Here is a 72,089-nt window from a genome sequence, read left to right on the forward strand (position 1 = left end):
TCCATGTCAGTGTGCTAACATGAAAAACAGTATATTTTGCATATTTGTATTGTGATCACACATTTACTGGGGAACATAATCATTCATTCATTCATTCATTTTCTACCGCTTATCCAAACTTCTCGGGTCACCGGGAGCCTGTGCCTATCTCAGGCGTCATCGGGCATCGAGGCAGGATACACCCTGGCCAAACCATCACAGGGCACACACACACTCTCATTCACTCACACACACACACACACACACTACGGACAATTTTCCAGAGATGCCAATCAACCTACCATGCATGTCTTTGGACCAGGGGAGGAAACCGGAGTACCCGGAGGAGACCCCCGAGGCACGGGGAGAACATGCAAACTCCACACACACACAAGGCGGAGGCGGGAATCGAACCCCCAACACTGGAGGTGTGAGGCGAATGTGCTAACCACAAAGCCACTGTGACCCCCCGGGAACATAATAATATTTATTATTTTTTCTTCAAGCCACTGTAATTGCGACAGCATGGGAATGATTTAGAAGATGCTATGCTAGAAGAAACCTCATGTGAAGCAGAGAAAAATCTTCAAATCACTCCAGAGCATGAAGAAGATTCCTGAAGACCACAATCCTTTCCAGGGCAAAATGGCATGTGGTTCTTCTTCAACACGTTACCAAGATGTCTAAAGCACACACTTATCTAGAACATCACTGACCTTCTCAAAGAGTCTCAAAACCTGTTATTGCATGCACCTGTGAACAAGGCACAGAGCTCCGTGTGAAAACATGGTGTGGAGATTATGCATGGAGTAAAAAAGCTCTGACTCTGATCTCACTCAACCCCACTGAACACCTTTGGGACGAACTGGAGGCTCCTCGACATCCCAACATCGGTCTCTGATCTCGTCGATGCTCTGTGGTGATCTGAATGATCACAAATCTCCACAGTCACGTCCACAAATCTCCACAGTCACGTCCACAAATCTCCACAGTCACGTCCACAAATCTCCACAGTCACGTCCACAAATCTCCACAGTCACGCTCCAACATCAGACAGAAGAAAGCAGGTTATTAGAATTGAAAATGGAGAATAAATCTGTAAAGAGATCAACAAGAACATTAGAGAGTGTGATGCTCAGGGGTGCAAAAAAACTCAGAAGTCATCAAATAAACATCGAAAACAAAATTTGTTATAAATTCATATTTTTTGTCCTCTTTTAATATTCAATTCTACTTCGGACAGTCGGAAAAGAATAACACTTCGGCACGTGTTACAGCTACGGCTGTGTGTGTGTTTGTGTGTGTGTGTGTGTGTGTTCTTCTTTAGTCCTAAATTAAGGAGAAATTACTGTCTATTAACTTTGTGTGAGGAGCCGTTTATTCATAACATTTACGGAAGGAGTCTCCGGTGTCAGAGGTGAACCTGTGAGAGCTGTGGTTATTAAAGGAGTTTACGCTTCCTTGTGGTTTCTTTCTAACGTGATGACCTATATATGTACAGGGCTCTCAAGTTTTGAAGACAGGCAAGCATGACATCTCCAACACCCCAGCAACCCCCCCCCCCCAAAAAAAAAAAAGAAAATAAAAAAACAATAATAGGGGTGGTGTTGTGTTTGGTAAGGATCACTGACCGCAATTTAACTAAATACAAAGTATTTGTTTAATATCCGTTTATTAATTTGTGTGTGTGTGTGTGTGTGTGTGTGTGTGTGTGTGTGTGTGTGTGTGTGTGTGTGTGTGTGTGTGAAAGAGAAAGAGAGAGAGAGAGAGAGAGAGAGAGAGAGAGAGAGAGAGAGAGAGAGAGAGAGAGAGAGATTATGACTGGTGGTGTTTTATTGTAAGTGTTTGTTACCTTTTTGGACCCCTTTATCATGTGTAATGTTGCTCCCATATAAAACAGTTCAGCTCAAGCCCAGACATTTTTAGGGACATGATTGAGGACAATGTCCCGTCTAGAGACAAGCTGTTTCATGTTGAGGTTTTGTTCAAACCGACCATCGAAAATACCCTCTCTAATGAATATGTTTTTTATTTCATTGGTTGTTGCGTTAAATCTTACCCAGATACAATAGTGCTATTTTCTGATTGGCTGTTGTGTAGCCTCTTTTTTGATTGGCTGATAAGTGTCAGGCTCGACTAAGAGCTCCAGGGGAGACGCGCTTGATTCCTGCCCGGTTCCATAGAGACAGCGGTGCGGATTGATACATTTCGGGCGCTGCGGCTTATTAAATATATGATAAATAGTCAAAAAGTTTTTCTGCGTGACAAATACGATGTGTGGCGGGAGAGCGTGAGAAAATACCCAAATGCGTGACTGTCACTCTCAATGTGTGACACTCGACAGCCCTGTATGTACATGTGAATTGATTGTATGTGCTCATTATCTATTTATCATATGATTGGACTCAGTAGTGGATTTTAATGCTAAAGTTAAATAGATGTGAAATTCCACTCCTCCGATTTTACAGCGTATCTGGTCACGACGGCGTGTGGCGAACATCACAAGATCATGTGTCCTGTTCCTACACAAGGAGGTTTAAGGGGAAAGAGGGCACTAAGAATAAAATATGGAACAGCTCCCTGATGCAGTGACCGCTAGAAAAGTGGAGTATAAAAAAACAAAACCGTGTTATTCTGCAGAAACGTCACACCACACATACTGATGTTTATTACTGTTTCAATCGAATTGCATTTATAAGAGGTAAAGATGAGTTAAGAGTTAAAACGATTGATATGGCAACACTTTGATCATCATCATGCACTAATCCCTGAATTAAGATTTAAATATGGGCTAATGATGAGTTACAGTAAGGCATGGTACTAATCAGGAAGCTACTTCATGCGAATTAGATTCATGTGTTAATTAACAACTAGGTTACGACTTACTAACTCGATCAAAGCTGCTAGACTAAAAGAAATAATCTGATAGAAATAGAATTTTTTAAATCTTAACACATAACAAGTCTGCTGAATAAATTAAACCTTGTTACAATATAGGAGCACTTCCCCAGGTCCTAGTGACCCTAACATACAGTACTAGATAAAGAACTATGCAAAATGTGTTAAGATGAAATAATTGGTGTTTATTAGTTTATTAGTGAGTTTATCAGTAAACGTAAATAGTGAAAGAAATCCCATACATAAATGACTGAATATAAACAATCTGAAATGACGCACCTTTCATTTGTATTCTTTCTTACAGAGCATCTTTGATTGAGTGTGCCACTAAGCATTAATTAACATTTTAACTAACGCACCTGTAGTAACTTTTATTTAAGATGGTCGTTTAAAGGCAGGGTCTCCGAGAAATGTTTCAGAAAACTGAACTAATAAACTAATAAACAAAAATCACAACAAAAATCAAAACAAACGTGTAGCCAATGAGCAGTGATCACCCCCCTCCCCAGTATTCAATCAGGAAAAGTTTAAAAAAAAAATCTTTCACAGACCAGCTTTAATAATGATGACGATGATGACGATGATGATGATGATGTTGCTCATAAAGAATAACCACAGCTTTGGCTACTGACTCATCCCTAATGGAAATACAACAAAAACAAACATGTGAGTAATTCTTAAGAATTTATATTTAAACACAAAATAAACCCTGTGAGAATTCAACAAAGATCAAGGCCCTGACACGTGGAAATCAGGTCACGTGAAAAAAAAAAAACAAATTTTATGATTAAATAAAAGAACGAGAAGCTTTACTTGTAGACCTTGACTTTTACAAACTCTAGTGAATTTACTTCCACACTCTCTCTCTCTCTCTCTCTCTCTCTCTCTCTCTCTCTCTCTCTCTCTCTCTCTCTCTCTCCTCGGGCACATTAGGTTTTATTCCCCACAAACACACTGCACTTTCAGATTATATATATATATATATATATATATATATATATATATATATATATATATATATATATATATATATATATATATATATATATATATATTATATAATCCACTTTCTTGTACAAGCCACATAGAAGCTTATTTGTCCTTAAATTTGACCCACAGTACAAACCGGAGAGGATCCATCCTATGCTCCTATGTAGATGAGTACAGACTGAGAAATGAGTCCAAATGAAAGGAGGTCCAATTCTGGGTCAGTCCAGATGCAAGCAGTGGCTTGATATGTTTTATTCCACTGTGTAGAAATAAAATAGTCTTAAACCAGTATTTTGACTACAAGCTCACTAGAAACCGAGCATCAATTTCCCCATCAACCAATCAAAGATCATGATTTCTCACAAAAACCAATCACTGAGCTCCATTTTCCACAGCAACCAATCACATCATCATTGTTTCTAACTTATTCATAGAAAAAAAAAAACCTTAAAAAGTGTTAGCTGGGACAAAGATGGAATATTTCTGAGCAAACTGATGATTGTTGATGAACTGTTTTACATGAATTGTGCTGATGTCATATGACTGTAAAAGTCATCTCGGGTCATGTGACCACTTCGAGTGGCTCGTACAGAGCGTCAGATTCGTGTCTTTGACCATCTAGCGATCACAGTGGGGACGTGTGTGATCGAAACTCCGAACACACACTTAGCCTGCCAGACGGGGCTGTGTTCATCACATACACACCATGTGGTACAGGTGGTCTCATCAACCCCCCACCGGTGCATGTGTGAGTGAGCAAGAAAAAGAGAGATGGCAGCCTTCTAGAGATGTGCTGTTGGTTTAATCTTTACATACTGTATAAAGCCATGATTATAAAATGTATATTCGTTTTTCTTCCACATTTGGTTTCTACCAGTTTCCACCAACCAGACATCTCTGCTCTATCATACAGTATGACAGCTACAACTAGTGAGAGTGAAGGCTAACATGTGCTTCTTCCAACCAACTGTGTCTGTTCATACTGCTGAACATTCTGCATCAGATAGCAGTCCAACACCCATACAGAAAAATGCTATCTGCCTTGTATGTATGCTAGTACTGCTGTGACTCTCCCATGCAGTCAGTGAGTGTTACTGTTCCCAACAACCAATCAGTGATCAGCATTTTCCATAACAACTAATCATTCATTCATTCATTCATTCATTCATTCATTCATTCATTCATTCATTCATTTTCTACCGCTTATCTGAACTTCTCGGGTCACGGGGAGCCTGTGCCTATCTCAGGCGTCATCGGGCATCGAGGCAGGATACACCCTGGACGGAGTGCCAACCCATCACAGGGCACACACACACTCTCATTCACTCACACACTCACACACTACGGACAATTTTCCAGAGATGCCAATCAACCTACCATGCATGTCTTTGGACCGGGGGAGGAAACCGGAGTACCCGGAGGAAACCCCCGAGGCACGGGGAGAACATGCAAACTCTGCACACACAAAGCGGAGGAGGGAATCGAACCCCCAACCCTGGAGGTGTGAGGCAAACATGCTAACCACTAAGCCACCGTGCCCCACCCCAACAACTAATCACTGTTCACTACTTCTCCCAAAAACCAATAACTGAGCTATATATTCCACAACAACAAATCACTCATCATCATTATTCCTTATTCATTATTAATCATCATTATTATTGGGGTTAAAAATCGGTTGCTGTGATATAAATGTCATATGACTGTAAAAGTCACCTCAGGTCATGTGACTTTTCCAACACCAATAACTAATCTCGACTGTTCCCATAAATCACTCAGTGATCATCGTTGTTTCCAGCAACCAATCACTGATCAGCACAGTTTCCAACAACCAATTCCATCTCCTGTTCCCAAACAGTAAGTTTTGCTCACTTGGCTCCATGTTGCCTGGCCCATTAAAGCATTCCAACTTGACGAATCTCCTGACAACGGAGAGAAGGTGTTTTGTTGTGTCAAACAGAACATTCTTGGAAATCAATGTTCCTTATGGGTTCTTTGGTGGTTTAATTGTTCTAGGTAGAACTGGTTCTACTTGACGGACACTCTGAGTCGCTCATTCCTGAGTAAACTCTTTATCTGGCTCGAGGTCAAGGGGATTTGGAGACTATCCTGGGAACAAAGAGAGCTGAGAAGGGATACACCATCCAGAGGAATGCAGTCCATCACAAGGTATCTCACACAAATGCTTCAGAGGGGACTTTTACTACTGTGCATGTTTTATTGGAAGTTAATCAGTCTATCTTCAGGGATGTTGAGCTTCTGGCACAGATCAGTTTGTTTAAGGGTGCTTTCACACCTGCCTTGTTTAGTTCGGTTGAATCGTACCAGAGTTCGATCGCTCGTTTGGTGCGGTTCGTTTGGGCAGGTGAGAATGCAGCAATCGAACTCTGGTGCGCACCAAAAGCGGACCAAACAAGCGTACCGAGACCTCCTTGAAGAGGTGGTCTCGGTACGCTTTCAAACGAACTCTGGTACGGTTCGTTTGTGGTGAGAACACGGTCCGAGATCGAATAGACCGAACTGCAAAAAGTATTGCGCATTCTGGACTAAACCAGCTGCCGTAGTGGGTCGTCGGTGATATTTTCGGAAGATGAGCATCTCACCTTCGCAAAAGTAATGCTCGCCGCCTCCTGAGGTGTCTTGCGATGCGTCTTCGCCGTTTGTGGTGCATTAAAATTATATTTTCAAGCCGCATCCGCACTTCATTCTGAAAATGAAGACTTTGCATAGAAGGCTGTATACGAGCGATGTAGTAGATTACAACCACGAACATAATCGCAGCGCGCGGTCGTCTCTCCATGGTGTACCGTATGCTGTATTTTCCTGTATTTTCCTCTTTTTGTTTACTTCCGGAGTTTCGTTGAAATTTCCCGCACATTTATTCTGACCAATCGAGAAGCAGTTTAGGAAATACGCTCAAAGACATGTGGCCAATGAGTGATGTGGATGTTATCACATGACTGCATTTTGGTTCGTTTCAACTGGTGCGGAACAGAACGATCAGTGTGGTGTGAAAAGGAACCAGAACTGCTAAAAAGCTACAATGGGTCATTTTTTGCTTTTGGTCCGGACCAAATGAACCAAACTATAGGTGTGAAAGCACCCTAAATTATACAGTCTGAAATCCCGGCTTTTGTAACCAGAGGACAAATGTCTACACAACACATATAACTGCACTAAAAATTTGACTTATTGTGACACCGACTACTGTATGTTTACAAAAGCACTTTTTTTCCAAGCAGGTCATGGTGAGAGACATGATCAGAGTAATAACTGCTCCTGGATTCAGGACGTCTCCCGAAGCTGCTGGTTCCCTCGGACATTCCTCTTTGTACAGGACTGTGACTGCAGTCGCATCTGATGTACTCCTGAGTCATGATACATGACTGGATTCTAAATAAAGGTTCTCTAATTTTCGGATAGAATTGAGTAAAAAATGACGTCACTATCTTTCACAGATGATAAAATCAGGTCTTAAGGTCTTCTCCATATTCCGGGACACTCTTTCCGTTAATGTTCACCATATCCATGATTACACATGTTATACAAGCATCCACCATACAAATCCATATCAATGAGCTGTTGCTATAGAAACAATAACTTATCTAAAAAAGGGTATTAGGATATAAAAGTGGGATATATAGCTAGTGGAAAAAAAAAAAAAGAACAGCCACGATCAACAGCGACAACAACAGGGTTGTGGAAGGATCCTTCATCCTTCAACGAAACACTAGCGCAGCATGAAAAAAAATGTTCTGTAACTCAACACTGAAAGCTGCCACCTTCATCCAAGCTGCACTTCTCATCAAGTGTCACATGTGAGATGTTCTGCTGTCTGGAACAATGAGAGGTGTTGAGTTTCAACATGGGATTTAGCGACAGCCAAACATATCTCCCATGCATGCAGCAGCTGGGGGAAGGAGAAGGAGAAGGAGAAGGAGAAGGGGAAGGGGAAGGGGAAAGGGGTTTTCTGCCATGGAACAGCAGGACACAGGGAAGTTCCTCTGTGTTGCCCCTGCAGCCTGACAGGATAAAAATAAAAAATCCGCCATATGCTCTTTGACACGTCCCTCTGGCTGAGTGTTTCAGTGGGGGAAGAAGGTCTGAAGCGGAGAGGCAATATAGCAGATGGCTGTCGGACATAAGCACTATGACTTCCAAGTAATGATTGATAATCTATAAGTTTCTAGACATATGTGTGTCTTATTATAATGTTATAATGTAGGGATTTTAGTAATGATTATTACAGGGGATAAATCACAGCAACTACCCAAGGGACACGTTGGTGGTTCCATACGGTGGTGGAACATGTTGTTATTATGTCCATTGTTGCCTAACTTCTTTATGTCTTTGCATAAATAAGTAGCCTTGTAATCTTCCTAGGAAACACATGGAGACACCAGGACATGAGCATTCCTCAACCTCGGCTGCATCACTCCAGTCCAGAATGGGACAAAGGACAAGAAACTTCCTCAACACACTCAAGTCAATAATGGCATATTTAATCTACATGAAGTGGAGAAATGCAAGCACAGGATTCTTGTTTTAAACTTCTAGCAGAGCTTCATATATGTAATGACTTTCTGTAAGGGCTGTACTAATGTTCCACACATGTGAATGCGAGAGGGATTTGACTGAATGCTTTATTTTAAATGAAAAAAAAAAATATTTTAAATGAACGGTCATGGACAGCTTGGTCAGGTCCCTGCCAGAACACCAGAAGGCCGTCCGACACGGTTTGTTTATGTTCTTTCTTTTCTTTCTTTCTTTTTATTATTTATACAGCACACATTATACAACTGGGGTCATGGTGGCTTAGTGGTTAGCACGTTCGCCTCACACCTCCAGGGTTGGGGGTCGATTCCCGTCTCCGCCTTGTGTGTGTGGAGTTTGCATGTTCTCCCCGTGCCTCGGGGGTTTCCTCCGGGTACTCCGGTTTCCTCCCCTGGTCCAAAGACATGCATGGTAGGTTGATTGGCATCTCTGGAAAATTGTCTGTAGTGTGTGAGTGTGTGAGTGAATGAGAGTGTGTGTGCCCTGCGATGGGTTGGCACTCCGTCCAGGGTGTATCCTGCCTCGATGCCCGTGACCTGAGAATTGTTCGGATAAGCGGTAGAAAATGAATGAATAAATGAATGAACATTATACAACTGACGTTGCCCAAGGTGCTTCACAAACAGTCATATAAAACACTTGTATGTTCATCATGTTGTAATTATATACTGTGCATGTGCTATGTGTTCTCACGTGCGTTTGCCCTGCCCATTTTTTATCCCCTATAATTACCTCCCCTACATATACCTGCTGTTTTGTGTTGATTCTTGTTTGAGTCTTTTCTTTTCTGGATCCTGTTTTGATAAAGATAAAAGTTATTCCTAAAGCATCTTAACCCTTAAAAGAGCTCATAAGGTGACGGGTAGTGAGGAGGACTTTGAAGAGGCTTAAATAAGTCATTATCAGAGGAGAAAATGACTGAAAGGTGAAGAGGGAGAAGAAATGTGTTGTATACAATATTTAATAATGATAATAAGATAATAAAATGATACAGATTAGATCGTGTAGGGATTATTTTTGTGACCAACCATATTAGAGATAACATCCCAGATATTATATATCTCACCAAATTATCATTAGCAATCTTTTTTATAGATATTTACATTAACATTTACAACATACAGATGATAGAGCATCTGTAATATGATCGGTCATGAACGTAATCCCTACATGATATAGTCTCAAATATCATAACATAGAGACAAAGTGAAGGTTTATAATGGAGCAGATTTTAAAAGTGCTCCTATTTTTATTATGGGGAAGTCATGGCCTTAATGGTTAGAGAGTCTGACTCGTAACCCTAAGGTTGTGAGTTCGAGTCTCGGGCTGGCAATACCACAAATGAGGTGCCCTTGAGCAAGGCACCGAACCCTTCAACTGTTCCCCGGGCGCCGCAGCATAAATGGCTGCCCACTGCTCCGGGTGTGTGTTCACGGTGTGTGTTCTCTACTGTGTGTGTGTGTGTGCACTTTGGATGGGTTAAATGCCAGAGAACAAATTCTGGGTATGGGTCACCGTACTTAGCCGTACGTCACGTCACGTCATTATCGGACAACCAATCAGATTCTTTAAAAGAATGTGTCATACCTAGTAACAGGTTTAGCTCCGCCTCCTCTCTAAGATAAAAGTAGTTCAGAGTTGATCTGAGACCTGAATCATTCTCCTAGAATCAGATCATTCTTAGAATCTTTATGAATATGGGGCTAGTACAGTACTTTTAATTTAATCGCTCTCTCATTCTTTCATACATATTAATTCAGAATTTCAGCTTTTCACTACCTCACTAATTACAGAACAATGAAAGTAGGAAAAAGTGTTTTTTTTTTTGTTTTGTTTTGAAGTTCATGAGAATTACACAGGAAAAATAATAATTATGAATCAACTAATGAGGGGAGGGCAGGAAATGTACAACAAAAACAACAGGAAGCACTAAATGACAGCGAAATGATAGCAATTTATGAATGTTGATTGTAGACTATGCAAAGTGAACACACCCACCCACACACACACACACACACACACACACACACACACACACACACACACACACACACACACACACACACACACACACAGTACAGTATTTGCGTCCAGCTAAAGATCTGATGGCTGAAACATGACAACAACAACAAACTACTCCAACTTTAGTAGTTGGAGTAGTTTTCTTCAAGTAGAACTTGAAGAAATCCAGGAACACACACTTTCTCACGTACACACACACGCACACACACACACACACACACACACACACACACACACACACACACACACACACACACACACACTACACCACACCACAACAAACCACATAAACTGGAATAATCTGAAATATCAGATATCGATCATAATGTTGGATGTGTAATCGTAGTTCGTCCACAGACACAAACAAACATACACACATTATCTATACGTCTAGTATAATATACACAATATTAAACACTATTATTATATATTATCAACATCTTCTTCTACTTTTGTTTTTTCCCCATTAGGGGCCACTACAGCGAATCATCTGTTTCCACCTAACTCTATCCTCAGCATCTTCTATTCTTGCACCAATTACCTTCATGTCCTCATTTAACACATCCATATATCTCCTCTTTGGCCTTCCTCTTGACCTCTTACCCGGCAGCTCCATCTCCAACATCCTTCTACCAACATAACCATCTCTCTTCACTGTACATGTAATTCACACTGATGATTTGCATGTTTAGGCACGTTTTATGCCGGATGCCCTTTGGACCGGGGGAGGAAACCGGAGTACCTGGAGGAAACCCCCGAGGCACGGGGAGAACATGCAAACTCCACACACACAAGGTGGAGGCGGGAATCGAACCCCCAATCCTGTAGGTGTGAGGAAAACATGCTAACCACTAAGCCACCGTGCCCCCCTTCCTAACACGATCCTCTCTATTTATCTCTATTTATTGGGACCGGGACACAGAAGTCACCGGCTTGCAGCTTCTGTGGCTAGATTATAAAACACATTCATTATATGCAGCATATTTAATACAGTCTATAGCATCAAGTGACAAAAACATCTTTTTTATTTTTATAAATGAACACAAAGATTGAGGGTCGGCAGGAGGTTTAGTAAAGCAACATGCAGCAGTCGACACATTACACACAAATAATACAATAATTTAGACCCTACATGTTTTTGGGGTAAAAAAAAGGGTAATACTAGTGCGATTTTACACCTATATATTAAACTCGGATATTAAACGAACAATAATATGTAAATGAGATGTTTACTGGATGTGAAAGAGGTTGTGGTTATTATTATTATTATTATTATTATTTTTATTATTGTTGTTGTTGTTATTATTATTATTATTATTATTTTAGCAATAATGGCTTGACTATTTTGTCACATTATATGAAACTTTGTTTCTGTTAGACTTTGTCCTAAAGAGGTGTAAACTTTTACACACCACCGCTGAATTAACAAATTAATGTTTTCATGATTGTTAATAAATATCCCGGGCGTCTCGTAATGATTCACAGGTCATTATTAGTTATCAGGAATGATACACGTGAATGACAGTGACACGTGTACTGGCAGGAATTATATAAAGCTCGTCATCTCTTTATAAGGATTATAAGCATTATAAGCACGGTTATAATGATTTATAAGTTTGGGCTTGCGACAGAACTGTGTGTGTGTGTGTGTGTGTGTGTGTGTGTGTGTGTGTGTGTGTGTGTGTGTGTGTGTGTGCAGAGAGATATGAAAGAAAGAATGGCTGTGTGTCAGTGTATGAATGAGTAGAAGTGGTGTGTGTGTGTGTGTGTGTGTGTGTGTGTGTGTGTGTGTGTGTGTGTGTGTGTGTGTGTGGTTGTGAATATTTCATGTGTTACAGCTACACCGGCTCAGACCAGGCCAAAAGCACACACACACACACACACACACACACACACACACACACACACACACACACACACACACACACACACACACACACACACACACACACACACACACACACACACACACACAGAAACATGCCAGGGCAGATGGTGTGACGTTCAAACAGCACAATCCAGTGGCCTATCAATAGGATACAGGAAACATTTGTGGCTGGTAAGAAGGGGCAGGTGATGGCAATTACACACACTATCTGCCCTGACAGTGGGCCTGGCCTACAGAGCCACCTAGTGTCACTCATTCACTGTGTGTGTGTGTGTGTGTGTGTGTGTGTGTGTGTGTGTGTGTGTGTGTGTGTGTGTGTGTGTCCCATTTGTTTCTTGTCATGTCTTACTCACATGTCCATGTGGGAGATTTCACTGAGCAGCACAATAGAGACACAGTTCATTACATTCAGCTACATTACATCTGCTGCTCATAAGAAAATAACATGTTTCAGTGAAAGACAAAGCTTCAGATCTTTATGTATTTATTTATTTACTCTTTATCCTTTCTACTGTGGGTAGCCTACCTGCATATGTATGAGATCTGCTTTTCACATTGTTATTATTATTATTATTATTATTATTATTATTATTATTATTATTATTATTAATAATAATAATAATAATAGTAATAATAATAATTAAATAATTAATTCATTCATTCATTTTCTACCGCTTATCCGAACTACCTCGGGTCACGGGGAGCCTGTGCCTATCTCAGGCGTCATCGCGCATCGAGGCAGGATACACCCTGGACAGAGTGCCAACCCATCACAGGGCACACACACACACTACGGACAATTTTCCAGAGATGCCAATCAACCTACCATGCATGTCATTGGCCCGGGGGAGGAAACCGGAGTACCCGGAGGAAACCCCCGAGGCACGGGGAGAACATGCAAACTCCACACACACAAGGTGGAGGCGGGAATCGAACCCCCAACCCTGGAGGTGTGAGGCGAACGTGCTAACCGCAAAGCCACTGTGCCCCACCCCAACAACTAATCACTGTTCACTACTTCTCCCAAAAACCAATAACTGAGCTATATATTCCACAACAACAAATCACTCATCATTATTATTATTATTATTATTATTATTATTATTATTATTATTATTATTATTATTATTATTATTTCAGGCAAAATCCTGCCTGTGTGTCATACTGCAGTCCATAAATAAATGACTAAATGACTACTTGCTTGACAGTAAATAAATTCACAATGCTTGTCCATTTAATTAAACTATTACTACTCAAAGAAGAAGAAGAAGAAGAAGAAGAAGAAGAAGAATAAGATGAAGAATTTCTCATCTTCTTCCATCCATATTTGTTGTCTTCCATATGCAAAAACATGTAGCGCTAGCTGAATGGTCTATGCTAAATTGCCCCTAAGGCTGAACATGTGTACGCATGGTGCACAACAATGTTCTGGTGTTGAAAAAGAAAACTTTCCTGCCTTCTGTCCGATATGTTCAGAACAGGATCCAGGTCCATCGTGATGAGGAGCATTGCTAAACCCATGTAAATGGGGCACGAGGCTAAAAAATTGGCATCCGTTTTATACGTACTATGATAAACCTTCCGTCCAATCAGAATCGAGAAGACAGCATGGTGATGGTCTTTCGTATATTATTATAATAACAATAGCTCCTGATGTTCTTCTCTCTCTCTCTCTCTCTCTCTCTCTCTCTCTCTCTCTCTCTCTCTCTCTCTCTCTCTCTCTCTCTCTCTCTCTGTGATATTTGAATAGATCCGTATAGGAGAAACACCATAAAAAAAACAACTCAGCGTTCGAGATTTCACCTTCATTTCCTTGTCTTAAGAAACAACAGGGTTGGCGATGAAAAGAGAAGAAGAGAAGAGAGATTTACTGCGTTCAGTTCCTTCCCTGTTCTGTTCTGGACTTTTCATTAACTTACAGTGTGGCACTAATAAATAAATAAATAAATCAGAATGCATCTGAAATGCCAGATAGCGTTCAACGCTAATCGTAGCTAAACGCCAATCGTAGCATCATCGATTAGACTTGAATCTATTTTTGTTCTAGTTTTATCACACGAGCGGCTTCATATAGCTCAACTCTCAATCTTCCTTCCTTCCTTCCTTCCTTCCTTCCTTCCTTCCTTCCTTCCTTCCTTTTTCCACCTCCAGCTCTATCGAGCACCTAACAGATTCCTGGCGCCGTCGCTCCATTTCATCTCTGGAAGCCACCGCTGTTTGTCTTTGCTCTACTCCACTGAGAGCGTCGCATATTGATTTCCCACTGAGCCGACAAAATGACTTTCACCGTGCCGGTTAAACACAGTAAGAGGGGGGGGGGGGGTTGTGTGATTCTATTAAACTTGCTCACGTGAGCATATGTGCTACTAAAGCTAATAACGTGATCGGAAGAGCCAAAGACGGGTGCGTGCGAAGCATAATACATAATACATAATACATAATAAGTATTATGTAGGGAACAACAGCAAAAAGGAAAGGAAGAGGATGGAAGAGGAAGAAACCTTGAGAGGAACCAGATTCAAAAGTGAACCTCATCCTCATTTGGGTGACACTGGAGGGTGTGATTATAAACTGTTATAAACACCAAAGTGTGTTATTATGAATAATGTCCTTTCTACAGTCAGATACAATCTGATAGCTGTGTATTGATGAGGAGGTTGTTGTCCTCAAAGACCACATGGAGTCGGTAACTTCTCATTGAAACGTCTGAAGTAGAGGTCTTCACGGGTCCACTTAGATCCGAAAACCCGAGATCCGACCCGAGACGCGAGCGGGTTCGGGTCTAAAAGTTTCACGTGTGCCTCGGATACGGGTCGGGTATAATAATAGCGGCATCGGGTCTCGGGTAATTTAAAATGAATGTGTTTTTACAGAACGTCCCTGAGAAGACCCGAACTACTGTATCTCGTGTGTGTGCATCGACTCGAGTCCTTTTCCAACCTCTCCTCTGTTTGCCAAGACCGCTTGCGACACGTGGCTGGCGACGTGAGGCTGGCGGTAAGCTAATTTTCGATGAAACAGACCTGTCAATCAATTTTGAATCCACACTGTAGCGGTTACTTTAGTGTAGAGTTATGCAACATTCGGGTCCAGTCGGGTTAAAAAAAATTTTCAGGTTTGTCTCGGGTCTGGTCTTTCTTAAAAAAAAAAAAGATTATGCACGTCGGGTTCGGGTAAGAAGTGATCGCGGTCACTTGGGGTCGAGTACATTTCTTTAGACCCGAGAAGACCTCTAGTCTGAAGTCTTAATGAAGCGGAACACGACTGGAGCTGGAACATCAAAATGTGAAGCAATCTCAAAAACAAGGGAAAGCAAACATCAAGCAATCAGAGGAAAAACAAGAAAGCTCTGAGGGTGTGACTGAGAACAGAGATGCCATGTTTGTGTCCTACGGTGCATTCTGGCCTTCACTGGATTCTCACATTAGCATGAAGATATAAAAAAAAGTGCAGATTTTTTTTTATGTTACTGTGTAAACACTCTCTTGAGGTCATTGAACAAACACATCCTTATTTAAAACCTCGCCGTCTCTCCTTGTTTATATGTTTTTCTTTTTTTCATTTAGCCTTAGATTATATTACCTTAGTCTTAGTCTTGAGCTGTTACTATAGAAACAATAACGTATCAGAGAATGGGCGCTTTAATAAAAACGTACATGACACATGGTTTGTCGAACTGAAACCCGTCTACTCATAACCTAGATGGTGAATCTGTGCATATTTTTAGCTTGACTCTATTATTTATCTCTGATTGTTCTGCCGATGGAAAAATAACAGCCTTAATGAATTTGCTATCCTGCTCGATGGCGTCTGAATAATTTGACATCATTTGTAGCCTCATAGAGGAGACCTTAAGCGCTTGACCTTTTCTGCTATATACTGCACAAACCCCCTTTAATCACCAGGGGCACTTATTTTATATGTCACACCGAGTGCAGACGTGATATAATCCGAAAAGTCTAGCGTATGATGCCCCCCCCACCCCACCCCACCCCCGTTTCGCACCCGGCTCGATTTCGTCTCTGACCACAGGTTTATAGTAAACACCGAGATTTGTGAAATCACCAGCAAACAGCATTGAATATTCAATTCATTTTACCGAGTAACCTTTTCATCCATCCTCTCATGAGGACCGTAACATGGCGGAAAAGAAGTCTTAAAAAGCTCTGAAATCGTAGAATTCTTCTGTTACCGTTTATCACATTAAACGCAATTTTTTATTTAGCTGGCGAAATGAATTTTTCTTATATTTTAGTTACATTTAATCTTAACGTTCCCTCAAAGGTCTCACCTAAGAGAAGAAGCTACAAATACAGCTTATCAATGCAAAAAGGTTAAACCCTACCACCCAAATTTGGCGTCTTGCCGCCGCCGTTTTAAACACATCTGGAACCCTTACAAGCTTGTGTGTAGTTATTGAATAGATTCAGATCTGTTGATGTCATAGTTGTCGTTCGGTGGTCTGTCGATGATAACGTAGTCATTATGCAGGCTAGTTACTGACCGTGCGCAGGCATTACCTTACCTCCTGCGGTGACAGAGACTGTAATCTGCAGGTCAGCGACAATGTTGACATGCTGGTGGAGACCGAGCTCCAGCAGTAGCGTGTGTGATCAGTTATTCAGGCCTCATCAGGGGGCTGAGTTTCTCCTCATTAGGGCAAACGATGCAGGTACAGCATCGACTGAACCAAAGCTGTAATGTCACCTCATCTAACCGTCCATCCATCCTTCCTTCCTTCTTCCCATCCATCACTGTAGCAGCTCAATCTATTAACGACTAATCGGTTTTCCCAGGGTCTCAGGGACTTGAGAAGGTAAACGACCTTTCGATCTGGGTGACCTTTATGTAAGACACCTGGGAATGGAAGGTTGATCTGTTATAAGGATAATAATAATTAATGGCTTAATGAGTTAACGTTAAAATTAAATGAATGGATCATTTTCCTACAAAGGGACATCCTGGAGTGTTTAATCCAACTTATACAACACGATTACGAATTAGCGTTATTTAAAGAATGATGTATCATAATGTTTATCCATCTCTGGTCACATTTCCATGTTGCAGAACATCAGCAAAACAAGGGTTAGGGTTAGGGGTTAGGGTTAGGGGTTAGGGGTTAGTGGTTAGGGGTTAGGGTTAGGGTTAGCCTAATCCTAACCCTAGAGCAGCTACCTCCATTCTAAAGACTTTCCTCCACCACTTAAACATCATACACATTTGAATGAAATTGGGACATAGAAGCCTTTATCACCACCACACACACTTTATAGCACAGTGGGATTCTTTCCTTCAAATATCCCAACTTAATTGGGGTCGAAACAGAGGGTCAGCTATCATAAGCACCCCTGGAGCGAGGAGGGTTAAGGGCCTCGCTCAATTGGCCAGCTTGGCAGTGCTGTAGCTTGAACCCTGACCTTCTGATTAACAGCCAGGAGCCTCAACCACTTGAACCACCACTGTTCCATGTCCGCATAAGCGGTTACTATCGGAAACAATAACATATCAATCTAAGCGGCGCTGCTGTCAGAGGTTTTTGAAAATAATTCATCAGCACATTTCCAGCCAATCAGAAATGAGAAATGAGATTCCAACCACATAGCTGTGCAAGGTTTCGGTGCAGTTTTATAAAAAGGTTTGGGAAACGTGACAGATCTGGTATCCACATGAGTGCCGCGTCTGGGATGCAGAGAAAGTGAAATAATCTCATCACCCCAGAGGAGAACACAGGGTAGATGGCAGGGTAGAATTTGATGAGCTGAAAATAGCGCCGTGCTCCAGTGTGAGAACAAGTGTGTGAAGGTTAAAAGATGGAAGCGTGTGATGTAGCACCAGAATACAAGCAAGAAAGGTGACGTACTGTAGGAAAAAGGAGGGAGGATCTCAGGAGGTTCTGCAGCCGTAGCCGCGGGTGCGGTGTGGCGTGCAATGGGGCCTGTGCTGTGAGGCAGTGGGGTGGAAATGTGAGACGTGAGCGCCCCTTCTGCCATTTACCTGCTGCAATAGGGGGTGTTATATTTTTAGGCCGAGAAAAATGAGCGACGGAGCACCTGGAGACTGCATCAAATCATCAGGAGGGGTGAGAAAGAGACAAGGACGACGAAGGAAAGTGAAACAGCATGCGGTGCGTGACAACAGGACAATACAGGTAATAAATAAATAAATCCTTAAAAAACACAGCATTAAAAAAATAAAGCATTAAAATGTTTGTCTGCACACAACTTGGGCATTATCTGAAATTTAGCAGAATTAAACACATCCAATAATCTTCCTTTATTATATATATATATACCTGTCGGAGGCATATTATAAACTCCACAAGACCTCTCTTCTGTGGTCTATAGCACTAAGATTCTGTAAGTAGAGCCTCCATGGATCTAACAGGTTTCACCAGCACCATCATCTTGGGATGATCTTCAGACCATTTCTGAACATGGAAACAGGACCACGAAGAGGTGGATTTGGTCTGCAGCAATATCTAGGTAGGAGATACATGTCACAGTAACATCTACATGAATGCAGGACTCAAGGTTTCCCGTTAGAACATTGCCCAGAGCATCTCACTGCCTCCTCCGGCTCACCTTCTTCACTTAGTGCCTCCTGGTGCCATCTTTTTTTTTCCCAGGTAAGTGACACACACACACACACACACACACACACACACACACACACACACGATGTAAAATAGTGCTTTCCACATGAACCTCACAAACCTCTTTCTTCCATTGGTTCTGGTCCAGTTCTGATGCTCACGTGTCTATTGTAGGGTCTTTCAGCAGTGTACAGGAATCGGCATGGTCACTCTGACGCTCTGCAGCTACACAGCTCCGTAAAGAGCAACGAAGGGGTTGTCTTTCCTCTGAGCACTTTTGGTTGGTACTAACCACTACACCACAGAAACACCACACAAGACCTACTGGAGTAATGGTTAGGTCTTTGGGCTCTGACCCCAAAAACCCAAGTTCTGGGAAGTCGTTGACTCCTAGTCATTGACTTCTGGGAAGAGAGTTTGACTCCTAAGCCTAAGGTTGTGGGTTCGAGTCTCGGGCCGGCCACGACTGAGGTGCCCTTGAGCAAGGCACTGAACCCCCCAACTGCTCCCCGGGCGCCGCAGCATAAATGGCTGCCCACTGCTCCGGGTGTGTGTTCACGGTGTGTGTGTGTGTGCACTTTGGATGGGTTAAACACAGAGAACAAATTCTGAGTCTGGGTCACCGTACATAGCCGTATGTCACGTCACTTTATTCACTTTAGACACTGCTGCTGTAGAGAGGCTCCGATCCAGTCATCTAGATATCCTTGCTGTATAATATATCCAGCACCTTTACAGGCACCAGTGTAATGATTCACTTCACCTATCAGTGGTTTTCATGCTATAAGGGCTTTTTACACCTGGTCACTTCCTGCGATTCTGTGATCAGATATCTATCCGATGGTAAAAAGACCAGGTCTAAATCCCTCCGAAATGTTTTTGAGACGGATATAAATACGATGGTACAAACCCCTTCAGGAGGTGGTCTGGGACGCGTTTCAGATGAAACTGGACAGGTGTAAATGAATGTGGTTGTTTAAGTCACATACGTCAGCGCTATACTCCTCCCAAACGGAAGTACATCACTCGCAGGTGACTCGCGAGTCGTGCATCGCGCCTGAAAGAAACATGTTTTCCCACCAGCGCTGCTCCGATCTTTCACCCAGGCGTCCCGTTGGGTCTTAAAATGCGCTGCTGCCGCCAGCAAAAATGCAGCAAACAGTAAATGCTGTTTTTTGTAGCAACCGCATATACCAAAGTCTATTCCATTTCAATTACCCCGGAAATGAGGTAAAATATATTAGCATTTTGGGCGGGAGTAGAAAGATCGGATCGATATCCGATTCGCCGAGACGCGTTTTTGTGGTCTAATGTAAATGGAACAGTTTTAACAAATCAGATAGCTATCGGATCAGAGACAACACATGAAGTGACCGGGTGTAAAAAGGCCCATAGATAAGTGGTGTGTCAGGAGAAAGGAAAGCGCCGTGTGCCTTCTTTCGAATATTTTAGTCTATTTTCAGATAGTTGAGCAAACATCTCAGATAGTTTGTATTTGATCTGCATTCATGGACTTTTACTTTCTTCTGTAATTCAGACCTATTCTTACTCTAAGAAAGAGAAATTTAGTGTACAACCATCATGATGGAAGCCTGTTTCAACACAGTCACGCCCTCGGTCACACTGCAGCAGCACAGGGCCCTCACTGAGCGCTCCTTCTGTCCTCATTCTGGCCATGCAGAGAACCATGTATGTGGGCACAACAAATGCATGACACGAGGCAGTATCCCTCACAGCAACGTGCGCTCGATTTCTTTCTCTCAAATCCTTTTTCGATTGTCCGTCAACAATAACCCACATCCTCATGCCAGACCTGCTCGATGGCTATTATTAGACGTGACCTTTTTTTCTGGAAAGAAAACAGCAAGTCGGTCCCTGAAGTCTGCTCAGGAAGTAACCTGTGAAGGCATGCGGAAAACATGACCGCCGGGAATATGCACGGCTTTTGTTTCTGCAACATCTGCTGCAGCATTTGCATAATTCTCCTTCGCTTAATTCACTGGAATTGTATCCGAGGATGCAGGCGAGCCGGCCGGTTTGGCTCATCCTGAGACTCGCTCAAGTGAATCAGGCACGGAGAAGCTGCCCCTGTGAGATGCAGGTGGGGTTAGAACACTGGGCCAAGTCTGAGGGGCTTTTTACACCTGGTCACTTCATGTGTTTTCTGTGATCAGATATCTACCCCACGGTAAAAAGACCAGGTCTTAATGCCCTCCGAAACATTTTGGAGACGGATATAAATCCGATGGTACAAACCCCTTCAGGAGGTGGTCTGGGACGCGTTTCAGATGAAACTGGACAGGTGTAAATGAATGTGGTTGTTTAAGCCACATACGTCAGCGCTATACTCCTCCCAAACGGAAGTACGTCACTCGCAGGTGACTCACGAGTCGTGCATCGCTGTTAAGTAAACGCTGTTTTTGTAGCATAACCGGCGTAACAAGTTTGTTCGTCTTCTTTTTGATTGCGTTCTGAAAAACCAAGAGACACCCAGGATCTAGCACTGGACCTCTCTCTCTCTCTCTCTCTCTCTCTCTCTCTCCATCCCCACTGTTCTATGCACCCCCCTTTTTTGCACTGACACTTTAACTCTGGACTTGTATAGCACAATGCCACTTTATACACTTTATAATGCACCTGACACTTTAAGGACAATATTTATAAACCATACACATTTATGTATATGTATATTTATGCATATGTATATACATTATTTCTCCTTTTATATTTTCATATTTTATACAGTTTTTTTTATATAGTTTTCTTATATAGTTTATACTTTTTAAAAAAATTATTATTATTATTATTATTTTTTTGCTTTTTTCATACTTTTTATTCTAATACTGGACAGTTGCATAAAGCATTTCACTGCATGTCGTACCCTGTATGTATGTGTATGTGACAAATTAAATCTGATTTGATTTGATTTGATAAACATATACACCAAAGCGTGTTCCGTTTCAATTACCCCAGAAATGAGGTCAAATATATTAGCATTTTGGGCGGGAGTAGAAAGATCGGATCGATATCTGATTCGCCGAGACGCGTTTATGTGGTCTAATGTAAATGGAACAGTTTTAACAAATCAGATAGCTATCGGATCAGAGACAACACATGAAGTGACCGGGTGTAAAAAGGCCCTGACATAAAGTACTCTGTATCGGTTCATCCACTCCGCTGTGTTAAGAGCTCCAAATGAGCTGCTTTCGAGTCATGAAGTCATGCTCTACATGTGAATTCTTGCCTTTGCTGAATTCTCAATTCCATTTTTTTTTAAATACAAAAGTTAACATACCTCAGAGTCTGGAGACTCGAGTCTTCCATAAATAAGTCTGCCCTTCTACAGAAAAGATCTCGGCGCCTAGGCATACGCTCACCGTCCACTTTGTTAGGAACACCTGCACATTTCTGCTATAACTTAAACACTCTGATATCGACAAATCGTTTCCATCCCAAAAAAATAATAAATAAATCCTAGCAAAATTAATTACATGTTTTGTATTTGAGCATCAGTCGCCGTGTCCTCTGGAAAGATCCAGGTACAATCAATATAAAAAAATTTGTATTGACTTCAGTCCATTTTCTTGTGAATAATTCTTTGTGTGTGTGTGTGTGTGTGTGTGTGTGTGTGTGTGTGTGTGTGTGTGTGTGTGTGAGAGAGAGAGAGAGAGAGAGAGAGAGAGAGAGAGAGAGAGAGAGAGAGAGAAACAAAGAGAGAGAGAGAAAGAGAGAGAGAGAAACAGAAAGACAGAGAGAGAGATGGAGGGAGGGAGGAAAAGAGACAGATATACTGAGGAAGAGAGAGAGAGGGAAAAGGAGACAGAGACTAAGGAAATGAGAGAGAAAGACAAAGTCTGAGGGAGAGAGAGAGAGAGAAAAAGAGAGAGTCATAAAATTGATGAAATGCAAAACTTCAGTATTAAAAGAGAGATTCTGCATTTGTACATCTCCGTACCGACCACAACAAGGGGGAGGAGACGACCAATCAGTGATCAGCTCATGACCTTGCACGCAAGTCTAGTTTGTTTGTTGGTATAATTATTTTTCTTCCATTAAATGCTTTGGCAATACATGTACAATTTGTCATGCCAATAAAACTGAATTGGATTGAGAGAGAGAGAGAGAGAGAGAGAGAGAGAGAGAGAGAGAGAGAGAGAGAGAGAGAGAGAGAGAGAGAGAGAGAGAGAGAGCTGTTGTGTTCTTTCTCCTCACTGTCAGCAGCAATCTTTTTCCCATTTCGTTTAGCTGCTGCCAAAACTCACATGTCGCTACTGACAGAAGCCAATTATTCTTCCCTTCTCTCCACCTGCTGCAAATGCAATTAAGCACAGAAGCTACAAAACACCACACACACACACACACACACACACACACACACACACACACACACACACACACACACACACACACACGAAGGAAGTGTGTGTCTCAGTGCTCGATGAACTAAACTGAAAGATGGTCTCTGCTCTGTGTCTCGTGAACACGTGTGTGTTTGTGTGTACACAGTTCAAGGCAACTTGCCCTCCTTTCTAATGACTACACTCATGGATACTATTTAAAACGCAGATGCGTTCACACCGTATGTCGTCTGATCTGATTTGTTATGCCGGACGTCAAAAATCGCCAATTTTTGTGTTTACAATAAAACAAATATACAATTTGTACAATCGAGCGCAGTACTGGCGTATTCAAGCATTAAGTTGCCGGATAATGTTTAATTCAAACAAACAATCTCTAAATACATAAACAAACAAACAAACAAACAAACAAACAAAAAAAACGCCTCCAAGTGCACAATGTGATGTTTGACTGTTGATATCTGTTTTTTCCTCGCATGGGTTCCCTTACCACTGCTATGCTGAGGACACAACTTTTATTCTCCTTCCCACCCTCAGGTACCACGGCTTCTGTTCAGATCTCAGCATGTCTGGCAGACGTATCGTGGTGGCTCATGGGTTGAAACTCGATCACGGCAAAACTGATCATCCCAGGCTATTCTATCTTCCATAATGCAGCTACATGACTTGTTTTCAACCTGCCTAAGTTCTCCACACCACCCCACTGCTGCGCTCTGAACCTCTGAACAAGTCAGATTCAAAACACTGATGTTTGCCTACAAAGCCAAAAGTGGACCAGCTCTCTCTCACCTCAAAGCCCTCATCACTCCTCACACCGCACCTCGCTTCCTCAAATCTACCAGCACTGCTCGACTGCTGCCGCCATTTTCTGTTTTGACACCGAGGTGGTGAAATGAACTTCCCCTGGATGTCCAAACAGCTCATTCGCTGACATAAGACCTACTTCTTTGATATCTCATGTATATGTATTAAAAAAAATCCCTGAACTGTTAAAGGCTGATGGTGTCCCAAGTCTGTAACCTAGTGAACCATTCATTCATTCATTCATCCATTCTCTACCGCTTGTCCGAACTTCTCGGGTCACGGGGTCAGGCGTCATCGGGCATCAAGGCAGGATACACCCTGGACGGAGTGCCAACCCATCACAGGGCACACACACACTCTCATTCACTCACACACACACTACGGACATTTTTCCAGAGATGCCAATCAACCTACCATGCATGTCTTTGGACCGGGGGAGGAAATCGGAGTACCTGGAGGAAACCCCCGAGGCACGGGGAGAACATGCAAACTCCTCACACACAAGGCGGAGGTGGGAATCGAACCCCCAACCCTGGAGGTGTGTAGAGCTTTTTTCTGCCGATAAACTTCCCCTGTGTTTTATACAGTATTTTAGTCCCAGATACACAAAACAAAGGAATTTCAAACTGGGGATTGACGGTAAAGAAGTTCATCATCCTTCGGTACTCCAGCCTTTATTAATATCACCTTCTGACCTGAGTGCTGCTGTTGTGCTGCTTTGTGGGCTATTTCTAAACCCAATAGTGACACATTCGCACAACACCACCTGCATCCTAACACGTCAAAGTCACTGGTGTAGAGAGATTGATCCACAACCCCCAAGTACCTGCTTAGTCATAGGTTCTGATGATTGGGGTAAAGGACTATCAAATGACTGTAATTATAAACCTACAAAGGGCATTTATAGACAGGTGATAAATTAAGCTAAAACTCAATAAAGTGTATAAGAAAGGTGTTTGGCACACTAATGCCCCTTTCCCACCGAGGCAGTTTGAGTGCAGGTTCAGAGCCTAATGTAGAACCAGTTCTTTCTTTTTCGACACCCAAAGCACCGGCTCTGAACCAGGAAAAGTGGTAGCACCAAAATGTTGCTGGTCTAGACTTAAGAACCGCTTGCGTCAGGAGCTATGGGAGGGGCTGGGGGCGGGGCTACTGTTAGCGCATTTGATAATGTACCTTTAGTATACTAATGTTTAATACACTTTTACTTTACTGCGATATGATCAGTTATCAGCACACATGATAGTAGGTAGCTACATGCTAAGGCTAACTTTTTTCTGTGTTAATGATAAAATAATAATAATACAGATTTATACAGATTACATGGAGCCGCACGTACACGTTGGATTCGCCGCGTTTGGGTGTTAATGTAGGTTCACAAAGCCATGAGCATTAACAGTAAAGCAACATCCGCCATTGTTGTGTTTGTGTTTGTTGCTGATGCACTAACGTTGCTGTGTAACGTGACACGTATACAGTGACGTCACACTCTCTAACCGATGGAAAGGCAAACCGGTTCTTAGAAGGTTCGCCAGTGGAACCAACTTTGAACCAGCACCAGCACTAGCTCTGAACCAGCACCCGGTTCTGTTTGGTGGAAAAGGGGTACACGAGTCACCAGAAGAGTTCCTTGAAGAACTCAGAGCTTCTTGTTATAGATTCTACAAGTTTCTGGATCAGACTCTGATCAAGCATCTGAGGGACGTGCTGGAGAAACTACCTAGGAGGCTGTACTCCCTAACCTAAGGGATCTACTGCTAATGTCTTAGCACTAGACACCATAGAACAGAGGTCTTGTAGAATCCATGATTAGCCATTGACAAGTCCATGCCCTTACACAATAATATATTAGCTAACATAATAAACAGCAGGGATAATTTCTATATAATACGGCTGAAAGCTGTATCACGATATCAGTGTTTCATATCGGTCGATATCGATAATTATTGATAATTTTTATGACCCCTTTAAAATAAGGACCAGGAAAAAAATATCTTACATGTAAACATTATTATTTTAAACTTAACCTTCCTCTGATCAGAATCCCCTCAGTTATTAAGACAGAAATCTCAACAACCAGGAAAACCCAAATAATTACAATGTAAACATGAGTCTAAAGTCACAATGAACACTTAACTATTATCTCTAAACATTTAATGTGCAAAATGAAAGAAAATGTAAGAAATGCTTAATAAAGTGTAATAAAATAGTGCAAACTGTTAAATATAAACAGAGAAACCTGAGAATTTAGTGCAAGTTTAGTGCTATTGCATAATTAGCATAACTACGGTCAGACTTATAATATCCAAAAAAACTGCCATACTGGCGAGCTGACTTTTCTCTTTTATTTGCAATTTCCTGGCTCGCTGCGGCTCATTTTCTGCTCATCAGTCGCCGGTTACTGAAGAGGAATCCAGCAGACCAGCTCGAGACAACGATATGGCACAACCACATGATACTGTTAACGTTTTATCAAACGCATTTTTTATGGATATCGATCATGTGTCTATCGCGATACATATCGTTATCGTTTTATCGCCCGGCCCTACTATATAATAGTGTTCTTTATTGTGAAAATCCATCTGTTATTCTGTTTCTCGGTAATGAATTGAAGGCTGTTTATCTGTTTAAACATGAATGACACCGAGTGCAGCTTTTAGATCAATTCTGATAAACGAACACGTTTAAAAAAAAGCTTTTGATGTGATAAACTGATCATCGTGGTCCAGATGCCATGATATTGGACAGTGAGATGTGGCACGTTACTTAAAATAAGTCGGTCACGTATTTGGAGGCTTGAGCATCAAAAAAACCCACAATTTTAGAAAACGAAGAAGTAAAATGTAGCTGAATTGACTGAAAAAAAAAGCACTTGCCTGAACCTGAGGGTAATTAGAGGGAGGTTAACGAGCTCGACTTGTCTAATGAGGCGTGAGTCAGACTGCTACTGGAAACGATTTTCTACCATCAGCAATTTTTAAGCGGATAGTTTCTTTAGTTGTGAATAATTCATGATCTGTATTTACGCCAGCGACAGTCCTGAAACTCCCCCACTCGGTTGCCATTTTTGCTCTATTTCTGGTTCATTTCTTTCACACCACATATATAGCACAAGACTCCAGAATGCTGACATTACGGCAGCTCACGGACAAACAGACACCTTCTACCCATCTCTCTCCGATTCCTCCCTTTCACTGCAAGCACCACTGACTCTGAAGCGACTCATCGTTAATTATAAGGTCTGCGGAAGTCCGTGTTGGTGAGCGTGAACAAATCTTCTGCGCTGGTGATCACGATCAGGGTTTACAACACCGCGGTTCGTTCTGCATCTCAACAACTGGCTGTTTTTAGCTCTTCCTCGACAGTCGCTGGATCGCTCTATTGCTCAGTCTTACTCTCTCTCTCTCTCTCATGGAAACTCCTGTTCGGAGTGTGATGGCTCTATTCTGGGAAGAGTGGGGGTGTGTTTCTGGTTTCCAGGAAGGGAACCGGAGCAGGGTCAGCATGTGGGAGAGATGAATACAGCCCCGGAGAGAAGAGAAGACGACAGGAAGACAAACCTGCTGGTATTCATGACACTTGTCGCTGAGAGCTTTGGAACAGAATGCTAAAGCCAAAGATGGTTTTTTGTTCACAGATCAGCCTTACATCATTATTTTTCACTCTATTCACTCGGTAAAAATTCAAATCTAGACCAATTAATAACGAATCCTCTTTAACAACAGATCTAACTGTTGGAAGAGTTGTATCTTCCCTGACTCTGAGTAAGAGGGAAGACTGTTTGCTTACGCCTGCAGTTTTTATTTCTGATGACATAATAATCCAGGAGCTGATCAGTGCGTCCTAAAGGAATAACCAATGCGGTGTGACGGAGCTTCATACGCTCTTTTGTCAGCCAGCTTATGATTAAAAAAAGCATGAAAAATAACATTTATCTTTACACGCCTACTAAAAAAACAACAATTCACCTCCTGACCAAAGCAACACAGTGCTGTCGATTGTCACACATCGAGAGTGACAGTCACGCATCTGAGTCTTTTCTCACGCTCTCCCGCCACACATCGTATTTGTCACGCAGAAAAACTTTTTGACTATTTATCATATATTTAATAAGCCGCAGCGCCCGAAACGTATCAGTCCGCACCGCTGTCTCTATGGAAACGGGCAGGAATCAAGCACGTCTCAGTTCTTAGTCGAGCCTGACACTTATCAGCCAATCAAAAAAAAGGAGGCTACACAACAGCCAATCAGAAAATAGCACTATTGTATCTGGGGAAGATTTAACGAAACAAAAAAGGCAACAAACACTTACAATAAACAACACCTGTCATAATCTCTCTCTCTCTTTATTTTTTGTATGTGTGGGTGGGGTGGGGTGGGGGGGTTATGTCAAGCTTGCCTGTCTTCAAAACTTGAGAGCCCTGGCAACATATGGGCTAAAGCTTCGGTATATAAAAGCGAATGTTGTTAGTGAGAGAATATAAGAAGACTCCTCCGACGTCCCAGACGGTAGCCAAGACGTAAAGGCCTGATGGGGCACCTTGGAGGGACAGAAATAAACGCGACACGAGCAGCGCCTCAGCCACAGTCTGACTAGACTAATGAGGCGAGGCTGAAGTTGGGGGAAAAGTTCCCAGGGGTACAAACACACACAGCTCCTTTTGCCTGTGCCCCAGTTCCTTTTCTGAGTGTCATTAAAATCCCCGAGCTGGTCGAGCTGGACGACCTCAATTAGGTCACGGCAAAATACATTCTGCAATCCAAAAAAACCTCGTCGACCCAAGAACCTTAAAGTGTGCCGTAACAAACAGATGCACTTGGGTTCTCTTATATTCACACTGAAAGCCAGCAGCTCTTATTCGACAAGACGTGACATCGAGTTAACGGATTCGTGCGACACACTGGAACAGTGAGGAACGACACAGCGAAGTCTGGCTTTTAGCGCAGCTCGTCAAACATCTAGACTTTACAGAGCGACCTTTCGGCAACCCCGGCAGCTCCAGTGTCCACACAACCCCCATCCCGCCGCTCAAGCTTCTCCAAATGCCACAGGGACCTGTCGCTTCCTGTCTTGGAGAAGGTCAAAGCATTAACGGCATCTGTAAGCTCGGTTGCACCACAAACCCCAGCCCTCCCTCCTCACCTCCTATCCTTCTTTCTCACTAGGACCTTGAAACCTTGGACTTGTTAAATTTGCACACTTTAGAAACAAAATTCATCCAGTCTGTGCATTTGTGTACTGCTGATCTGAGTGGTGTGGACTGTCTAATGTTTATACCTTGTTTGGGACGTGAGAATGAGGGACAGGGACTGTAATTACAACACAGCTCAACAAAAACATGACAGGAGCGAGCAAGACAGTGGTTTTCCTTGATTATCACGTACGATGTTTAAAATAAGCACAGAGTGACAAGGGACTGATGATCGATATGCAAGAGGAGAATTATGGGTAGCTTTTTACACCTGGTCACTTCCTGCGTTTTCTGTGATCAGATAGCTATCCGATGGTAAAAAGACCAGGTCTAAATGCCCTCCAAAATGTTTTGGAGACGGATATAAATCCGATGGTACAAACCCCTTCAGGAGGTGGTCTGGGACGCGTTTCAGATGAAACTGGACAGGTGTAAATGAATGTGGTTGTTCAAGCCACATACGTCAGCGCTATACTCCTCCCAAACGGAAGTATGTCACTCACAGGTGATCTTTCACCTTGTCGGGTCTTAAAACGCGCTGCTGCAGCCAGCGATAATGCAGCAAACAGTAAATGCTGTTTTTTGTAGCATAACCGTCGTAACCAGTTTTTTTCGTCTTCTTTTTGATCGCGTTCTGAGAACCCACAACCTTAGGGTTAGGAGTCAAACTCTCTAACCATTAGGACACGACCCCCCCCTCTAAATATCTGAGAGCGCTCCTACTTCAGCTTAAAGATTTCTAATGAGGAATCTTATCTTAAGAGTAATTCAGGTCTCAGATCAACTCTGAACAAGGAAAACAGAACGACTTTTATCTTCGAGAGGAGGCGGAGCTAAACCTGTTACCAGGTGACACATTCTTTTGAAGACCGTGATTGGTTGTCCGATAATAAAAAAAATAGGAGCGCTTTTAAAATCCGCTCCATTATAAACCATCACTTGGTCTCTACGTTATGATATTTGAGACTATATCATGTAGGGATTACGTTCATGACCGATCATATTACAGATTCCCTAACGTCTGTGTGTTATAAATGTTATAATTATGTTATAAATGTAATCCTCTTAAAAGTCCTCCTCACTTTTCCTAACACTTTTTAACCTTATGAGCTCTCTTAAGGGTTAAGACACTTTATGAATAACTTCTTTACAAGGATCTTATTTTATTGTAATTACAAATGGCGCCCACATTGTTACTTACGTTATTTTAGCTTTAAACAGAAGCTCCGTCTCCAACCTTTGTCATCTTTTTCCACTGAAACTTAATAACTTTACATAGGAAAACTTTCCTTATAATAAAAAACCACCTCTGACTGCTACCTTCTGTACCGTTCCATAAATAGAAACAGAAGGTGCCACCCTATTAAATACCACATCTATTTTTCTTATATAATATAAAACGTATTATTGCTCAGAATCATGGGAGCCCGATGACACACAAATCCCTGTGCAAATTGTTTCCATGGTAACAATAGCACAGACTTGTTAAGAATTTAGCAGTGCTGGGTTTTTTTGGTACAATTATTCAAAACACACAAATCTTGTGCTTTCACACTTGCTGCGTCAAGCTTGAGTGAAAATGAAGTCCCCTGAAGGCCGTCCTACTAAACTGCGTTAGTGTGGCTCACTGCCTGTCTGTCCGGTTGGGAAAAACAGGCTTGATGAATAGTGCGAGGGCGCCGTTCCTCCTGAGATCAGCCCGGTGAGCGATCAATAGAGTAGTAGCGCTGCCTGGCACATGGGCTCGCACATCAATCAGCATCGAGCGCCTGGTACTTTGCCTCCTTCTCACTGACAGCATCCTCCATGCTGGCCTGCGCATGTGCCATAACTGCCTGTTACTCTTGGCAGATGGGCCACAGGGACAAGTGTACTGCCTGGCATGAATATCTGGCACTAGGGAAGCTCTATCGTGGGTAGTGGAGATGGAAGAAATGAAAAAAGCGTGTTATCTTTGCTTACAGAGGGGAGGAAGCGACAGGCCGATTCAAGCTGATGAAAATCACAGAGACCAAGTTAATAAACCAGAGGAAGTGCACGTCCTCGCTGTCTGTGTAATCGGAGCAGTTTGTCCTGGGTTGTCGACACCCCTCCCCTCGCATCACTTTAAAACCCCACATGCCCCTCTTAGACAAATGCCGCATGCTATAATCTAAATGTGGCACTGAAATAATCAACACCTTGCTCTCGTGAGTCCTCAGACGCCACAGAAACAGAAGAGCGTCCTGCTTTCTTTGCTGACTCACACCGCAGCACTCCGGTGCCTCACAGTGGCCAGAGTTGGTTCTGAGCGTGCACCTGTTACAGAGAGCGCACAGTCTGAAGAATGGTCCACGGGGTGAAGAAAGGAACACCGTGTTCCTGAAGGAACTATGTATGGAAAAGATCAGAACCTGTGTGTCATGGACGCGATAGGCGTGCTGATGCCTTAACTCATAAACCTGCTAGTACTTGTAGACACTAATAATAACGCATGAAGGCCTGTAGTGTGGCCAAATTAAAAGAAAAGGAAATGTGTTAACCATCACCAGCCTCCAGGAGAGCTTCAAAGCACCTTTTTATAGATTCTACAATTTCAGAACAGCATTGAAGCAACATGCAATGTTCCTCTAAGATATTCCTTCAGGTGGCACTTTAATAATGGCTGTGTAGAATTCTCAAGTGTTGCTCCAACCTGTCTAAATATGAACACCATAGCGTATTTTCTACATCATCTCCTGCAAACCATCCCATGTGGCCTGTGATTGGAGGCAGGATCATCCTAGAAGAGTGAGATGAAACCACTGTACTATTTCTCATGTGTCTCCTGTCTAAATGGCTCCATCTACTTTCAATAGATCACATAGCACTACTGACAGTAGCCTGTCCTACACAGTGGCTTGGAACAAACTTGAATCATGAGTATAGTATCACGGGTAGCAGAAGTGCATGAAGAGGTCCGTTTTATACTTACTCTTTTCTGAGCTGATCAAGTTAATGACTTGTTTTATTGCAATAGTGTCTGGTTTGTGTAGTGCACATGTAGGCATGTGGTAGCCTAGTGTTAGGGCCTTAACTGCTCAGGTGTATAAAAAAAATTTAGAATGCAAGTCGCTCTGGATATAAGGATACCTGTCAAATGCTGGAAATGTAAATGTGTTGTGTGTTAGAATACCATACTGATTATATTTACACACAAATATATATATATATATATATAAATTAAATAACCTGATACTGGACCTTATCCAAAGACAGAAAACCACCAAGTTTTAGCAAAATAATTTTAATGATTTTACAAATTTATATACAAATTATACATGTATCTCCATAAACACAGTGCATCAGAGTACAATGACCAGGATAAAATAAAGTTACCCCAGGTCTGAAGACTGGGAGCCTTTCGGCCTCAGGACCTTCTGACCTCAGAAAGTTCAGCTGAAAGTCTTCAGCGGTGGAGCAGCAGACCTGAAAAAGTCTCTCGAACACAGAGGCACAGCAAAACACCACAACACACAGACATGTAGACATAGTGCATACACACCATTGTGGAGCAGGTTTACCTGTGCGCCCAGGTGTCTTAGCAGGCGTGGGCGTGGCTTACACTCTGACGCAGAGCCACGAGCCTCCCGCTGAGCGTCGCTGTGAGACAAGGAGAGCCAACAGATGAACCCTTGTACGTATACAATGTGTCAGCAAAAACAGACAAAACCTTTTTAAACGGCAACAGAATACAAGTGGGTAACAAATTTGAGTTACAAGGGCTCACATCAGGTTTAAATCGGTTCAGCTTCAGGATTTTCGTGTTTTTTCTCTCCCTTCTTCCCTTTCCAAGATGGCGGCCGTCAAAATGGCGTCGATTCTGCGCATGCGTGTCGCTGTGAGACAAGGACAGCAACAGATGAACCCTTGTACGTATACAATGCGTCAGCAAAACCTTTGTAAAACACAGTAACAATACACGTGGGTAACAAATTTGAGTTACAAGGCTCACATCCGATTTAAATCGGTTTAGCTTTAGAATTCTCGTCTTTTTCCCTTTCCAAGATGGCGGCCGTCAAAATGGCGTCGATTCTGCGCATGCGTGTCGCTGTGAGACAAGGACAGCCAACAGATGAGCCCTTGTACGTATACAATGCGTCAGCAAAACCTTTGTAAAAACACAGTAACAATACACGTGGGTAACAAATTTGAGTTACAAGGCTCACATCAGATTTAAATCGGTTCAGCTTCAGGATTTTCTTGCGTTTCCTTTTTGCCCTTTCCAAGATGGCGGCCGTTAAAATGGCGACGATTCTTCAAACCTCATTGTGAAAGAAAACGCTCTCGAAATCGCGGCGCTGAAAGTCCATGGTGTCTTGGTCCGTGTAGGCAGACGTGTAAGAGTACGTGTGTGCGTGTCGAGACGCAGTGATGTTCAGCTCACTGTAGACGAGCTCCATCAGGTACTGTGTGGTGTTTGTGGGCGCCATGGCTCCTGCCGGCAGCTTGTGTCCACACACAGGGCCGGGAATACCTCGTGTGGGTTTCCTATGCGATCTTCCGACGTGTTTCCGAGCCCCAGCTTTCACCCCACACGAGTACACCGACTTCTTTCTCCCCCATCTGTTTGTATTCGCTTGCTTTCTCTTTTCCGTCGCCATGGCAACAACAACGCACATATCGAACAGAACGAACGAACCCTAGACGAGTTTTGATGGCGTTTAAAACGCGAACTGAGACCAAACGTGAAGCTGTCGGTCGCTGCGTCGTCTCAACGATTCTGTCGCGTTAAACCTGCTGCGTCACGTATAACCGTTAGAAGCAGGAGGAAGTGACGAAAATAAGTGACTTGACCAATCAGACGCGTCTTTATTTTTCTTCGGCGGATATTTTGTCAGTGATTTGACGTGCTTTTACCGCCCCCTAGTGTCCGGGCGTGTCTTAGAAAAACAGAACCCTGTTACAAAAACTGTTTTATTCATAAATTAACATCATAATGAAATTAACTGGATATTTAAAAAAAATCTAAACAGTAGAAGACAGTATTTTTAACGATGTGTGTTTTATTTATTTGTTTACGCTAATTTTTTAAAGCTCTTTTCCTTATATATTTCAACTGGACTATCTATCTATCTATCTGTCTGTCTGTCTGTCAATCTGTCTGTCTGTCTGTCTGTCAATATATTTACCTGTCTATCTTTCTATCTGTTTGTATGTCTGTCTATCAGTCTGTTTGTTTATCAATCTGTCTCCATGTAGCTACACAAAAGAATGCAATTTCACGTTCAAAATTTTAATTGTGATTCATTTTATCATCTACACACACACATATATATATATATATGTACACACACACACACACACACACACATATATATATATAATCAGAATGCAATGTAACCGGAAGTCTAACAGCTCCTTTGGGGCGCTTGAAGAAGCAGGGCATTCGGTAAATTCCAGGGGTTTCGGTACCACGGCGTAAAGTGGGCGTTTCCCGGAGGTCTTGGAAAAACGCCCTCTTTCAAAAAAAAAAAAAAGAAAGTAAGAAAGAAACAAAAGAGCATACTACGAAGGGCAAAACAGTCATACAGGTAGATTTATTTTAGAAACCAAATAAACAACCAAAAACTGGTTATGGTTAGGGCTAGAGTTAGGGTTAGATTGTCAAATAGGCCACGCCTACCCGGTGACGCAATATCTGTTACGCTGTTCTGAAATCCCTGGAAATAAGTGCATCCCCTTGAAGCAGAGTGAGTGAGTGCGTGAGGGCGCCATTTTGTACGAAGTCCCCTTGTTGTGGGACACTAGACCACTTCGCGCCGGCAGGAAACACAACTTTTTAGGCATGGATCACGCCTTTTATGTGGTGCAGTCGCCACCGGAAGATCCCACCATAAGCCCGGATTTTACTTATAAGAGTAAGTAGACGGAAAATCGACACGTTTTCCTGCGTATTAAGGATTTTGTTGTTTTCCTCTCTTGTTATTGCGCGCGCGCACCACGGCGGCGGCCATGTTGACTAGCCTAGCGAGTCGACTCCTGAGCCGCCTCGCGCACTCCATTCATGGCGTCGGTGTAACGGCTCACGGGGTCTGATGAGTATACAGAAATGTAGCTTCTACTTTAAATGTGTCTCAATAAACCCGTGCGGATACAGAACAACACACACACACACACACACACACACACACACACGGTACAAACCGGTATAACCTCCTTAAGTCTCCCCATGTTTAAAGTGAGTCACGAGTCACTGAGGCGCCGCTTAGCAACAAACTGTTGTGATTTCATTCACATCCGCTTTACTAAACGTTCATGTGGAATATAATCACTATACATTATAATAACACGTGGAATTAAGGCACAGCAACAGAGACAATAATCAGTCTACATCTATTTAAAGTATCGTTTATTATTATTTATTTATTAGCGTTTTGTTTTTTTCTTTTAGAACTATATTTGGGAAAAAAATTGTAGAACCTTATAAAAGTTTAAAGGAAGGTTTCTAATTATTTTTATTATTTTACACGACTTTTTATATCGAGTCCCAAATGTCAGGATTATATACGTATATATATATATATATATATATATATATATATATATATATATATATATATACGTATATATACGTATATATGTGTGTTTAAAAAAAAACCTAAAATAAAAGTTTCCATTTATAAATGTAAACATTTAATAATAATATGTTAAAATAGGTTAAAATAAAAGGTTCCATTTTATAATGCTCCATTTACATTTCGAAGTCCCAAATGTCAAGAGTATATATATATATATATATATATATATATATATATATATATATATATATATATATATATATAACATTATATTATATGTAAACACGTTTAAAAAAAATCCGAAAATAAAAAATATTAAAACTATGTTTGATAAAACTATGTCGACCAGATAAACGTTGTCAAAATTTATGATGGACAAATCTAGAATATCATTTTATATTATATTTTATTTTTATATTATAAAACTAGAATATCATTTTATTTTTAATTTTTGTTTTTACCATTGTATTTATTTATTTATTAGCCACAATATAAGCCAAAACCAAATCAATAACAATTTACTTTTTACTTTTATCTAAATTAAATTACCACTGTTGTTGTTGTTGTTGTTGTTGTTTAATTGACTTTGTAAATGTATTTCACGAGTTTAAATGAAAACAGTTGAATGTTACTAGTTTTATTGTTAGAAAATAATTCAGAAAAAATTCCATATAACTGATCGTAATTTAGAAATAAAGCCATTGTAAAAGTAATAAGTGTAGAGAACATAGAAAATAGTCCAGGGTTGCCAGGTCTGTGTAAACTCACCAATGTATATTTATTACTGAAAGCCTGCTTTCCTAAAACTAACACTGAAACTTACTTACGATCTGTTTTAAAACAAAAAAAGTAAAAAATTCTGTATGATATATTATCGGTTAGTAAAGGTTTACACAGAAAGTGCGTTGTGTATTAATTAGAGGAATCAATTGAATTGGAAACAAAACAAATCAAACCGCATATTAATCTTATGCATGTACGCCGAACATACAAGTGGTTCTCGACATCTCAGAATTCTCTCTTTAGTTATCTTCGACGTGGTGGAAATATGTCATGAATAATACAGGAATTCAGACAAACTGTGTATTTTAAAGTTTTTTTTTGTGTAGTAAAACTCTCTATTCTGTTTCCTCTCAAGTGTCTGAAGCCGAGTTGGTGAAGTTTGTGAGGTTACGCGCCGCCAACGATGCTCTGTTCACTGGAAAAAGGAACACCTCAGTCATTGCTTGGAGGTATAAACAGTGTCACTATAAGCCTGAAATCACACACATGTGCGAGTGGACATAAGGGTTAGTGTTACTTTTGGAGGCAAGTGGACAGAAAGATAGGGTGCCAAAACATTTGGAGGCAAGTAGAGACGAGCATGTGACGTCATCCGAATACTCCTGAGGAAGTTCCCCTCATTGTTCTGAGTGTTTTGATATGTCACATGTCCATGTTGTAAAAAGTTTTTTGATTTTGCGTATTTTGGGGTTGCGGGACAACCGGAAGGCCAGTCGGTACACCAATGTAAACCTTTGTCCAGAGTATCACCCTAAAGGAGCTGGCCGAGTTCGGTGTAGATAGCTCTAAAGCTTGCCGAGTTATAAACCTCCAAAGGTTATAATGGGAGTCTATGGGAAAAAAAGGCCAATTTGAGACCCGGTACCGGAAGTACCGGTACTCGGATCGCTTAGAAAAGGAATAGCAACAAACTTCAGACCGGAGTCTACAACATATCTGAATTTGGTGCATGTGGCTCGAAAGCTCTAGGCCACATTAAATTTTATAAATTTTTGTCTAAGCTTAAATAGTAAACCAGAATGTTGGCTTCTACAAAGCGACACAATTATAAGACATTCACTTGCATAATAACAGAGGTATATGTGTGTTATAAGCTTTGTGTATGTTTGTGTTACAGGGCCATCTTGAAAGAGATGGGGATCCACAGGAAGATGTCGACCAGTCAGGCCAGGAAGAAATGGGAAAATCTCAAAAAGAAATACAAGGTAGACGTTTACAAGATTAATCTGGTGTCTTTTTTTTTTTTTTTTTTTTTTTAACACCCAACAGCATCGGACATATCGTCGCCCCGTCGTTCCTTAACATCTCATCTCATACCGTAACCTCGGTTTCACCAGGTAAAACGATGCACCTTGTTAATTACAGAATGATAAAGATTTGGATGAGCGAGTTGTCAGGAAAAAACTACCACAACACTGACACTATGTTCCTGTGAGCAGGTGATGAGTCTTTTATGTCCCCTATGGGGGGACACATAAAAGTGTTTTTAGTTCCTGGGAGAAATGGCGGAGAAACACAAATCATATAAGGCACTGATTAATTGGTAAAGAATGCCGACCGTGTTAGTGACGTATTTCTCAGCAACAGCGGCGATATCTAGTACTGTCTGAGCTTTATTCAGCTTGGTAACGTTTATACACACACACACACACACACACACACACACACACATAACGAGAGATGAAGCAAATATTCAGACTTTCGTTTTTCTGTATCTGTAAATGCTACTAAGTAGTCCAGGGTTGCCAGGTCTGTGGTAACCCTGAAGAAGCAGATTAAAACTAAAACAATAAGGTATTCTGGTATTTCATGCCTCTTTTCCACCGGAAAGAACCGGGTGCTGGTTCAGAGTTGGTTCCACTGGTGAACCTTCTAAGAACCGGTTTGCCTTTCCACCGGTTAGAGAGCATCACAGAGCCGAGTGTGACGTCACTGTATACGTGTCATGTTACACAGCAGCGTTAGCACAGCAGCAACAAACACAAACACAACAACAATGGCGGATGTTGCTTTACTGTTAATGCTCATGGCTTTGTGAACCTACATTAACACCCAAACGCGGCGAATAAAACGTGTACATGCAGCTCTGTGTAATCTGTATAAACGGAGGTTGTAATCGAGAAAGTACATAACGTTATTTTATCATTAACACAGAAATAAGTTAGCCTTAGCATGTAGCTACCTACTATCATGTGTGCTGATAATGTATCATATTGCGGTAAAGTAAAAGTGTATTAAACATCAGTATACTTAAGGTACATTATCAAAGGCGCTAACAGTAGCCCCGCCCCCAGCCCCGCCCACAGCTCCTGACACAAGCGGTTCTTAAGTCTAGACCAGCAACATTTTGGTGCTACTTAAGAACCACTTTTCCTGGTTCAGAGCCAGTGCTTTGGGTGTCGAAACAGAAAGAACTGGGTTCTACATTAGGCTCCGAACCTGCACTCAAACTGCCTCGGTGGGAAAGGGGCATTAGAGAGGTTAGGGTTGTTGGTCCTTTCAGAAAAATGGGAACTAGGAGCCTGTGCTTCTGATCTGTTCACTCATTATGGCCTTAAAGCCTCTGATCAGCATTCGTTACTGAATCGAGTGGATGTTGGTTTCGACCATCAGCTTCGATGTTAATGTGACACTGAACAATAAGCTTTGCTACTGGGAAAACAAGCAAATATTTACATTGTTTAGATATTTTGTTATGTTTCAATGTCTGTTATTTCGTCATCAAACCTAAGGATTATATGTAAGCAGTGTTATTTCATTGTGTGGTGGTTAGTTTAGGTCTGAAATCCTGTCTCGTTCCTTTTGTCGTTCCTCTCACAGGAAATGAAGAACCCTCCACCAGGCATCACGGTGAACCCGACCAACTGGCAGTGGTTCTCCCTGATGGATGACGCCATGGAGGGCAGGCTGAATGACAGTGAGGCCATGGTGTCCACCATGTCGCTGGGTGAGGACAGCGAATACCGCCCCGACAGACCGCGGAGACGAGGCCGCGATGGGTTCCGCAGCGACATCGAGCTCCTGGTCGACGGAGAAGACACCGGGCTCTCGGGGGACACGGGACGAGAGCTGGGCAGCGACCGAGATGACATGGAGCACGAGAGGACGCTGATCGACAGCGACCGGTCGGCTCTAGAGAGCGAGAGGATGGTCCTGGAACGAGAGAAGATGGTCCTGGACAGGGAGAGAGCTGGGCTGGAGAGAGAGCTTGCCGCTCTGGACCGAGACAGAGCGTCTCTGGAGAGGGAGAAGGCTGCCGTGGAGCGGGACAGAGCCTCTGTGGAGCACGAGCGTGCTCAGCTGGAGAAGAAGAGGGCTGAGATGGACAGAGAGAGAGCAAGGCTGGAGAGAGACAGAGCAGCACTGGAGAGACAGAGAGCAGGTTTCGGAGGAGACATAATCGACAATCAGGAGGCACCTGAGAAATCGCCGGAGGGAGAAATGGAGCTAGCGTCCGTACAGAGGAGACAGAAATTCCTCGATTTATTTGAGAAGTTGATCGAAAACTTTTGAAAGCTTTCCGATTTAAAGAATCGGTGTCTTCTTACCATGATTGTAAATTTAATTTTTATTTTTTTTTGTTGTTGGAAGATGCTGTATGTTTTGCTTGAAGGCTTTTTTTTTTTTGTGGTATCCTAACGATGTGAACGGTAGACATGTCCCAGACGTGTTCAGGGTTCGAAGCTAGAGTTCTCTTCAAATGAAAAACGTTAAGCCACCTCTGTTTTGAAGAGGTCTTCCAGACAACTTTTATTACATTGTGGTATTTCCATACAAAGCACATCTCGCCCTTCACACAGTACAATAACTCTGAAGCGTTAACTTGAAGGCTTTTTGCCCCATGGACAAAAAACAAAGGTTTTTTTTTTGATTAATATATCAAATATTGCAGTTCATGTGGAAAAAAAATCAAGATTTACGTTTTTATATTACAATACAGACTTTACAACAAAAATGTTTATGTGGATGCTTCTTTTATTGCATTAGATAATAAATTTTACCTTTCCAAAAATTCAGCAAGCACCAGCTGTGACTGATTTTGTGCTCCAAAGATTAAAAGAAAAAAAAATTATATGAATATTAACAATATATCATTTATTTATTTTTACAAAACACATCTGTCCGGTTCTCATCAGTCCAGAAAAGAAAAACAAGTAACATACATTAAAGGTTTGAGTTTTTACCCTTCCAACATTTTTCTGATTATTATTTTTTTTTATTCCAGATTTCTTGAATCTGATTTGTTCTTAAATATTCAGACATCCGTCATCTTTCTTTGTCATGTTTAACGATTAAACATGTTAAATGAGGTTTGTGTATTGCACGTGTCGGGGGGTTAAGAAACCTTACTGAGAGGAACAACTTGGGTGTGTGTGTGTATGTGAGAGAGAATGTGTGTGAGAGAGAGAAAGCATGTGTGTGATAGAGAGAAAGAGTTAGAGAGGGAGAAAGAGAAAGTTTGTGTGTGAGAGAGAAAGTGTGTGTTAGAGAGAGAAAGTTCGAGAGGGAGAGTGTGTGTGTGTGTGTGTGTGTGTGTGAGAGAGAGAGAGAGAGAGAGAGAGAGAGAATGTGTGGTGTGTGTGTGTGTGTGTGAGAGAGAATGTGTGGTGTGTGTGTGAGAGAGAGAGAGAGAGAGAATGTGTAGTGTGTGTGTGAGAAAGAGAGAGAATGTGTGCTGAGTGAGAGAGAGAGAATGTGTGTGTGTGTGAGAGAGAGAGTATGTGTGCTGTGTAAAAGAGAGAGAGACTGTGTGTGGGTGGGGGGGGGACCTCTTGTATAAAATGGCCAATCATGCAAGTGTTTACTCCAGCCTTAAGAAAGAAAATGGAAACTCAGGTTTTGGGGTGTGTGTGTGGGGGGGGGGGGGGGTTTGAGGGTTTGATTGTTTAAGTTTAAACAAGGGCTCCAATAGGAATACGAGGCAAACACACATAAGCCTGTGGAGTTCTGCTGAGGATGACCGGGTTGCCGTCCAGGCGAATGTCCTCCAGCCCATTTCGGCGGTAGTGCATGTCCTTCTGTTTGCAGAACGTGTCTTCGTGTATCATCTGGATGTTGTTGTTCTATGGAAAAGGAAAAAAACTAGAATTTTATTACATCCGCTTTATAATTACGGCTTATAACGTGTTTATACTGCAGCAGGGTTTCAGAAAACATGGATGGTTTTTCTGCCAACAGCTTTATATTAATGTCCTCTTTAATAAGGTGTCCAGTGTCGGTGAGGTTTGGGGGCTGGAGAGGGAAAGATCTTTTATAGCTGTTATACTGTACGGAACTGACAAGAACATTAGCTGATTTGTTTAGCAGACATTCCCAACGTTAAATATAAATAGAAACGGATAAAACAATGACATACTCGAGGAAATGTAGTATTGTACTGTAATAGTCATAATAAAACTGGGGACACGGTGGCTTAGTGGTTAGCACGTTCGCCTCACACCTCCAGGGTTGGGGGTTCGAGTGCCGCCTCTGCCTTGTGTGTGTGGAGTTTGCATGTTCTCCCCGTGCCTCGGGGGTTTCCTCCGGGTACTCTGGTTTCCAAAGACATGCATGTCTGGTCCAAAGACATGCATGGTAGGTTGATTGGCATCTCTGTAAAATTGTCCGTAGTGTGTGAGTGAATGAGTGTGTGTGTGTGTGCCCTGTGATGGGTTGGCACTCCATCCAGGGTGTATCCTGCCTCGATGCCCGATGACACCTGAGATAGGCACAGGCTCCCCGTGACCCGAGAAGTTCGGATAAGCGGTAGAAAATGAATGAATGAATGAATAATTTAAACTGGGCTTTTTCAGCTTGCTATGTAATCTGCTTATTTATTCGAGCCACATAGCTTCATTACTGAAATTTCCACCCACAAGAGTATGGCAAATGAATGTATGTAGTGTACACATGGGGGCAGCACTGAGGAGGCAGTGCAGGTACCTGTAGGTGCAGAGAGCGCAGAGTCTCAGGCAAAGGGACGGGGACGTGGTCGATCTTGTTGTCTGTCAGGTAGAGGTAAAGTAGACCTGTCATGTCCTACGACAGACAAACAGCACAGAAAAAAACAAGTTAGAGAAATCCGTTGTTATATATTTCCTCAGGCAATTTTATTTTTTCCATTTTGAAATCGACACGATTAAAAACACACAGCTTGTCATGTTACCGAGTAAACATCTCTCTACTGAAGACTCAACGATTATACATTTCATTTAATTACAATTAAACTCATAAGCCTTAGTTTATCCAGAGGGTTTGTCGTACACGTCCCTGTTCCTAATGCAGGGGTCGGCAACCTTAAACACCCAAAGAGCCATTTGGACCCGTTTCCCAATGAAAAAAAAAAACACAGGGAGCCACAAAACCCATTTGACATCTAAAATGAAGAGAACACTGCATATATCGTTTTTTACCTTTATGGGAAGTATAGAAAAAACTGTAGTGTGTTGCATTTATGAAATCAATGAACTGCTACCGAGTAAACAAAATTTTTATTTCTGCAGGCAAACAAAAATATTTTGAACAGTTTGAACTAACCTTAAGTAAAAAGACGCTGGGTTGATTTTCAAATAAAATGTTCAATGTCTAATTGAGTCCTCTTCGGCTCTCAAGTTTTGAAGACAGGCAAGTGTGACATCTCCAACCCCCCCCCCCCCGCAACCCCAATTTTTTTCAAAACTGCATCTGCTTCTGTGTGTCGGATTTCACAAGTCGGCGGTTATGACGCATATTTTGAATGACAAAAAAATTAAACACGGTTTATTTTAATGTTACAAGAGCATCATAATCTTAGAATTTAGAATTCCTTTTTTAAACTAACTAACTAACTAAAATAAAATAAATTTAATTTTTATTTTCCAAATCTACAGGGAGCCGCAGCAGAGGGATGAAAGAGCCACTTGCGGCTCCGGAGCCGCGGGTTGCCGACCCCTGTCCTAATGTATCGGACTATTCGACTAATAAGCAATAAATAAAGATTACTTTATAAATGTCACACCAGTGACAGATTGTGTAATGCATTTTCTTCCCTTCTTACCTTGAAGGCTTCGTTCTGGATGCTGGTTCTGCCCAGATGGTTGTGACTAGCATCTACAAGGGTCATGGAGGCTGGCAGCGCTGGGAGTTGAGCCAAACTGTTTTCTCGTATTACCAGCTCCTCCAAAGCGGGCAGGCCGTAGAGAGCACCGTCTTCGATCTTCCAGATGGTGTTACTTGTAAGATCGATCCTCTTAAGTTTGTCTTAATGACCGAGAAAAAAGTTAGAAAGAAATCGATATGAATTTATGGCCTGTTTTATCATATCGGTATTGTACATACTGTACATACAGCATTATACATAAAAAGCACCAGCAAATACTTAAAAATAATAATATTATTGTCATGTCTACACCGATATCTGCTCCGAAATTACAGCACAACCTCCACAATCATGGCCAACAAGGGCATCAACTCATGGGCATCGAAGGCACTGACTACGTCTCGATCGGCACCTAATTCAGTAGTCAGGGCATCTTTGCAGGGAGTCGGCCATTTTAAAGGCTGTCATACTTCTAGTGCACTGGAACGCTAGCTCCATAAAAAAAATCCCAAAATGCACCATATTAGCCAGAGAGCATCGATGCTTGCTTTGTTTCCTTCCAAAATACTTATTTTCTGAAGCTCCTCAGGTCAAAAAAACTGGCGGACGATCCGAAACCTCAGCCAACTTCGTCTACGAATGTAAGGAGCTTTTTACTTGTTGTAGCTGATGATGATGATAATAATAATATTTGGTCATTTCATCATCAGCTACAACAAGTAAAAAGCTCCTTACATTTGTAGACGAAGTTAGCTGAGGTTTCGGATCGTCCGCCAGTATTTTTGACCTGAGAAGGGCAGGCACTTATTTCCAGGGATTTCAGAACAGCGTAACAGATATTGCGTCATCGGGTAGGCGTGGCCTATTTGATAACCTAACCCTAACTCTAACCCTAACCATAACTGTAGTTTTTGGTTGTTTATTTGTTTTTTTAAAATAAATCTTCCTGTATGACTGTTTTGTCCTTCGTAGTATGCTGTTTTTTGTATTTTTTTGAAAGAGGGCGTTTTTCCAAGATCTCCGGAAACCCGCCCACTTTACGTCGTGGTAACGAAACCCCTGTGTTGTTTTCACCCGTTGTTACAAAGCCTTTAGTATATATTCTCAACTTGCTCTCGCCTGATTTAGTTCATGCTGTATCTAACCCTGGGGGGCACGTTGGCTTAGTGGTTAGCACTTTTGCCTCACACCTCCAGGGTTGGGGGTTCGATTCCCGCCTCCGCCTTGTGTGTGTGGAGTTTGCATGTTCTCCCCGTGCCTCGGGGGTTTCCTCCGGGTACTCCGGTTTCCTCCCCCGGTCCAAAGACATGCATGGTAGGTTGATTGGCATCTCTGGAAAATTGTCCGCAGTGTGTGAGTGTGTGAGTGAATGAGGGTGTGTGTGTGCCCTGTGATGGGTTGGCACTACGTCCAGGGTGTATCCTGCCTCGATGCCCGATGACGCCTGAGATAGGCACAGGCTCCCCGTGACCCGAGAAGTTCGGATAAGCGGTAGAAAATGAATGTATCTAATGAATGTATCTCTTTGCTTGCACCCTGACTCTTTGCTTTCTGGACCTGACTGGATATTGTGGGCAACAGTTATCTAATTACTGTTACAATATCCACACTACTGACAGAAATAATCAAAAGTTCAGTCAGGACCACTTCGTAAATGAAGGTTAGCGAGCATACAGTTAGTGTTGGCGGAATGGTTCTGTTCTGGGAGAATTGATGGGGCATGGATGGGGCGGGGAGGCAGCGCTGGGGAATGAACAGACCCCACCCCCATTACAGCTCAGAATCAGAACTGAAATTGCGCTAGGTGCGAATTTTTTTTATGTGAAGAATTTAATCGGCGCAGGTTCTGGATGGAGGAGTCTGGGACGGAGGAGGGTATTGGATCGCAGCAGCGGCGATGCGTAGGTGCGCTCGAAGGCGAGGATTTAAAGGAGGGAAATTACGGAAGTCGTGCTGGATTGGTGCGCCTTGTAGATAGCTGATTAGCAGCTGATGCAGCTTACTGCGTGGCCTGCTTGAACTAATGCGATGCTTGATTATCATTGCATTATACCCAAACAGCCCTAGCAAACATTTCTTCAAATCGAAAAAAAAATATACTCAAGTAAACTTACTCAGGTTTGCGAAGTCTGATTTGTTGATCTTAGTGATCTTGTTGTAGCGTGCGTAGAAGTGAGTGGTATCTTTGGGAAGAGGAGGAACGTTCACCAGCTTCACATCATCACAGTACACAGATCCTCCCAGGCAGATACACAGTAGACAGGTGGACATACCTTGCCACCAAACCAGTAAATGGTGTCCACAAAAAAGAAAAAGAAAAGAAAAAAATAAACAATTAAACTGTAGTAATGTTTCCTCAATTTTGTCCCCAGGAAACCCTGAATTGTCCAAGTGTTTGCTTCCTTTAATACGGTCAACCGATTGAGTAAGAAAACTGAATCCATGTGTTGCGAGTTGGAAGAAAGTAAATTGTGCTTCATGTCGGGATCTCAGTGGAGAGGACCAGTTTAATAAAGAATTAGTCCTGAACTAACACTCTGAAAATGGCTGCAAATACATGACACCTAGTTTAAGACTTTCTAAGTTGCATGTTGTAGCCTATATGTTTTAAACACTTGCAATAGGAAAATATCTGGATTTCTAATCTGTAAGGCCATTCAGTATGTGAAGAATTTTTTATTATTTGTTTATAGTAAATTTAGGGATCTCCGGCTGGGGATGACTCCCTCGTTTGTTAATCCGTCTAATCCCTCCATCACCGACAGTTTAAACTCGTCTCACTTCCAGATTCGCTGGAAATCGTTGAGCATCTTAAGCCCACGCGCTCGTCTTTGGATATTCTTCCTCCTTTTTTATTTAAGCAAGTTTTTATCGATGTTGCTCCGTATCATTTGTTCATCATTAATCGCAGTTTAGAATCTGCCATTATGCCTAACTGTTTGCCCCACTGCTTAAAAAACAGAATCAGGACTCATCGGTTTTAACACACAGTTTTAACACAAAAATGTTGTTAAACGTTTACAACAGTTACAACGTTTTTTAGCAGATAATTCAATGTTTAAAAACATTTCAGTTAGATTTTTGTAAATCCCATTCTACCGAGACTTTTGCACTTTCGAAGGTTCTTAACGATATTTTTTTAAATCATGTAATTTGGGTGATTTTGCAGTCTTTGTACCCTTAGATTTGACAGCTGCTTTCGGTACAGTCGATCATGATGTTCTCATCGAGCGTTTAGAACATTGTGTTGGATTAAGAGGTGTCACGCTGGATTGATTTAAATCAGATTTTGTACATAAAAGTTTTTCAGACAGGATGGGTGAACATTACTCGAGTAATGCTTTTTTGCCCTGTGGGGTCTCTCAGGGTTGTATTTTGGCTCCTTTGCTTATTTCTCTCTATATGCTCCTTCTTGGCTCAAAAACATGGTTTGTCATTTCACTGCTATGCGGATGACACTCGGGTTTATTTGTCTGTCGAACGAAATTCTGTGGGTCTTGAGTCTCTTACGGCATGTTTGGCAGATGTAAAGACTCGGCTTTCCTTAAATTTTTTAATCTTCAATGAAAGGAAAACTGAAATTATAGTTTTTAGTCTATCTGAATTTTCAAATTCCCTGAAACTAGACTTGGGAGGGATGTCTTTGTGTTTCATGGGTAAAAATCTTGGTTTCATTTTTGATGATGGTTTAAAGTTTGACCAACAATTAAATTCAGTCGTCAAAGCTTTCTTTTTTCAGCTGCGTCTGCTTTTTCCAAAGCTAAGCCATTTCTTTCTTTTAAAGATTTTGAAAAAGTAATTCATGTTTTTATTTAATCTAGGCTGGACTACCGTAACTGTCTATTTTGGGATAAACCAGACAGCTTTATCCCGCTTGCAGCTTGTCCAAAATGCTGCGGCTCGACTCTTGTGTGGGGTAAAAAAGAGGGAGCATATTGCTCCTATTTTACGCTCACTACATTGGTTGCCCGTTTGTTTTAGACTGGATTTAAAAATTTTGCTCCTCGTTTACAAATCTCGGAATGGTTTGCCCCCCCTTATCTCAGTGAGTTACGGACTGAGTATCAACCCACTAGATCCCTTTGGTCTTCCAACCAGGATCTATTGTTTACCCCAAAGTCGAGGCTTAAGTGCAGGGGAGATCGTGCTTTCTGTATTGCTGCCCCCAGGCTCTGGAACGCCTTGCCACTGTCCATTATGCCCCTTTCCCACCGAGGCATTTTGAGTGCAGGTTCGGAGCCTAATGTAGAACCAGTTCTTTCTGTTTCGACCGCCAAAGCACCGGCTCTGAACCAGGAAAAGTGGTTCTTAAGTAGCACCAAAATGTCGCTGGTCTAGACTTAAGAACCGCTTGTGTCAGGAGCTGTGGGCGGGGCTGTGGGCGGGGCTACTGTTAGCACATTTGATAATGTACCTTAAGTACACTAATGTTTAATACACTTTTACTTTACCACGATATGATCAGTTATCAGCACACATGATAGTAGGTAGCTACATGCTAAGGCTAACTTTTTCTGTGTTGATAAAATAACGTTATGTACTTTATCGATTACAACCTCCGTTTATACAGATTACACGGAGCCGCACGTACACGTTTTATTCGCCGCGTTTGGATGTCAGTGTAGGTTCACAAAGCCATGAGCATTAACAGTAAAGAAACATCCACCATTGTTGTTGTGTTTGTGTTTGTCGCTGCTGCACTCACGTTGCTGGGACACGTGACACGTATACAGTGACGTCACACTCGACGCTGTGACGCCTCACTAGCCGGTGGAAAGGCAAACCGGTTCTTAGAAGGTTCGCCAGTGGAACCAACTCTGAACCAGCACCAGCACTAGCTCTGAACCAGCACCCGGTTCTTTCCGGTGGAAAAGAGGCATTAGACAACAAGCCTCTTCTAAGACATTTTTATTTTCAAAAGCGTATAGCTGATGGGATATTTATATGATTTTATAAGTTTTCTGTTTGTTTGTTGTGTGTTTTTCTGTTTTTAATGACCTAACGGAAAGCACATTGATCGACAGAAGTTGTAATTAATTGTGCTATATAAATACATTGTCATTGCCATTGTCATTATGGATTAACAAATGGGCACAAATAACAGGTCTGAAAATAAAGACAGCATTTAACAATTAATAAATGCAAACAATGTAGAATTTAAAACATTAGACATTGTGTTAATGAACATTGTGTTAATGAACGTACCTTAGTGTGCATGTCTCTTAGTGGCATATTCTTTTATTTTTGCTAAATTCTATGTGGTTGTTGTAATTAACAATATTCATATCGGTTGACCTTAAGTGCACCATAGACGGGTGTAGGACACTAACCTTTTGTATCAATTTCAATGACCTCAACATCAGGATCAGGGCTCTCAGGTTGCCCTGAACCTGTTGCACTCCCAGTCACCTCCTGGGGTGGGGTCTGGGTGGTGGAAAACAGCTCCTCCTCTTGTTACGCACAACGTTAGGATGTTAGGAGAATGATTAGCACAGGGTTTGACAAAGAAATAAAGTGAGTAGTGAAGATCTTGAGATGAACACAAATACACACATTTAACCCATAACAGCCAGTTAAATGAAGCACACAGGTACGTGAGGAGAGGAAAATTATGTATCAGTAGATGCACTGTGTTAACATTACTTAACGAAACAGGAAATTGCTTTCTTTTAATGGTTAAAATGATCCGATATCTGTCTGTCGGACTACCTATGACTCTGAGGGACTTTTTCAGGCTGTTGTACTACTGTACCAAGTTGCAAATATTAACATTATGATTTCTACGGGGCAAGTGAAATACTGACCTTCCTTTAGAGTAGGGGTGATTGTTACCCGTTCAAAAAACCCAGATTCCTCAGGAGGCCCCGTTTCCTCAGGGATTCCAGAGAATTCTTCAGGTTGACTGGTAACTGTAATGTGGATCTCCTCCTCTTGGTAAAGACAAGGTGATGTGGTAAGAGATCAATTAGACCCCCAGAGTACAAGAAGAGGCCTGATAGTATGATTGTAACTTTAGCAATAAAAACTAATAAGAATTTAAATATCAGAATAGAAACTATTCACTTGGCCAGCTAAACAACTAGTTAACCCATAGTGAAACAAGTCACATTCTACACTATGGAATATGAAGGATTTAGGTGTGCAGTGTCCACTACAGCCAATAGTACTGACCTCCACCAGGAACCAATGTTACCACAGGGGGTCCAGAGCCTGAGTCCCCAGAAACTCCAGAATGTTCCCCAGAATATCCAGAAATAACTTCTAGAGAGTTTCCAGAGTGCCCAGAGACTCCTGAAACAAATTCTTTATTGTCTCCAGAGACAAGAACATCAGAGACTCCAGAAACAAAGCCTCCAGATTCTCCGGAAACAAAGCCTCCAGATTCTCCAGAAACAAAGCCTCCAGATTCTCCGGAAACAAAGCCTCCAGATTCTCCAGAAACAAAGCCTCCAGATTCTCCAGAAACAAAGCCTCCAGATTCTCCAGAAACAAAGCCTCCAGATTCCGTGGAAACAAGGTCTACAGGTACTAAAGAAACTATGTTTCCAGACTCTCCGGACACGAAGTCTCCAGATGTTCCGGAAACTATGTCTTCAGGCACTCCGGAAACAAAGCCTCCAGATGTTCCGGAAACTATGTCTCCAGACTCTCCAGAAACAAAGTCTCCAGAGTCCACAGAAACATTGTTTTCAGAAACAAAGCCACTAGTTACTCCTGAAACAAAGTCTGAATCTGTTCCCGAAACAAGGTCTTCAAAGTTTCCTGAAGCAAAGCTTTCAGAACTAATATATCCAGAACTTACATCTGCAAACCCTCCAGAAATAAAGCCCCCAGAACCTCCAGAACCTCTAGAAGCCATAGGCTCCCCAGAATGGTATTCTCCAGCATCAGGAATTTTTCCAGAAATCCCTGAATCTGCCGAAGCCTCAAAACTCCCAGAACTTAGCATGTGCCCAGAACCCAAAATGTCTCCAGAGATATGAAGGATTTCACTGGGCATCCGACGCGGCTCTTCCTCTTGTTAGAGACAAGATTAAGTGTTAAGAGACAGATTAGAACTGCATGATGACAATGATTTAGTTTAGACTGTTAGAGATGATGGGACAACAGTTTAGATGATGCATTGTAAGGAAGCAGGGTTACAGAGTTATGAGAAAAACCAAACATTTAACCAATCGAACTGCTAGTTAAATGAATATAAAGCCATTTTTATGTTGCAAAGTGTTGGTAAGACAGTAGTGTGTTTGTGTGTGACTGGGTTGGTTGGGGTAATACAGACCTCCTGAAGTGTCTGGTCCCATCGAAACCCCTCCAGAGCCTGATGGGATGAGTGAAGGCGTTATAGGTAATTCATTTTTATCCTCCCTTTCATTTTCCAGTTCCTCTTCTGGTTCCTCTTCCTCTTCCTCTAGTGAGGCTACATGTGCAGGGCTGTAGTCCTCATCTGGGGACAGAGTGCTAATCTCAATCTGCAAGAAAAAGGAAGGTAAATCATGTGTTGATATGGCTAGTGTCTTTTCAATTTTAAATGTTTTTTTGAATGTTATTAAGACAGATTTGAGTAAGATGATGATAAAAACATGGATGATAATTACTAAACGAACCCCTGGTGGGTTACGCTATAAATGGAAAAACATGGTATCATCTATATAATTTTATTAGGGCTATCCATAATTGAATTGTTTTTAATATGGGATATTTTCAATTGCCAGTGTTGCTCTCTCCCTGTTGAGTTCTTGTTGACTAGTCGTATGAAGACTTGCAGGGCAACGACTACATTCTGCTAGCATGTTGAAATGTTTACTATTAACCACTTTGGCTCTGAGTGACTTATGAGCCGTTCTTCGGGTTTATCGCTCCTCTATCAATGTAAACTCTACCTGCAAGTTGGGGAAGAATACAGCCTATATATCTGTTACTTGCCACTGAACAGATTAGTTGAGATGTACATTTGCTTACTGTGCGGTGATTCTGATGTGGACCCAACACTTCAAGTTATTTATTCAGTCCTTAATTCTGAGTTTAATCTATATGAAGTGCTACACTCAGTACTCAGTGGTCAAGTACCCACTGCAAGTGCAATAAAATGCTTATTTACACTCCATCCCTTTATGACCACAGTGCACCCATCTTCTGCAGGAATAACACGCCATGTCATAAAGCGTGAATCATCTCAGACTGGGTTCTTGAACATGACGATGAGTTCACTGTACTCAAATGGCCTCCACAATCACCAGATCTCAATCCAATAGAGGACCTTTGGGATGTGGTGGAACGGGAGATTCGCATCTTGGATGTGCAGCCGACAAATCTGCAGTGACTGCGTGATGCTATCATGTCAATATGGACCAGAATGTCTGAGGAATGTTTCTAGTACCTTTTTGAATCTATGCCACGAAGGATTAAGGCAGTTCTGAAGGCAAAAGGGGGCGCAACCGGTACTATTAAGGTGTTCCTAATAAAGTGGCGGTGAGTATATATATCCATTCACTTAGGCGTCATCGGGCATCAAGGCAGGATACACCCTGGACGGAGTGCCAACCCATAGCAGGGCACACGCACACGCTCATTCACACACCAGACAATTTTCCAGAGATGCCAATCAACCTACCATGCATGTCTTTGGACCGGGGGAGGAAACCGGAGTACCCGGAGGAAACCCCCGAGGCACGGGGAGAACATGCAAACTCCACACACACAAGGCGGAGGCGGGAATCGAACCCCCAACCCTGGAGGTGTGAGCCGAACGTGCTAACCACTAAGCCACCGTTCCCCCAGTATGTGTGTGTGTGTGTGTGTGTGTGTGTGTGTGTGTGTGTGTGTGTGTGTGTATGTGTGTGTGTGTGTGTGTGTGTGTGTGTGTGTGTGTGTACTATATATATATATTTTTTTTTTTCTCATCTTCTGCACTGTAACATTTTGTCCTCAACTTGATAGAGGGATTTACAAGGAGCTGGCAGAACCTAATGAATAACAAAAAGACCAAAAATACATCCTTATACATCTGAAAAAGCTGCTTGTCTCAACATGTAAGAACAACCTGAGACAAGTAAGAGACTCGACAGGGCGGTTATTTCAGCTATCAGGGCCATTAAAGCACCACACCGTCTCACACCCAGTAACGCTAATGGACTTTAGATATGAGGTGTAATGACTGGACTGGTCACACACTTTTTAACAACAAATCCAGTTCCACAAAAAAAAAAAAAAAAAAAAAATGTGTAAATTGGATCCAGTTCTGAGCCTCTGATGTATCAGTTTTGCAGTTTCGCGACAAACCAGAATGTGGCGCCATAAAACCACATTCGGCTGCATACGTGTCTCAGACATGCTCAAAAAACGCTCAAGTCTCTCATCGACATGTGAATGGTCCTTGTGGAACCAAGACATACATGGAGGCAGAAAATCTTTTCCTTTCCTGCACAGTGATTCTTTTGAACAAAGTAATCAGACTTTTCTCAATGAGAAAACAACCAAGTTGTCATAGAAACCTAAACCTAGCGTGCTCAGTGTGTACTGTGTGATTAGCATGAGTTATGAGAACATCATAACTAGAGACTAAATAAATTCCATTGCTGGGCCAAATGAGTGTTTAACAGATATAACTAGAGTTTCAGTGTAATAACACCGTAAGCTTTTGAGAGACAACAAGGCCTGACTCTGTGCCGGCTGTTAGTCTACCCCGCCTCATGACCATCAGCCCCCCCACCTCCCAGCTCCCAATGCAAACACACATATCTGTTGGGAGACGAGAGGCAGGCTAAAATAAGCCGGAGAACCAACACGCTACAGCCAACACATACACCGATGCTAAATCATGATATATAGTCTATTATAAATCTTCATATGCAGCCAGGAATGTGAAATAAACTTCACTGAGATGATCTGAGGTCACAGAAGTACTGTATGAGCAATGGACAAAACAAGGCCAGTGCTCAATGTGAGTCACACATTTGTCAGAGTGTTTTATCCACAGAATGGATTTTATTCCATGTTTTCCCAATCTAGCAATACAGCTTGTTGACTTGACTATGTCTTCAGTTTATATCAGTATATCTATCCATCCATCCATCTTTTGGACTGATTGTCCTACCCAGGGTCACACAGGGGATCCAAGGGGACTCAGGGCACAAGGAACACGCTGGACCAACCATCACACACACACTCACACATGAATTCACACACTGCATGCATGTCTATGGACCGAGGGAGGGAACTGGAGGACCTGGAGGAAACCACCAAGGCAGAGAGAGAACATGCAAATGCCCCGTGAGGTGAGAGGCTAAACCACTAATCCCCAGTGCCCCCATATATCAGTACATATATTTAGAAAAACTGCCAAAGGTTTTTGATGCTCTGTATAAAAATGTTTCCATTTTAAAAAATGTCAGAACATGAACCAGGATTCGTGATAAATAATCTAACCCTAAGTGAAGAGACGTGTTTCTGACTTTATCTCAACTTCAGTAAGAATTAGCAAGCCGGTGTCAGTAAGGAGAATCCCTCTGCAACACACACACACACACACACACACACACACACACACACACACACACACACACACACACACACACACACACACACACACACACACACAACACACACACAACACACTCACACACACACAAAACACACACTCACACACACACATACACACACACACACACACACACACACACACACACAACACACTCACACACACAGACAGATATCACACACACACATACACACACACACACACACACACACAACACACACACAACACACTCACACACACACAAAACACACACTCACACACACACATACACACACACTCACACACACACATACACACAGACAGATATCTCACACACACACACACACACACACACACAACACACACAAAACACACACACACACACACACACATACACACAGACAGATATCTCACACACACACACACACACCACACCACACCACACACACACACAAGATTTTTCCGTCCCAGGAAAACTGGGCACAGTGTGACAGAATCCACCCGGCAACACACACACACACACACACACACACACACACACACACACACACACACACACACACACACACACACACACACACACACACACACAGATATCACACACACACACACACACAACACACACACACACACAGATATCACACACACACACACACACACACACACACACACACACACACACACACACACACACACACACACATTCACACACTCATTATTAAAACTGTATATTATAACTGTAATAATTTATCTTATAAACAGATGATATCTGTTGAATATCTGTGGAACATGTTTCATTTTACTCTTTATTTAATTGTCAATAGTAGATAAACTCTGGTAAAATATTACCCAATATTACCCTCTACACAATCCTGTTGCAAACTGTTATTAATTTAAAACTGTAACCCAATGTGTTATTTTGCAGAAAACCTTTTATTAGGTTTGGAATGGCTTTGGACAATTTGGACAACCTTAAAATCTCTCGCAAAACCCTGAGCGTGTTACATTTACGGTATTTGGCAGACGCCTGAAATTTATCTCATTTATACAACTGAGCAATTGGGGATTAATGGCAGGGATTCAAACTCATGACCTTCCGATCAATACCTTAACACCTGCCATTTCAATGTCGGTATGGTTATCATTCATTGTAAATAACAAACAGATAGACTTTTCAAATCTGTTGTATTTTCACAAAGATTAGTCTGAGTTTTAAGCTAAAAGGTCCAGGCTGATTGACCAGGTTTGTTGTACACCATCGAATCAGATTGCTTTTATACAGAATATCGGCGCTGCTTTCACGTAGCTAATCATAGCCGTGCAGTTATTGCGTTTAACCTAATGATTGTCACTGCGATATCGTCTTTATGTGCCAATAATGTGGACATTTCAGACACAATACGGCCAACGATCCTGAAGAACCTATGCTAATTTTATAGCTAGTTAATGTAATGTAGCTAGTTAATGTAATGTAATGCTAGTTAAAGTATGGCTAGCTAACGCACATTTTTTTTGTATATTCCTGTTAAAGGTGCAGTCGGTAAAATCTTTGTATCTTCATTTTTGAAGTTAAAAGTTCAAAAATAGTCTTTTTTTTTTGGTAAATGTTTATTTACTATGTCTGCTGATGATGTCGCTGACTCTACGGTAGTAAAGGTTTCGAACCGGGAAGTAGAATTTTACATGGGAAACACAGACCGAAAATACGGGCATTCTTGGAACACCTTTCTACCAATCAAATGGTCGGACCAGAACTGACTGTTTATAACAATATATCGTGGATTGGATATTAGTTTTTTTTCGAAAATCTTCTGTCTTCTTTTGATTTTTGTCAGGTCTACGTCTAGTCTTTTGGGTTATAAATCCTTAGAGTTTATGCAATAATTGAAATCTTCAGGACAAGGAGAGGACTAAGAAATGTATACATGCACTTCTATGTGTTCTTCTACTATACATGAACTTCTATGGATCTGAAATCCTTCATTTATTGCTAAAACACATTACACACAAAACCTGCCAAAAAGAGCTAAGATAAGAACTATGAACATAATAACATAAAGCAGAACCATTTAAAGGCAAATGAGTCAGTGCCAACCTCCTAACCTTCCTCCCTCTCCCATTCTCCATCTCTCCCTCTGTTCCTCCCTTTCTCGCTTTTTTTTTTTTACTGATTATTATAAAAAAAATTTTTCTTACAAAAATATTACATGTAGGGGTAGTGGTTAGCATGTTCGCCGGACACCTCCAGGGTTGGGGGTTCGATTCTCGCCTCCGCCTTGTGTGTGTGGAGTTTGCATGTTCTCCCCGTGCCTCTGGGGTTTCCTCCGGGTACTCCGGTTTCCTCCCCCGGTCCAAAGACATGCATGGTAGGTTGATTGGCATCTCTGGGAAATTGTCCGTAGTGTGTGAGTGTGTGTGTGTGAATGAGAGTGTGTGTGTGCCCTGTGATGGGTTGGCACTCCGTCCAGGGTGTATCCTGCCTCGATGCCCGATGACGCCTGAGATAGGCACAGGCTCCCCGTGACCCGAGAAGTTCGGATAAGCGGTAGAAGATGAATGAATGAATGAAAATTACATGTAACAACAAAGACTGTGTTAAAATATTGAACACACATTAAATATCCCAGGGATTCAAGCTCACAGCCTTCTATTTGGTAATTCCACTACGCTACCACATCCCTCAAATAAATGAGTAAACGTAAACTTTTTATTCGTTTGTTTAAACATACACTCGCTACCACGAGTGTAGCGAGTTCTTCCTATTGAGGCCAAAGAATGATGTTTCATCAAAAACATAATTAGGACCGGATCACATTCCTGCTCTTTTCCCTTATCTTGTTTATGTTTCTGGTCAGATCGTGATGCTCCGTTTCCTCATTAGCACTTCCACCTACATACTGTGCTATCTAGCATATTTCAGCTATCTAGCATATGTCCACCCTTGATTTAGGTTTCCTTTCACATACAGTACCAATTCCTCTTTCTTTTTTTATCTTCAGTTTAACATCAGTATTTTTTAACTTATACAGTACAACCCATAGGCATTGTAATGACATGCTTTTATGTCTGTCATAAAAAAAAAATAATTAAAAAAAATTTGAATAAAAACACTATACATCTAGGTGTATTTTGAGAAATAGAGAGAAAATATAAAAAATCGAATATAAAAATACAGATCGGTGGCAGATGTGTTTAGGGGATGTGTAATGCAATGCACAGTATGCAATATGTGCTGTGCAAAGCTAGCTGAAGTACTGGGCGTTGTTCAGACAAGTCCAGATGTCCAGGTTCTAGGTGTAGGCTTGAAAAGCCTGCATTAAGCAGCTCCTCCTCATTCTCTCTGAGTTTGCCTTCGGGGAGCCGAAGTGCTTCCAAGACCCGAAAACGAGTCCATTTTTCAACTATTTACATGCAAATGAGCTTGAAAAAAAAAGAGCTTTCTGCTCTAAGGCTTTCAGCTAACATCAGTAAGTGGTTCGAATTGAACAAAGTGTGTTAAAAGATCTGTACAAATCGAATTCCAGGTCCAGGACTTTTGTAAATCATCACTAAAGACAGAATTTCATATAAATGCTAATCCCTCCTATATATCTATAACTAACCCAACCTTCAGATCTTAACATATGACCTGATCGTGAGCCTCTAACGATATCAGTCAGGACGATCGCTTGCTAAATATCTGCCAGACTGAACATCTAACATTGTCGATCACACCTGGAACTGAATCACTCGAAGAACCTGTATGACAGGCAAGAAAAAGCAAGCAGATGGATATATCAGCTTTTCCAGATTACTGTGCCAGAAGAACAGTAAGGGAGCCAACAGAATGTTTTAAATTCTTCACGTTTCACAAAAAGATCTCCAGGGAAACACTGCGATATGAAATCGGCTCTATGTACCGGAGTAATGGAACAGAAGCAGAATATCTGTGGAGAAATGACTTAAACTTAAAGGCTTGAGTACAGTATATTTACACAACAGTACAAACTGCACGTACAGAATGATCTGGATCTTCTCAGTCCATGGTGTACTGTACATCGAAAGGAAACACGACACCACCGCATGTCCTTATTCAATACATAGAATCGAGTAACTAGTCATTCTTTACAAAATGGAAGAATACGGTCTAGATTTGAATCAAAAACAGCAGTCAGATCAAACTGCATTAGACTGAAGATCAGAAATCCGGCACCTGCATGTGTGAATATTATTTCCAGTCTCATAGCTGTTTTTAGATGATCGGTAGAAATGCAGATCTCTAATACAAACCTATTTAGCTCCTATGTGTAAAGTTTACAGATCTTTAAGTACGGAATCTTTAAATGTCATGCTGTTATACAGTATGGAAGGGAGGCACGGTGGCTTAGTTGTTAGCACGTTTGCCTCACACCTACAGGGTTGGGGGTTCGATTCCCGCCTCCGCCTTGTGTGTGTGGAGTTTGCATGTTCTCCCCGTGCCTCGGGGGTTTCCTCCGGGTACTCCGGTTTCCTACCCCGGTCCAAAGACATGCATGGTAGGTTGATTGGCATCTCTGGAAAATTGTCCGTAGTGTGTGAGTGTGTGTGTGAATGAGAGTGTGTGTGCCCTGTGATGGGTTGGCACTCCGTCTAGGGTGTATCCTGCCTCGATGCCCGATGACGCCTGAGATAAGCACAGGCTCCCCGTGACCAGAGAAGTTCGGATAAGCGATAATGAATAAATTAATGAAATTCATGTAAATTGCTCTCTAGTGACACCTACATGAGAAGAAGTGAATGGAAACTAGCCTAACTAATAAAATGTCCGGTATTTAACATGATCAGCAGTAACGCAATAAACTTTCCTTTTAGGATTACATGCGGAAAAACCTTTGCAGATTTATATAACAATATAAAGTCGTGAAGTCGTGGCCTAATGGTTAGAGAGTTTGTCTCCTAATCCTAAGGTTGTGGGTTCGAGTCTAGAGCCAGCAATACCACGACTGAGGTGCCCTTGAGCAAGGCACCAAACCCCCCCAACTGCTCCCCGGGCGCCGCAGCATAAATGGCTGCCCACTGCTCCGGGTGTGTGTTCACGGTGTGTGTGTGTGTGTTCACTGCTGTGTGTGTGTGTGTGCACTTTGGATGGGTTAAATGCAGAGAACAAATTCTGAGTATGGGTCACCTTACTTAGCCGTATGTCACGTCACACACTAATATCTGAAGACAGTAAAATCCAAGCATTAAACTGTCCTTACAAATGAATTAGTTCTTATCTTGGAAAGGATTTTCACCCTCAACCCACAGCACTTTCAGTTCCCCACCTCAGGTTCATCCGTGGACAGCTCATCATAATATTCGACGTCCATCTTGTCCTGGTCCTCATCGTAGTCTGGGTCTGCTTGTCTGGTGTTTCTTGAGGGAAAAGCCAAAGCCATATTCAGGACCAGGAGTCCTAAAACTAACCTGCATGGCATCATCATCATCATCCACCTGTCAGAAGGAAACAGCTGAATGAATGAGAGCATACAAACATCTCACCAGATTAAAAATGCTTTGATTCACATAATTACACTGCAAATTAGTTTCTCCAGGATTTTTTCGATCACTGAAATCAACACAAAAATTAGCTGGATTTATTTTTTTTTGTTGTTATTTTTGTTTTAAACAAGCATTTAAAAAAATGTCTTATAAATGTGACTAAACTCAACTGGAACATAACCTCCCTTTTTAACTCAGACGATAGATGGATGACTTTCATGATGGATGGTTTATTTATAAAACATTTGAAACTTGAGTGCAATATCGTCTACACGATTCGACGGGGCTTTGACCATAGATTCTGTAGTTATATATTTTATATACAAAAAATCTGATTGTTTTACTGAATCCTAACCCTTAACCCTTAACCCTAACCCTAGATCCCCTTTCCTAACAATAACCACTAAACTTAAGCCTAACCCCAACCCTAACCCTTTTAACCCCTAAACCTTAAACCCTAACGCTGCACGGCACTCTGAGTCAGCCGGGGGCATGAGCGGCAGTGCCAGACATCCAGGCTCGGGCTGCTTTAATTAACTTCTGCCTGGAGACACACCTACATACCTTTCTTATTAGTTTCACTCTAATAACTGAGAAATCTTCAGCAGTATACAGTAGAATAAGCTGCTTTAATAAAATGACTATTAGGTGGGATTCAAATCAAACTGATTAGCCTGTTTTGTATAATTTTTTCCAGCTTTCGTTGTTTATATTATTTAATCCGACATGTTTTATGTTGTATCGATTAAGTTACATACAAATCACCATCGGGGGCACGGTGGGGGTTCGATTCCCGCCTCCACCTCGTGTGTGTGGAGTTTGCATGTTCTCCCCGTGCCTCGGGGGTTTCCTCCGGGTACTCCGATTTCCTCCCCTGGTCCAAAGACATGCATGGTAGGTTGATTGGCATCTCTGGAAAATTGTCCGTAGTGTGTGTGTGTGAGTGAATGAGAGTGTGTGTGTCCTGCGATGGGTTGGCACTCCGTCCAGGGTGTATCCTGCCTCGATGCCCGATGACGCCTGAGATAGGCACAGGCTCCCCGTGACCCAAGGTAGAAAATGAACGAATGACTGAAAAATCACCATCTTGACAATTCCACACGCGTTCAAATGATAATCCGAGTAACCGCGTGAGTTACTACAGAACCGATAACTTTTTATAAACAGCACACCTCCTGACCAATCAGAGTCGAGCATTCATCAGCACGGCCTTCTGGTCTGTTTTAATAGATATTTTCATTCTGTTGGTCTGATTAATTCTGAGATCAAATCCACGAGCCTGTCCTTATGTGCACTGGTGTTTTTTTTTTTTCTATAAATTTTTATAAATTAGTGGGTCAGTAACAAAATGCTGACAGTCAGATGATCCTGAGTTCTAAAGCAGAAAACTGCACCACAGGAAGAAGATCAAACAGCAGTCATCATTCATACCAGTGACCAAAGTGAATAAGCAGAAGTGTGGCGTGGGCTTAAGCGCAGTCGTCTGGCAGTGAGCTGTTTTTCTTCTTTTGTACTTATTGTATTGTTGTGGATAGAAATGAATCAGTGCAATAAAACCGACATCATTTGAAATCCACTCGCAGTGGATCCAGAATCGTCTCGCATCACGAGACCTTGACTGTATTTTGCTGACTGTCTAATCCCGTTTCTGCGTGTTTAAACGATAAATGACGAAGAGCGTCCGTCATACAATGACCTATGTGAGGTGTTACTATGGAAACAGTAACACATTACTGCAATAAATTCGAATGTGTAGTCATAGTTTATAATAAGGCATAAATATGTGTTATATATATATATCGTCCTTTGTCTTTTTCAGTGTAAGATCGTGGACGAGGCCTGGTTTTGAGAGACAAGAAAAAAAGAGAGTTCCTCATCTGAGGAACTTCTAATCAGAGAAGAACTAAGTGGTCAAGAAGAGGTGCGAAAGGAGAGACCTGAGCACAGAGAGAGAGGGCACATGGATTTGGATGAAGTTCTGGTCCTCAAGGTGAGACGGAGAAAGTTTGGTAAAAGGGGAATGTGTGTGTGTGTGTGTGTGTGTGTGTGTGTGTGTGTGTGTGTGTGTGTGTGTGTGTGTGTGTGTGTGGAAGCGAGAGAGTAAAAAAGCTTCGACAGAGCTTCTTTATAAGTACATATCCCAATCTGTCTCTGCACTCATACTCGAAATTCCACCAGGGGTTGTGGACAGGATGGCAGCTGAGAGCAGAGAGGGGGGAAAAAAATCCCATGGACTCATTGACTCATGACTCTAATAGATAGACATACAGATCTTTCAGTCACTTTTTACTTGCTATTTTTACACTTTTTGGGTTTGTGATTATATTTTAAATTCAAGACGGTACCCACTGGCAAAGATTATGGTTAAACAAACAAACAAAAAGAAGTGAGGGTTCGTTCAGGACGTGGCAGAAGCGCAGGATCTTTTGGTCTGCACCTCTGCAGGGAGAGCGAGGCTTTTCCGTGTCCTGTTTTCTGAAAGCATCAAAACTCAGAAGGGACACACTGAAAGAGGGACTGTGCTTCACACACAGCCGGGCTTTGATACGCACCCATGAGTGTGTTTAGTGTGCACGGCATGGATATATGCATGTGTTTTCCTTGGCTCTAGATCGAGCTCTTGATATTCATTGATTTTACAAATTCACGCAACGACATAAGCGCTCCGTCGCCAGTCGACGAGCCTGTCTGCACAAATGCTGTGCGGTATAACTAAAACTCGTGTAAAATGATTTTCTGTTGTGTTACTGACTAATTTTACTTCGAATGAACATCTTTGCACATATTCAACAATCCACTGCATCGGTTTTCTTCACGATCCATTATTAAATCACACGCTAGCAGTTCGATCAGGTGACATTTTCATATTCTGTTGGTATTTAAGCTTCAGAATGACCACTGACAAACACTAAATGCATTCTGATATGAAATAACATTGCAATCATTTTCTAAAACAACAGATTACATGAATCCAAGGCCTAATACAGAACTATAATTTCCCTCAGGTGTGTATTGGGACAGCAGGCATAAGATGCATAAACTGATGTACCTTCATAATTAAGTCTAATAGAGAAGAGTGAACAACTTTCCCCTTTTTTTCATTAAATAGCACTAGAGTAAATAAATAAGTTTGACAGAACACTTACCTCTGTCTCACGCTTCTCCTGATGGTCCTGCACTTCAGCTTGGACATGCACAGGGCTGGTGGGCCTTCCCAGAGTAACGGGGCTCTTGCGTGCGGCTTTGAGAGGAGGTATGGGTGTGTATATGTGTGCGTTCGTATATTGTCGTGTATGGGGATGTGTGAGTATGTGTGTGTGAGAATGTGCGTGTGTGTGTATGGGTGTGTGTTGGTGTGTATGCTCTGCTAGACCCCGGGTGCTCTACCTGCAGTGTGTATGGGAAGGTAGGCACTGAGGCCGAGCAGAGGGGAGCGAATGCTTTTGGTCACATCTGCAAGAGCAGCAGCACCCAACCCACACCACGGCACACACACACACACACACACACACACACACACACACACACACACACACACACACACACACACACACACACATACATATGCATATACACACATATGAAAAGGAAGAACCTGCTGTGGAAATAAAATACACAAAAAGATGCCCCCCTCCCCGAGCGTTCTGCTTTTTTGCTGGATAAGAGAATAAGAGTTAAGTTTGAGATATTTGTCTTATTTTTTTTTACTGGGGTGAAAGTAAGGCATGTGCCGCTTTCATGTGTAGATCTACTGGCCCCCGGTACACAATGGGCCCTCTGTCAGACTCCTCTGTTAGTCCTGGACCAGGGGAATGTCTTCGCCTGGAGAAAGGCCTTTCCTTCACTCTCAGTCAGTAACATTGAGTCAGTTCCACATTGCACTGTGCTGCCAAGAGATGCAACACTCCACAGAAACAAAAGCCATCTCACAGCCAGGAAGGTTCCCTACAAGCTCTCATGTTTCAGCTTTGTTTGTTTTACAGGAAAAAAAAATCTTCTTCCTCAAAGTCATAGTTCTGCTTTGATGTCACGAAATCACGAGCACATCTGGAAACTACTCTACTAACTATGTTACAGTTCCTGAATAGCTTGTCTACAGTTAAATAAAGTCACACTTGTTCTTCTTTTATGCCACCAAAGTGCTGGATCTACATTATATTAGAGAGTGATGAACTAAATGAAACTAAATGAACACCCTCTCGTTAAAAAGCAGGTTAAATGGCACCGTTAGTCTTGTTGACAAACATATATTAAAAGATTTCCTCACAACTTAAATGACAGCCAGCATTTTTTAAAACATAAATATCGGGTCAATTCTTTTCGTCACCTACCACATTGTAAGCTTGAGATGAATCAGATCCCCGTGATTACCGGCACATATATCGGAGCGGGAATGAGTGTAAGGTGAGAAATGGACACTCGACAGGAATTATGGGTGCTTTCACACATTAGCTTTAGTCCTCTTGAGGACGTCTAAAGCACTATTCGGACGGGATTAGTTGTACGTGGGGACGTGGAGTAATACGATTTTACCTCAGGACGTCTGTAATATTAATTGGCCAATTCGCACTGGACAAGACATCTCAGTAAAACTAGCAGAAGTGGGAGGGGTAACTCGCTTTACTCACCACAGTAACCTCCTCGTCGTCATGTGCATATGACGTCGCTTCCTGTTTCCAGCGCCTTCATGCTTGCAAAACGTGTCAAAAACTACTTTTAAACAGGAAATGACGGAATTTTTACAGTACATATTTACAGCGGGTCTATTCGGACGGGATCAGTATTACCTGAGGTCATTTTTCCGAACCTTTTTACAGAAGGTAAAAGTCGCCGTAATCTTTACTGACTGTCCGTAATGATTACCGAGATGGCACAGTCGGACGGGACTAAAATCTTGATCTTGTTCCACTTTTGTAAGGTTTGAAGTGAACACGATGTGGCAGAACGGGTGGTTTTTTACTCCATGTGTATACACTTCATACTCCCCCATAGGGTATTTTTGTTTTTTTGCTAGATACTGTACATAGTGTTATTTGTTATAATTCACCTCACCTCTTCTGTGCCCCAGATTGTTTGTGCCACTCATGACCTGCCATTCATGGTTCACATTCACAGTGCTGTATCATTTAAAATTGTATTTAAGGTAGTGTGTGTCTTTTCTGGTCGGTTTCTGATAAAACAGAATGTGTTTGTGTGTGTGTGTGTCTGTGTGAGTGTGTCTGTGTGAATGTGTTTGTGTCTGAGTGTGTCTGTATGTGTGTCTCCGTGTGAGTGTGTCTCTGTGTGTGTTTGTGTGAGTGTGTCTGTGTGAATGTGTTTATGTGTGTCTGAGTGTGTGTGTGTGTGTGTGTGTATGTGTGAGTGTGTCTCTGTGTGTGTGTCTGTGTGAGTGTGTCTGTGTGAATGTGTTTATGTGTGTCTGAGTGTGTGTGTGTATGTATGTGTGAGTGTGTCTGTGTGTGTGTGTGTGTGTCTGTGTGAGTGTGCCTGTGTGTGTGTTTGTGTCTGTGTGAGTGTGTCTGTATGTGTGTGTCTCCGTGTGAGTGTGTCTCTGTGTGTGTCTGTGCGAGTGTGTCTGTGTGAATGTGTTTGTGTGTGTGTTTGTCTGTGTGAGTGTGTGTCTCCGTGTGAGTGTGTCTCTGTGTGTGTCTGTGTGTGTGTTTGTGTGAGTGTGTCTGTGTGAATGTGTTTGTGTGTGTCTGAGTGTGTGTGTGTGTGTTTGTGTCTGTGTAAGTGTGTGTCTCCGTGTGAGTGTGTCTGTGTGTGTTTGTGTATCTGTGTGTGTCTGTGTCTTGAAGTAATTATACAGACGTACTTGTCCCTTAGTTACACATGTTTTCGGATTGCGTAGGAAACCCTTCCGCGCCCCCGCTAAGGAGTGTGTCTTAATCGGCACGGGGTCGTTTTTTAAACACTATTAAAAGTTGGTCTTACCTTGAACGCAGGTGTCCTTCGAAGTCCCCTCGGTCTTCTAACAAAGGCTCCTCTCCAAGGTCTTCTACTTAAACTATTGTTTGAATCTTTAAATGAAGGAGGCAGACTTAGACCTTTTTGTCTTTTCAGGATCCTCACAACGGGAAGCCTTGTTTTTATTAAAAGTAGTGTAATACAGATAGGTGTGTGTAATATATGTAAAAGAAAAAGAAAAAAAAATACAAATAAAAACTTCCTTCAAATAATCAAACAGTACTAGAATAAGTAAAAGGTATTAAGATGTAAAGATTATAACGAACCAAGTAACACTCTCCAAGTGTAAACTTGCGTTTGTTCCATGATGCACCTAAAGTAGGACATAAGTAGCACTAAAGTAGGACATAAGTAGCACTAAGGCTGTCTACAATAGAATGCACACACAATATGATCCAAGGCGGACTTTTATACTTTTTTACTGTGGCCAGTTAGATTTGGCTGTCAGGTTCGGATGGCTTTGTGCCTTTTAGACGGCTACCATCTTATTTCATAAACACTTCTCGGTTTCCCAAACATATCTCGCCGGCGACTCTGTGTGCGCTGCTAATGCCTTTTATTGTTCCTATTCTCAAGGTACACACTTCTATATATGGTCATATTTCCTGCGACTTCTCAGGCTGTGATTATATAGAACTGAAGCTTTCTCTCGCCGTGGAATCTTAACAGCGAGCTATAAAACACTGCGCGTACGGATTACTCCCCGCGAATATACAGAAGGCTTCGTTTCAACAGCAGGCCTCTAAACACTTTGCGTGCAGATACTGTCAGTAATACACAGTAGGCTTCACTACAAGAAAGTTTACAGTAAATATTAATCTAAGCAACTCTATTACATGATGATACATGATTCTAAGAAAAAGAAAAGCATTTCAGAATTTTCTTGAACATTCTGAAAATAAAACATCATAACACATAATGCATTATAGTCGTCTTTTCTTTTGGAATCTTCTTCCAGCTGTCTAGGTACAGCATCTGATCCCTCGTGTCTTCTTCTAAACACTCATATTCAAATCTTTCAACTCTTCAACCAATTCTTCAACCTTTTGTATTTTTACATCAATTTTCCTTTGTTTATTCACTTTACATTTCTCTTTTCTTTCCCTATTTCTCCTTCTCTTTGTATTATCGGTGTCCGTCTGTCTACTGACGGATAAGTTAATAATATACTTTATATTTATTATTATTTATTTGCTGAGAACCAGTATTAAGAGAACCAGTATCGGGTATGTAGAGTCCTGTAACTCCATCCCGTACATGCCGGTGTCTGATAACATCTCGTGCATGCTGCTGGCTCACAACAGTCTGTATGAGTGTGTCTGTGTGTGTGTGTCTCTGTGTGAGTGTGTCTCTGTGTCTGTCTGAGTGTTTGTGTGTGTGTTTGTGTGAATGTGGCTGTGTGTGTGTCTCTGTGTGTGTCTCTGTGTGAGTGTGTCTCTGTCTGTGTCTGCATCTGTAAGAGTGTGTCTGTGTGTGTGTGTGTGTGTCTGTGTGTGTTAGTGTCTCTGTGTGTGTCTGTGTCTGTATGAGTGTGTCTATGTGTGTGTTTGTGTGAATGTGACTGTGAGTGTGTGTGTGAGAGTGTGTCTATGTGTGTGTCTGTGTCTGTATGAGTGTCTGTGTGTGTTTGTCTCTGTGTGTGTCTGTGTCTGTATGAGTGTGTCTATGTGTGTGTTTGTGTGAATGTGGCTGTGTGTGTGTGTGTGTGTCTGTATGAGTGTCTGTGTGTGTTTGTGTGAGTGTGTCTCTGTGTGTGTCTGTATGAGTGTGTCTATGTGTGTGTTTGTGTGAATGTGGCTGTGTGTGTGTGTCTCTGTGTGAGTGTGTCTAAGTGTGTGTCTGTGTCTGTATGAGTGTGTCTATGTGTGTGTTTGTGTGAATGTGGCTGTGTGTGTGTGTCTCTGTGTGAGTGTGTCTAAGTGTGTGTCTGTGTCTGTATGAGTGTGTCTATGTGTGTGTTTGTGTGAATGTTGCTGTGTGTGTGTGTGTGAGAGAGTGTGTCTCTGTGTGTGTCTGTGTCTGTATGAGTGTCTGTGTGTGTTTGTGTGAATGTGGCTGTGTGTGTGTGTGTGTGTGTGTTAGTGTCTCTCTGTGTGTCTGTATGAGTGTGTCTGTGTGTGTGTGTGTGTCTGGTGTGTCAGTGTATTGTGGCTTTTTCATCGGGACAGATATTAGCATTTAATTCCTTTCTGATTGATCTATTTTTCAAACTGAATGCAATACTATGGATATAAGACGATTAGACCGCGAGCCAGATGAGGTTTATGTTATCAAACCTGGTTGCTGAAGGACACCCAGGCCTGAATAATACAGAACTGTTTTCCATCCTTTTGATAAACATGTTCATGATATCTAGAGAAGCGCTTCCTCTGGAGTTTTTTTTTTAAATTGGAGGCCCTCCAGCTAATTGTAAAGTCAAGTTAAGGGGGCAGCCAAGACCTACAACCAGCGTCTGGCGGAGACAAACCCATTCCGAACAATTTGAGGTCTTCTACGTGGCCTTCCTGTCCTGCTGTTCCTTCTGCGGAATTCTATCATGGGATTTCTCTCTTTGTGCTAATGTTTTGTGTCTCCAAGTACATCGTTGTATACATTATCATGTAAGTCTTGTTTTGATTTATAAATTATCGGTTCAATGGTGATTAATAAATTATTGGGGGCAGTGGTGGCTCAACTGGTTAAGGCTCTGGGTTGTTGATCGGAGGATTCAAGGCCCCGTACAGCCAAGCTGCCGCTGCTGTGCCCTTGAGCAAGGCCCTCAACCCTCTCTGCTCCAGGGGTGCTGTATCATAGCTGCCCCTGCACTCTGACCCCAACCTCCTCAGTTGGGGTATGTGAAGAAATGAATTCCACTGTGCTGTAATGTATATGTGGCGATAATAAAGGCCTCTATGCGCCGTTCTTCTTCTTCTTCTTCTTCTTCTTCTTCTTCTTCTTCTTCTTCTTCTTCATCTCTGTCCTGTCTTGTGATTGGTGCTAGTCCCTGATCGGTTTGAATACCGTGCTGACTACATAAATTCACCCAGTAAATGTAGCTTGGTTTTTCCCCAAGCAGACCATCTGCTGAGAGTGTGGGGTGCAGCATACAGGTTTAGAACTTACATTGTCACCAGGGCCAACTTAAAAACAACAACAACCTATAGAACGAATGGCCGGGTATCCAGTCTATCATCAACTGCAACATCATCAAACACTAACCAAATAATAACTCCAAACTAGCAGAGCAGCTCTTCAGGTTCTTTGCTCAACAAAGAACCAAACCACAAGAACCCAGCCAACAAAAACAGACTCTTTTATTTCAATGGAGACCCACAGCAGGAGATGAAAGATCAGCAGGCACAGAATTCTTTGACTAATACTGCAGGACTATGTAGCTTAGCTGGCAGATGTGTTCAAAGCCTATTGTCCCCAAATGTTTTAAACAGCCATTGTTGAACCAGTGCCTAAAGAAACAGCTGACAAAAGCGTCAGCGTCATTTGGCAAGTTGCCATCTCCAGAATGATCATGAAGTACTTTGAAAAACCGGCGTGGACACATATCGAAAGCACCGTGCCAAAAATTCCCATGACCAACACCAGTATGCATACCAGACCTACATAACAGATCTGCAGAGGACCCACCCGTCCTGTTCACTGACTATGGCACAGCATTCAACACAATAATCCCATGCAAGCTGATATCCAAGCTCCACGACTTGGGCCTTAGCCAGAGTCATTACCGCTGGATCCTGGACTATCTGTGTGACCACTCCCAGTCAGTCAGAATCATAGTGATCATCTATTCTGACCATTAATTCTGGTGACCCTCAGGTCAGTATGTTAAGCCTTAATTTGTTCTCCTCCTTCATCTTGTGTATGACACAAACACATTTTTTAAAATATGCAGACGTTATGGCTTTCAAGAGCAGCAAGGCCAAAGAGCTCATCACTGACTTGACAAAATGTGACACAACTCTTGCTATAATATGAATTTATGGTAGTGAGTGCACCAAGTTTTAAGTTCCTGCACCAAGTTTTAAGTTCCTGGGTGTCCAGATGTCAAAGAACTTCCGGAGGTCACTCAAAATAGTAAACCTCAGCAAGGATTGGTATAAAGGTGTCTTATCTACTTCTGACCTTGTGGTTTGTTTTTTGTTTCAGTACATCCATGCATATGTGTCTCCTGTGTTTTGTGTACTGTAGGTAATGTGACTTTCTGGGTTTTGGATTGTTTCTATATTCCCAATTATGGTTATGGATTATCGCTGCCTGTTTTTACCTGCCTGTGCCATGACCTATGCTGCAGTCTCTGGTGAAGATGTATATAATTTAGGGGCTTTTTACACCTGGTCACTTCTTGCGTTTTCTGTGATCTGATATCTATCCAATGGTAAAAAGACCAGGTCTAAATGCCCTCCGAAACGTTTTGGAGACGGATATAAATCCGATGGTACAAACCCCTTCAGGAGGTGGTCTGGGACGCGTTTCAGATAAAACTGGACAGGTGTAAATGAATGTGGTTGTTCAAGCCACATACGTCAGCGCTAAACTCCTCCCAAACGGAAGTACCTCACTCGCAGGTGACTCACGAGTCGTGCATCGTGCCAGAAACAAATATGTTTTCCCACCAGCGCTGCTCCGATCTTTCACCCAGGCGTCCCGTTGGGTCTTAAAATGCAGCAAACAGTAAATGCTGTTGTTTGTAGCAACTGCATACACCAAAGTGTGTTCCATTTCAACTACCCCAGAAATGAGGTAAAATATATTAGCATTTCGGGCGGGACTAGAAAGATCGGATCGATATCCGATTCGCCGAGACGCGCTTAATGTAAATGGGACAGTTTTAACAAATCAGATAGCTATCGGATCAGAGACAACACACGAAGTGACCGGGTGTAAAAAGGCCCTTACACACTTGTGTCCTGCTTCATCCATGCTCAAATGTTCAATTCAGTTAAATTTTATTTCTGTAGCGCTTTTAACAATGGACGTTGTCTCAAAGCAGCTTTACAGAACTTTACAGAAATATTGCAAAAAGTACCAAAAGGTTAACATTATACAAAGATTTATACAAAGATTCAAGATTAATATTAGACTTCTATTTAAATGTGTTTGTATGTGTCCCCAATGAACAAGTCTGAGGTGTCTGAGGTGATTGTGGTGAGGAAAAACTCCCTTAGATGGAAGAAGAAGAAACCTTGAAAGGAAACAGACTCAAAAGTGAACCTCATCCTCAGATAATGTCAGATGCAGTCTGACAATTGTGTATTAATTAGGAGGTTGATGTCCTATGTTACAATATGCCTGACAGTAAATCTTTTCAAAGGACGTTTGTAGCCTCATGAGCTCATGTGCAGCTATAAATATACATCTAAAATGTTTAAACATTAAATTAAAGCACTAATCTATAAGTTTTATATATAAAGACACCGGAAATAAGGATTCCCGATTATTTAAAAATATTCTCTATATAATTGTCATTTCACTCTGTACTGTGTCAGCTATATATGGTTAAAACAGTGATAAAATCTTCTTGACTTGACTTATACAGTTTTTGTACTTATTAATAAAAAATATTATCTATCAGTATAACAGCTGATTGATGTTGAAACACCGTATTGATGATTCACTGATAAATGTGCAATGAAATAAAAAAAAAAACAGTGATTTTTTTTATATATTTTTTTTTATTTTACCAGATCAATATGCACCAAGACATTAAAGAATAAAATTTTTTTGACTAGTTTTGTCTACAATATTGTCAAACCCAAATAGACTTCATTTGATTGGTTAATACAGTTGTGATAAAATTCTAATCAAATATAACATTATCCCCAAGAGCCCCAGCCATTCACAATAAAAAAAGAAATAATGCAAATAAGTAAAAAGATATTGACCATTTCCTTTATGGTTTAAATTGCTGACACAAACTAACCTACTGAATCCACCAATTTAGTGACTGTCCATTAACTAAATTATGACTATAGATCTTATAACTATATAATTAAAAGACATACTAACTAGAAACCGGCTGATTACATTTGTTGACCAATTCATTCAATACTCAGTTCATTACCCTCAGATGCTGATGCAGACCAACAACTTTCCTGACAATGCTATTCCCCTTCTACCATTTATACTGTAATCTAAATCAACTTAAAGCACAGTAAATTCACAGTGAAGTCACTTCAGAAGCAGAAATGACCTCTAAATCTCTTTTGTGTACAAGTACAAGATCCCCAGGATATAACATGATCCCACAATGTTTTACAAAAGCATTTCTTCCAGTCCATCACAAGCTGGCTAGTCCTAAATTTATATAACTACAGCAGTGAGACGCCGGAAGCAGATCATCAGATCTCTGGGAACCGGAGGTTTGATTTCGTTCCCGTCAAGGCGGAGGTAGCGGAGTTGAGGGACTCTTTCATCAAAGTAGTCATCAAAAGTGTCAGCAGAAACTGGGCAGATGTCA

The 72,089-nt window shown here is 41.8% G+C and overlaps 3 protein-coding genes and 1 long non-coding RNA gene across 6 annotated transcripts in view; 1 reads left to right on the plus strand and 3 right to left on the minus strand.

The window, feature by feature from the left end:
- Positions 1-32,526: 32,526 nt before the first annotated feature.
- LOC125139624 lies at positions 32,527-34,550 on the minus strand. 2 transcript variants are annotated; one of them, XR_007138682.1, is made up of 3 exons: positions 33,465-34,070; positions 33,026-33,346; positions 32,527-32,898 (listed from the first exon to the last, which is right to left on the minus strand). It is a non-coding gene; the product is annotated as an uncharacterized LOC125139624 (long non-coding RNA). The 2 variants fall into 2 exon arrangements; XR_007138681.1 differs by having other exon boundaries at positions 33,026-34,550.
- Positions 34,551-34,945: 395 nt separating this feature from the next.
- On the plus strand, positions 34,946-40,909 carry si:dkeyp-38g8.5 (uncharacterized protein LOC568385 homolog). 2 transcript variants are annotated; one of them, XM_027160326.2, is made up of 4 exons: positions 34,946-35,156; positions 36,955-37,048; positions 37,717-37,804; positions 39,420-40,909. In XM_027160326.2, the coding sequence occupies exons 1-4, from the start codon at positions 35,084-35,086 to the stop codon at positions 40,110-40,112; spliced, it is 948 nt and encodes a 315-aa protein (XP_027016127.1). In that variant the 5' UTR covers positions 34,946-35,083; the 3' UTR covers positions 40,113-40,909. The 2 variants fall into 2 exon arrangements, with proteins under 2 accessions (XP_027016127.1, XP_027016128.1); XM_027160327.2 differs by lacking the exon at positions 34,946-35,156 and adding an exon at positions 35,622-35,640.
- A 562-nt stretch (positions 40,910-41,471) lies between these two features.
- Positions 41,472-59,606, minus strand: epyc (epiphycan). Its single transcript, XM_047803731.1, has 9 exons — positions 59,455-59,606; positions 50,912-51,125; positions 49,828-50,673; positions 49,461-49,586; positions 48,987-49,106; positions 45,771-45,929; positions 43,615-43,817; positions 42,522-42,617; positions 41,472-41,662 (listed from the first exon to the last, which is right to left on the minus strand). The coding sequence occupies exons 1-9, from the start codon at positions 59,566-59,568 to the stop codon at positions 41,492-41,494; spliced, it is 2,049 nt and encodes a 682-aa protein (XP_047659687.1). The 5' UTR covers positions 59,569-59,606; the 3' UTR covers positions 41,472-41,491.
- Positions 59,607-71,317: 11,711 nt separating this feature from the next.
- Positions 71,318-72,089, minus strand: part of kera (keratocan) — a 5,935-nt gene continuing 5,163 nt past the window's right edge. The window contains exon 3 of the mRNA XM_027160397.2: positions 71,318-72,089. This exon is cut by the window's right edge and continues 13 nt beyond it. Coding sequence (XP_027016198.2) covers positions 71,933-72,089 — 157 coding nt within the window. The 3' untranslated portion in view covers positions 71,318-71,932.

The sequence above is a fragment of the Tachysurus fulvidraco genome, chromosome 19 (genome assembly GCF_022655615.1).
Source record: "Tachysurus fulvidraco isolate hzauxx_2018 chromosome 19, HZAU_PFXX_2.0, whole genome shotgun sequence".
NCBI classification, from domain to species: Eukaryota; Metazoa; Chordata; class Actinopteri; order Siluriformes; family Bagridae; genus Tachysurus; species Tachysurus fulvidraco.

Excerpts from the sequence above, each read along its gene's own strand:
- si:dkeyp-38g8.5 (XM_027160326.2), top strand. The coding sequence starts at position 35,084 with ATGGATCACGCCTTTTATGTGGTGCAGTCGCCACCGGAAGATCCCACC. Across the intron at positions 37,049-37,716 it reads ACCTCAGTCATTGCTTGGAG|GGCCATCTTGAAAGAGATGG; the intron begins GTATAAACAGTG and ends TTTGTGTTACAG. Across the intron at positions 37,805-39,419 it reads ATCTCAAAAAGAAATACAAG|GAAATGAAGAACCCTCCACC; the intron begins GTAGACGTTTAC and ends TTCCTCTCACAG.
- epyc (XM_047803731.1), bottom strand. The coding sequence starts at position 59,568 with ATGGCTTTGGCTTTTCCCTCAAGAAACACCAGACAAGCAGACCCAGAC. Across the intron at positions 45,930-48,986 it reads CATTGAAATTGATACAAAAG|GTATGTCCACCTGTCTACTG; the intron begins GTTAGTGTCCTA and ends TTTGGTGGCAAG. Across the intron at positions 42,618-43,614 it reads TCCAGAACGAAGCCTTCAAG|GACATGACAGGTCTACTTTA; the intron begins GTAAGAAGGGAA and ends TGTCTGTCGTAG.